The 58186-nt window shown below is 43.5% G+C and overlaps 1 protein-coding gene and 3 pseudogenes across 2 annotated transcripts in view; all 4 read left to right on the top strand.

The window, feature by feature from the left end:
• LOC147339965 (melanoma-associated antigen B17-like) overlaps window positions 1-1708 on the top strand; it is a 2810-nt gene extending 1102 nt beyond the window's left edge. Inside the window, exons 2-3 of the mRNA XM_086388863.1 lie at window positions 891-1457; window positions 1534-1708. Coding sequence (XP_086244989.1) covers window positions 891-1457; window positions 1534-1708 — 742 coding nt within the window. The remainder of the gene's footprint in view (window positions 1-890; window positions 1458-1533) is intronic.
• A 40285-nt stretch (window positions 1709-41993) lies between these two features.
• On the top strand, window positions 41994-43024 carry LOC147339966 (melanoma-associated antigen B17-like; annotated as a pseudogene).
• Window positions 43025-45932: 2908 nt separating this feature from the next.
• On the top strand, window positions 45933-47227 carry LOC147339967 (melanoma-associated antigen B5-like; annotated as a pseudogene). The gene has a single exon (XR_015158517.1). The product of XR_015158517.1 is annotated as a melanoma-associated antigen B5-like (transcript).
• A 9302-nt stretch (window positions 47228-56529) lies between these two features.
• On the top strand, window positions 56530-57584 carry LOC147339968 (melanoma-associated antigen B17-like; annotated as a pseudogene).
• Window positions 57585-58186: the final 602 nt, after the last annotated feature.

Below are 58186 nucleotides of genomic sequence, written 5' to 3' on the forward strand. Positions count from 1 at the left end.
ACCCGTGGGGAGACAGTATCTCCACGCCTTTTGATTGGCAGCCACCCCTAACCCTTTACTCAGCATGTCTTGGCCAGAATGCAACCAGTCAGCATCTGGGCAGTTCTAAAGGCTGAGGGCTCCCTGACTGCGATCACTGACACAGGACGCTCAGGGAAGAGGGGACCTCGTTCAGAAGGGCTGGCAACTGGTCAGCAGAGGGAGGATGTCAGGGCTCGGGGGGATTCAGGGTAATGACCATCCTCCACACCACACGGCCGACTCAGGACCCTCCCCTGTGGCCAGCACTTCCTCCCAGCCAAACACGGGGACAGGGGTGGTGGTCTGTCAGGGGAGGCTGCAGCTTGGTTGTGAAGGGGCAGCTTTGAGACAGCAGAAGGGCGGGTCCCCGCCTCCTTCATTGGGGGCCTGAACATTCCCTCTTCTCATCATCTAGGGTGACAGGGAAGGTGGCAGCATCAACTTCAAAGCAAGAGAGGGAACAGGGTGGGTGAGTTTGGGGGCGGGGGAGATATGAGAGAGTCTTGCCACAGTTGTCATCATGACTCTGAAATGTGAACTGAAAGGACCTGCCTCCCCTGCCAGCTCCCATGGGCCTCCCTCTTAACACCGAGGCAGGGCTGTCTGGCTGTGCCCCAGCGATCGCTCTCACTTCCTACTCAGTGGTCTCAAGGGAGGGGCTCACCAGGAGAACACAAGACTTGTGGGTCCTAGAGCACTAGCCTCAAGGACCCGTCAGAGGCAGATTTGGTTCAAGCCAGGGAGGAATCTCCTCACTGCAGTTGCTCACAACATCTGCTTGTCCTTCCTCTAGGTGCCCTCCTTGCCTGCTACCCTGCCTGCATGCGCCTGTGAACCATAACCTGTGTCACCATGCCTTGAATGCACAGGAAGAAGTACCATGCCCGTGTGAAATGCCACCAGGTCCAGGGGGACACTCAGTGTCCCCAAGAAGCCCAGACCAGTGCTGCTGCAGCCCCCAAAGAGGAGTTCCCCTCCTCCCCCTCGTCTTTCCCTCAGGGTTCTCCCCTGAGCTCCCCTGCTACTGGAGATCACCAGGAGCTTCAGGAAGCCATGGCCCCTAGCTCTCCTGATGCAAGGCCTTCCTGTGCAGGATCTGATGAAGGTGTCCAGGGCCCAGAGGAAGAAAGTGCAGGTGCGTCCCAGGCAGCCCCTGCCACTCAGAGTCCTTGCATAGATCCTCTGACCAGGAAGGCCAGCATGCTGGTGGACTTCCTCCTGGAGAAGTACACCAAGAAGGAGCCCATCTTGCAGCACACCCTGCTGAAGGTCGTTGGCAGCAAGTATAGGCAGCACATCCCTGAGATCCTCAGGAGAGCCTCTAAGCACATGGAGCAGGTATTTGGCCTGGAGCTGACGGAAGTCGACCATAGCAGGAACATCTACGCCCTCATCAACAAGCTCGACCTCGGGGGTGATGAAGGTCTGAGTGATGGGTGGGGGTGTGCCCAAGTCTGGTTTCCTCATGGTGCTCCTGGGCATTATCTTCATGAAGGGTAACCATTCCACCAGGGAGGAGGTCTGGGAATTCCTCAGTGTGTTGGGGGTCTATACTGGGAGGAGGCACTGGATCTTTGGGGAACCCAGAAGGCTCATCACCAAAGATCTGGTGCAGAAGAAGTACCTGAACTACCCACAGGTGCCCAATGGCGATCCTCCGCACTATGAGTTCCTGTGGGGATCGTAGAGGTTGTGTTGAGGCCAATAAGATGAACGTGTTGGAGGTGCTGGCCAAGATCCAGGACAGGTCTTGACTTCCTTCCCAGAACTCTATGACGAGGCTCTGAGAGATCAGGCAGAGAGAGCAGGGCTGAGAGGCACAGCCAGGGCTCCAGCCATGGCTGAAGCCAGTCCCTTCCAGGGCCAAGTCCTACAGCTCCTCCCACATCTAAGGAGGGAGGCCCAGACACTTTCTTTCCTTTTGTGTTGGAACAGAGCTATCAAGCTTCTAAATAGTAGAGAGTAATAGGGTGGAGGTAACAAAACTTGTATGTTCTTTACTGTTTTATGTAGTAAGGAAGTTTAGGTACAACTCATTTTAACAAAATATATATCTTTTTTCCTTTATGTATAGGAGAAATATCTACTGAAAGTTGATTTAAATTAAGGAAATGAGGGAGGAGTTTAGTATTCTCAAATGTTAATTATTTTTAATAAGGTATATTGTTCTTCAGAAAACAAATATATTAATCATATAATTCACATTGTTCGCTGTTTTAAAATTTTGAAAGCCACAGGTTGGGTATATGTAAAACACATTGAATGTATTGAATATGTTGTTCACCGTCTAAACAAGGTAAGATGACACTGGAACAGAATTTTCTCAAAGAGTAGTCAAGCTCCTAGATAGTACAGGTTAGTAGGGGTCGAGCAAACCAAGTTTGGATCTCTATTTTCTTCCTGATTTAAACTAGCAACTTCTGCATATTGTTTATTTCATTTTTATCGAATTTTTACTTCTAACAGATTCTTTTTCTCCAGAATATTGATTTGGTAATGATTTATTGCTGTTTTAGGATTTTTAAAGTTACAGTTTTGGTAGATGTAAAAGAAAATCATGAACCATCTGTACTGTCTTTATGATATGGAAGTAGGTAATATGTCGCTGAAAGAGAGATTTTCATGGTAATGTGAAACACAACCACAGAAAATATTGAGAAACCAAAAAGCTTTTAAGCAAATATAAAGGAAAAAGCTTTTAATTTGTAGTTTGCCTTATTTCCTCTAACCATTTGTTTTTTGGTAAATATAAAATATACTTTGCCTTAATTTAGCTCATTTAAGAATATTTATTTCTTTTGTCCCAATGCACTGCATAGTCTCTGCTATCTACTGGATAAAAATAACCTCAGACAGGAAGGGGGTATTTTGGAGCTTCATAATAATCATAACTACCATTAAAGACCAGTGTTTCTTAATCAGTATGACTCTGCTTTATATGTATACATGAATTCCAGCATTCATGCAGGATAGGATTTAGCAGATTACATTTATAGATGGATAAGTTGCAATTGTCTCAAGTTCACAAGACTGATAAAGTGACCTTCATCAGACAAGTCCCCTGATGTGCACTAGTCCAGAGTCCTTCCCTTTCTTTGCAAGGGCAAGCACTGAGGAAATCTCTTTTCACCAGTGACATATTTGGTACCGTGACTAGGACTGCTGCCAGGGTGAACTCCAGTGGTCTTGCCCAAACTGCTGGCTGGAGACCCCTGACTTTTGCTCTATCTCTCCCATGAAAACTTGCTTGCTGTCACTCCCTGCTTTGTTCTCTTTCCATGACCCATAGGGCAAGTTCTGGGTCAGCTCACTGTGTCATGGCTCCCCTCAATTAAGAGCTGCAAGGAGTACGCCCAGGCTGTGCATACCCAAAGAACACTTGGGTGGCAGTTGACACTGTCCTTGGGCCTGGTAGACACAGAATTTCCAATGGTGAAGGTGCCTACTGAGGCCAAGATTTTTCTCCTCTCAGTCTTTGTCATTTCCTCTATGGCTCTACCCATTTTGAGGTGAGAAGTTTAACCGAGAAGACTGCATGATGTTCAAATTAAGACCGAACAAATAATCAGGGACTTCATTGGGTGAGTTTCTTCTCTTTAAGTCCTTGAGCCCAATTCCCTCCCTACACGTTCTTAATCCCAGTGTGGTTCTGGACCAGAACTGCATCAGGGGCCAAAACTGGGGGACTCTGCAGCCTTCTCTATAGATTTTTGGCTTACCTCGCTTCACCCTGACATTACACTGTGGGCGATCCCCTCCATTCTGGGGGACTCAAGCAGACTTTATCAACCCCAGAGCACAGGCAGTAAGCAAGCACCTTTCTCAGCAGGCTTAGGACTCTCTCCCTAGGAGACAGTCCACTTCTCCCAAAATCCACAATCAGGAACTCCAGCCTCCCCAACTTCATAGCTCTACACCTTCCCTCGTATCCTTGATTTCTCTTCGATCCTGCTCTCCAGACTTCTCAGACTGTCTCTTGATCCTTGAGCCTCCTTGCTGGTTAGGTGTTGCTTCTTTCACTTCTATAAAGTAATGTGGTCAGTCGCTAAGGCATGTCCAACCCTTTTTGGCCCCTTGGACTGAAGCCCACCTGGATCCTCTGTCCACGGGATTTCCCAGGCAACAATACTTGAGTGGATTGCCATTGCCTTCTTTAGGGTACCTTCCCAATCCTGTGATTGAGCCCACATCTCTGCATTGCAGGAGGATTCTTAGCAAGGGGCCACTTCAGGAGTCCAAAGAGGAGCCCTCTTCAATATCACAGCGACAATACCCTGAGGGGAACTTTTGCCTAGTTTTGTTATCACTGCCTTGTGGTACTCCAGTCCTATCTTTCAGCTCTGTGTCTTCTTGTTTTACTTCAGTGATAACAGTAAACTTTTTAGTTGGCTCAGAGCCTAGGTCTCATCCCTCCCTCTCTGAAGACTTTAGGCCCTTGGATGCTGGTCAATTTTACTCCCACTGGCTTCTGTTCCTTTTCAAGACTAACCCAAGGGGCTGCCTCAGGCTCACCAATCAGGTAGATTTCAGGTGCTCACAGGGAATCCACTGTTGATACTGGGAGTGCACCAGAACAAATAACTCGCATTGGTCCCTGTCTTGTGACATCCTAGCCCAAAAATGGGAGGTGAGGGTGGAAGTCCCATGCATCCTAATGTTCATGACCCTATTCTAAAATCCATGTCTAAAGAACTCCTTTTAACTCCTGTGAAAGTGCTCACACCCCTTTCAAAGTGCTTCCTTCTCCAACAGGAGACCGATGTTTTATATGATCAGCTTATTAGTCCACTTCCACAAGAACCACAACCAGGAACTACTACCTCCCCAGTTCTGAGGCGGGGACAGTCTGCCAGACCATCCTCCTCTAATGTACCATATAGGCAGCTGGAGACCCAAGGCCCCCACAAATCAACTCATGGATTCTGCCTTTGGCATACTTAATGATAGAGGTAGGGTTGAGGAGGCAAAAAGGATTCAGGGACAACAGCAAAAAGCATAATTACACAAAGTGACAGCTCAAACCCCTGCACCACCTTAGGGTTACTCTCCCTTAACAAAGCCAATGGCAGGGACAGAATCCAGGAAGCCTGGATCAGAGCCACTGTCTTGTGCACAAAGGATGGATCTTCCTACAGCTAGGGGGGTGACTGAAGGACGAATGCTCCCTGTTTGGGAAAAGTCCACAAGTACCCTACCTGACAGATGTACAAATGAGAGGGCCTCCAGAAGCATGACCGCAGTCCCTCCAGTCCTATAGGAGACTCGAGGCTGCCAAACCAAGCTAGCCGAGGGATCCAAAGACTGATGGAGCCGGGGAACCTCCATGGCTCCCAAAGGACACCTGCGCATTTCCCCAGAGGAGCCTCAGGTAACCCTCGATGTGGCAGGGAGGACAGTTATTTTATATGTGGGGCAGCTACCCAGTGCTGATTTCCCTTGGCCCTCAGCCCTCCAATCCTCCATGATAATGGGGATGGAAGGAAGGTCCCAAACCAAGTGACCTGCCCCTGCCCTCAAGTCCTTGCTAGGAAAGTTTACCTTTGATCATCAGTTTCTGATCATGTATGACTACCCCCTCCTCTTGTTGGGAAGAAACTTGCTCACTAAATTCCAGACAAGAGTCCAAGCTGGAGACCCTCATGGAGAAGACACCCAGCAAGAGAAATGACTGCTCTTGGCTGAGGGAACCTGCCTCAATATGACAGGGATAGAATAGCATAGGATACAGTTAGCTGTCCCAGGTGACTCGGTGGAAAAGTATGCACCTGCAATGCAGGAGACAAAGGTTCAATCCCTGGGTGTGGAACATCCCCTGGAGGAGGAAATGGCTACGCATTCCAGTATTCCTGCCTGGAGAATCCCATGGACAGAGAGCCTGGAGTACTTCAGTTCATGGGGTTGCAGAGTCAGACATGAATGAGGGCCTGAGCACAGAGAGAGAGAGTCGGGTAGCTGTAGAAGTCTAGTAGGAGCCTAGAGATAGAGAAACCTAGGAACATTTGGGAGACCAGTATAAGTTACTGATCGCTCAAGAAACGTATCAGAAGGTCGTGAAAGGTAGCAGGCTTGCTTAAATATAAAGCCATAAATGAAACATGCCATATGCTCCAGTCCCACAGGTAAAAGAAGAATGTCACCACCCTTCTACTGATTTGAAGAAGTACTATGATAATCTGAGCTTGACCTCATAGCGTCAGACACTCTCCTGCCCCAAACGAAGCGGGAGTGAGTTATGTAAGCCTGGCCTCTATTCAAAGAAGGCAGTCTTTCCCCTTTGTTCACTTTCCCTTGATTATAAAATGCAACCCACTTAATCCTCAGGGCAAAGCTCCATTACCTGCCTGCTTGCATTTCTTACAAGTGTCCTGTATTAATACATCTATTTCTTGTCTAACAATTTCCCTTTCTGAATTCCTTCTGTGCTGAGACACAAAAACCTGAGCCTCCCAGTATGTCCAGGCACTAGGAGAGTGATTTTAATTAAAATACCATGCATCAAATCCCAAACAAGAATTTGGCTGAATTCAAGTCCTGGCCAGGTGGGTTTCAGTCCCAGCCTTGTGGGCTCAAGTCCCAGCTTGAGGTGAATATTTTCAAACAGAGGAGGTCTCCATGCCACCCTGTCCAAATTTTTCAACTTTGGCCATTAAACTGGTTCACAGTGCTAGAACTAAAGTCACTTTCTTCCGCATTTCTGTGCACCTAGCGTGTCAGTATCTTTCCCTTTTTGTGTACAAATCCAGACACTGTATGCCACGAATGCCTGCACTTTGTGTGCTTATAAAATTCAAACCGACGGTGCCTGCAGGGTTGGAATGGAAAAAAAAAAAAGAAAAAAATGGTCTAAAAATTTTCTGGCTATCTTAGAAAGGAGGCTTCCCTGGTGGCTCAGAGGGTAAAGAATTTCCCTGCAATTAAGGACACCCAGGTTTGATCCCTGGGTTGCCAAGGGCCCCTGGAGAAGGGAAAGGCAACTCATTCTAGTATTCTGGCTTCAGAAATCCTATGAACAGTGGTGCCTGGCTGGCTACAGTCAATATTGTTGTAAAGAATCAGACAGGACTCAACAACAAGCTCCTAACACCTCTTCTCCTCCACCACTTCTTCTTGTGTTTGTCCCATTTTCCCACATTTTGGGAGAGGTCTTGTTGATGTCTGACAGAAGAGAATTCTTCCTGCCCTACAGCTTCTAAAGTTTTTCCACTTTGGAAAGGATCTAGATTCCACATTTTCCTTATTTTACAGATGGAGAATTTGCATCTTGTTCCATGAGAAAGGACACACAAACTACCTCTTTGTTATAGTAATAACTCTGATTTATGGATTTGAAAAAAATTTTAAATTATTACATAACAACCCTTCCCACAGTCTTCTCGTGATCTTTTTAGTAAAATATAAATCACTTTTCCATGTCTGAGATGCTACTGTTGAATGAAAAGATGTCTGTGATACTAAGAATGTTGCATCCATTGCTGGCAAATGCCAACAGGGTAAGATGACTTAACCACAAAGATCACCAGCAGTTTCAATTATCTCCTGTATTCCTTTTGTTGCTGAAGTTAGTATGCTCCCCTTTTAGCAGATATGGTCTCTATCCTTTTTAGCCTTTTCCACTTCTTGTAACTCAGAGATTATCTCTTGCCTCTCTTTCTGTGTTTACATAAGCATTTCCTCATATCCTATTGTCTTTCTATAGCTCTGCATTGCATTTTAAATCACTGCCTCTATAAGAAGCATATTCTAATCAGGTGACTCAGTCAACTGCAAGGGGCTTAAGAAGGCTGTCCTATAAGGAGAGAAAAGCTGGAAACTAGCAACTGAAACACGAGTTGCAGCCTCCCTGTTTATTTCAATCCCTTTATTTTGAAATAATAGATCCATAAATTGTAAAAACAATTACGGGAAAGATTGAAGGCGGTAGGAGAAGGGGACGACAGAGGATGAGATTTGTTGGATGGCATTATGGACTCAATGGACATCAGTTTGAGTAAGCTCCAGGAGTTGGTGATGGACAGAGAAGCCTGGCATGCTACAGTCCATGGGGTTGCAAAGAGTTGGACACGACTGAGAGACTGAACTGAACTGAGTGATGGTGAACACCTTTACATGGACCCGTTGGCTTTTTGTATGTCTTCTTTGGAGAAATATCTATTCAGCTCTGTTACTTCTAAACAATAGATATGGCAAGGTAATGGGTGCCCCTCCTATGGTTACATTACAGTACCTGATGGCATTCCTTTGATCACAGACATTATTTTAGGAGACCTTATTTTGCTAGAGGATATGTTCTTACTTCCCTACCTACCTTGAATAAGAAACCTGTCAAGTTAGGAACTACCTATAAAAAAGGCAATGTGTCATGGAACTGCAAGCTGAGGTTAGGAACAGAGAACTGCAAAAACTATTGCCATGAACAACTCTGTCCAAACATCTGCATTAAGAACCTTGACTGACCTCTAGCATGGTTTCTAGCAGCAACCTAAGGCCACATTCTAGGACAACTCAGCTACCCCTGAGTTCCTGTTTAGAAAATTTCAAGGCTACCAAAGGAATCAGTTCCAGCCAACATCTGACATAAGCCCCTCATCTTCCTTTACTGAGAGTGTCTATTTAAAAGAAAGAAAAAAAGAAACCCTCACAATTACAAATCCTTCCTCTGTCCCTTTGAGATGTATGTATCTCCTACAACCCAGGAGTGTCTTTCTCGAGGACCTGAAAGCATTTCCATTGAAATGTAACAGGAAGGAAGGGTAGAGCCTTTGTCTCCAGTTTCTGTGGGAAATGTGAAGTCAAACAACAGAAAGACTAAGAGTTCAATTTTGAAAAATAAGTAAAGGACTTGAGATATTTCTACAAAAAAGATAAACCAGTCACCAAAAAGTATATGAAAAGATGCTCAGGATCATTAGGAAAATGTATATAAGAACACAATGGGATACCGTTGGATCCCTCCTGTGTGGCTGGTAAGAATGCAAGATGGTTCAGCCTCTCTGGAAAAGAGTTTGGGAGTTCCTCAAATTTAAAGAAAAAAATTACCATAGGACCCAGCAGTTCTATTCCCAGGTATATGATTTACACAATTTAGAACTTGTAATCAAACAAATATTTGTACACAAATATTTAAAGATGCATTATTCATAAAAGCCCCAAACTGCAAACAATCCAAAATTTCTATCAACAAATAAACAAACTGTTGTATATTCTTAAAATGGACTAGGATTCAGTCATAAAGAGGAATGAAGTACTAATAACTAAGAGACCATGGATGAGCCTTGGAAACATTATGCTAAATGAAAAGGTCACATACCATATGAGACCATTTATATGAATTATCCAGGATAAGCAAATTCAGAGTGACAGAGTGCAGACGGATCCTTCCCAGGGACTAGGGAGTAGTGTGAATGAGAAGCAATTTTTTGAAGGGTAAGAGGTAAAGTAAGCAGATTGGGTAGGTATTCCTGGAGAAGGAGAACTTGGCATGGCTTTCCTGACATAAGAGACACCATTTTTGGCCTAAGTCATTTTGTGATCAAAGCCTCTGGACAATGTTTGCCCTTGAACAGCCATCAGTAATAATGAACTTAAGGAAACAAAAGAATGCAGCAATGAGGGACTGTTATCAGGCAAGAGTAGTATCAGTAGCAAAGGTAATAAATCAGTTGTAAAGAGGCCCAGTCCTTTCAAGGGTAAACATTAGCAGGAAGCACATCCTGTGGCTGTTTTGCAGAATTCAAGCCCCCCTCAAGTGAACAACCTCAAGATCAACTGGAACCGAAGGAATGGTGATTTTATCTTTTCTGATCTTCGTGACTTCAATCACCTGTAAAGCTTGGACTCCATTGACCTTTGTGTCAACTCTATGCTGAACTCTCTGGTGCTCAAGCCCCTTCATGAATATGTATGTACCCTTAGCTTAAAATTTTCCCAATTTTGCTGTCCAGGGAAACACTGCTTTGGGGACGATCCCCGCTGTTCTCCTTACTTGCTGCAAGAAATAAATCCTTCCTTCTCCTGCTCTTTGACTGGGCTGTGTCATTTGGCTCAACACTCACCAAGAGGTGAACATAGTTTTCCGGTCAGTAGAAATTACTTCATGGAATGAAGGATATGTTGAAATAAGACAGAAGTGGTGACTGTACAACACTGTGAATGAACTAATGGCACAAAATTATTTGCTTTAAAATGGTATCTGAATATATATACATATGAATTATATTTTTAATATATAATATTCTGTATAATGCATAATATAATCAAATGATTGATTCCAATATGTGTGTGTGTGTGTGTGTGTGTGTGTTGTGTGTACTGTTGTTGTTTAGTCGCTCAGTCATGTCCAACTCTTTGTGAACCCTTGGACCATAGCCTACCAGGCTCCTCTGTCCGTGTGGTTTCTCATGCCAGAATACTGGAGTGGGTTGCTATTTCTGACTCCAGGGGATCTTCCCAATCCAGGGAGTGAAACTGCATCTCCTGCAAATCTCCTGCACTGCAGGTAGATTCTTCACCTCTGAGCCACCAGGGAATAACTAGAGAATTAGCATTCTACTGACCCTAATGAAGTAATGGATAAGGGTGAAAGGAAGATCCTCATCAAGTGTCAGTACCACCACAAAGTAGAAAACAAACACTACATATCTCTAATGGAAGCACACAACTTTGTCTCAGGAGTGATTAGCCAATAAACAAATGAATACATAAATAAACTTTAAATTTAACAAGCTGTTTCCTGTAATTATTGAGGATTATTGATGCTGAGTTTCAAGTCTACTAAGTTCATTGTTTTATTCTCCAAAGTGTTGTTTATGATTGTTTTTATTATAAGTATCCTGACTTTAAATTTTAAAACTGAAGTAAAATGGGACAGCTTTTAGAAACCTATACATCACTAAATTGAAAATGTAGTCCAAACCCACAGTACCATCAAAATGTCCATGACAAGCCAGATTTGGTGGCCCATTACACCAAATGGTCAGGGAGAAACTAATCACCAGCTTCCTTGAATTCTTCTAAATCATACAAAAAGACAGAAACTGGATCAACCATTTTAACAGGGTCGCCGTCCTTGACACAAAGTCCAGGTAAGAATGTCCCAATAAAGGAATACTTGAGCAAAGATCACTCTCACACAGCCATGTGATTAAATGAAGAAATAGGCTGTGTCTAAGGAACACGACTAGCACCTAAAGAGCAGAAACTGCAACAAGGAACACACAGATATCATATTAGAAAAAAATTGACAACTAGAAACCACTGCATTTACAGAAAAAGGAGAAAAGCCATTTGTAAAGGGAAAGAACAGTTTTTTTTTGTTGTATTTTCAATACTGTTGACACCAAATGTATGATTTTTTCTTTGTTTTTCACACACAAGCCAATTCTCTAACACTGGCTGAGTATCTACCATGATTCCATTTGTTTCTGACAGTATCTACCTGGAGTTAGCATCACATCTCACAAGTTAAGGGCTCATTCCCACAAGAGTGCCTTACACTTAGTCAAATCCAGGTCTCCTATAATTCTGACTGACTGGCTTTAAATCGGGGTTACCACAAACCCTTCCCAGGGTTGAATACTTTTCTGAATCAGCTCAAAGTACTCAAGGAAACAGCTGACTTATTAGATGATTGGTTTATCATAAAACATCTGACTCCCCAACAGCCAAATGGAAAAGATGCTTGGAGTGAGGTGTGGGAAAGGGGTGCAAAGCTCTCAGACCCAGTCAAGGTTCACCACCCTCACATCTCCTACATGTGTTCAGCAAACTGGAAGCTCTCCAAACTGTCTTATTAGGATTCATTTGGAGGTTTGTTCCATAGCCATAATTAATTAAGTCATTTGTTGTTGCTGTTTACTTGCAACAACTCAACTAACTCAACTGTTTACTTGCAACAACTCAACTAACTCATGTCTGACTCATTTGTGAACACATGGACTGTCGTCCACTAGGCTTCTCTGTCCACAGGACTTCTCAGGCAAGAATACTGAGTTAGGTTGCCATTTCCTCTTCAAGAAGAACTTCCCAACCGAGGGATAAAACCTGCATCTCCTGCATTGGCATGTGGATTCTTTATGGTTGAGCCACTAGGGAAGCCCCCATGGAATGTAGGAAGAATTCCCAATAAAGGAAGAAACAACACATGGATATGTGGTACCATCTCCGCTATTTGACAAAAATTTTCCTGCTTTCCCATGTGAATATCTCAGAAACCATCACTCCCATCCTCACAATGAGAAAAAACCTGAACAAACAGAAAATCAAAAACTCTTCCTAGGATCCATCAGAAAACTGAAGTTACAGGGAAAACCACAGCCATCCCAAACTGAAGATCTAGGTAAATAAAGGGAATCACAGCTCGTCAGCAGCAGAATGTCCTAGATCTAGGAATGAGGAGAAAATTCCAAGCCAGGCTTCAGCAATACATGAACTTCCAGATGTTCAAGTTGGTTTTAGAAAGGACAGAGGAACCAGAGATCAAATTGCCAACATCAGCTGGATCATCAAAAAAGCAAGAAAGTTCCAGAAAAACATCTATTTCCATTTTATTGACTATGCCAAAGCCTTTGACTGTGTGGATCACAATAAACTGTGGAAAATTCTGAAAGAGATGGGAATATCAGACCACCTGACCTGCCTCTTGAGAAATCTGTAAGCAGGTCAGAAAGCAGCAGTTAGAACCGGACGTGGAACAACAGACTGACTCCAAATAGGAAAAGGAGAAAATCAAGGCTCTATATTGTCACCGTGCTTATTTAACTTCTATGCAAAGTACATCATGAGGAATGCTGGGCTGGAGGAAGCACAAGCTGGAATCAAGTTTGCCGGGAGAAATATCATTAACCTCACATATGCAGATGACACCACCCTTATGGCAGAAAGTGAAGAAGAACTAAAGAGCCTCTTGATGAAAGTGAAGGGGAAGACTGAATAAGTTGGCTAAAAACTCAACATTCAGAAAACTAAGATCACAGCATCGTGTCCCATCACTTGGGCAAATCGATAGGGAAATAGTGGAAACAGTGACAGACTTTATTTTTTGGGGCTAAAAATCACTGCAGATGGTGACTGCAGCCATGAAATTAAAAGAAGCTTACTCCTTGGAAGAAAAGGTATCAACAACCTAGATAGCATATTAAAAAGCAGAGACGTTACTGTGCCAACAAATTTCCATCTAGTCAAGGCTACGCTTTTTCCATTAGTTATGTGTGGATGTGACAGTTGGACTGTAAAGAAAGCTGAGCACCGAAGAATTGATGTTTTTGAACTGTGGTGCTGGAGAAGACTCTTGAGAGTCCCTTGGACTGCAAGGAGGTCCAACCAGTCCATCCTAAAGGAAATCAGTCGTTAATATTCATTGGAATGACTGATGTTGAAGCTGAAACTCCAATACTTTGGCTACCTGAGGCAAAGAACTGACTCTGTTGAAAAGACCCTGAGGCTGGCAAAGATTGAGGGCATGAGGAGAAGGGGATGAAAGAGGATGAAATGGTTGGATATCATCTAGGAAGCTCAGAGAATATAAAGCAGGATAAACAGAAAAAAAAAATCTAAACTTTGTCATATCACACTCAAACTTCAGAAAACCAAAAGAAAACATAATTCTTGAAGAACATTAGTGGAAAAAAAAAAATAACTTGCTATAGAAGAACAAGAGTAACAATTACCTAAGATTTCTCTTCGAGAACCATGCTATTTGATATTTGGCAAAACTAATAAAATTATGTAAAGTTTAAAAAGAAAAGAAAAGAAAAGAAAAGACTAGAATTAAAGTTTCGTTTCAATTCATTGAAAGAATAAACAAAACACTACTACCAACAGAATTTAGTAGCAAGGGGGAAAAATCCTTCAACAATAATGAAAAACAAAGACTTTATATAACAAACAAAAACTTATGGAAATTTGTACCTAGCAGAACTACTCTGCAAGAAATGCTAAAAGAAGTTCTTCTGGGAAAAGGAAAATGATATAGGTCAGGAACTCTGGCCTATGTAAAGAAAGGAACAGAGTTAGAGAAAGAATAAATGAAGTTAAAATAAACCCTTGTATTACCCTCAATTCATCAAAAAGATAACTATTTATTGAAAATAATAATAAACCAAAAATGCATCTAGTGATTATACCTTATGGATAAAAGAAAAATGGCAGAAATGGTTGAAAGGCCAGGAGAGGAGGAACTGGGAAACAAGATACTTGCACCAACCGTGAAGCAGGATGGTGTTATTTAAAAGAGGATTTGAGGCGGATTCATTTTGATATTTGGCAAAACTAATACAATTATGTAAAGTTTAAAAATAAAATAAAATTAGAAAAATAAAAAATTAAAAAAAAAATAAAAGAGGATTTGAATGAGTTGTACATGGATCATGCAAACTCTACAAAAAACAGTAAAAAAAATTTTTAAACATATTACTGATCTCCCAAGAGGACAGAAAATGAAATAATGTTAAATCTTCATTCAAAAGTAGACAAGGCAGAAAATCAGCAGAATGTTAAAACAGAAACAACAACAAAGAATAAATTCAATGAATAGAAAACAGATACGAATATGGTCAATGTTAAACAAACTCTGCATAATCACTTGTAATGTGAATGGTATTTAAAAGGTAGAGATTGATGAAAAGAAATTGAAACAACAAAAATATACCTAACCCTATGCTGTCCATCTTTATTTTGGGCTTTCCTGGAGGCTCAGATGGTACAGAATCCACATGCCTTGCAGGACACCAAGGTTCAATACCTGGGTTGGGAAGATTCCCTGGAGTAGGGCATGGCAGCCCACTCCAGTACTCTTGCCTGTAGAATCCCCATGGACTGGGGAGTCTGGCAGGCTATGGTCCATGGGCTCATAAAGAGTGGGACATGACTGAGTGACTAAGCACATGGGATCTATAAGAAACCCACTCTAAATTGAAAGACATAAATAGATTAAAAGTAAAGGGATAGAGAAAACTATGCGATGCTAATATGAGTGGTAAAAAAAAAACATACTGTACTCACTGAATCTATTTATGGTAAAGCAGTATTCAGAACAAGAAAATCAGGAATAAAAATGGGCATTACTTAAAGATTAAGTGGTCAACACTCAAAGAAATCATAGCAAACTTTAAGGTGTATGGACCTAAAGAAGCTTTGTTAAAATACCCAGAGCAAACATTGATGTGGCAAATATACTCTCACAGGAAACATCAACACATCTCTTTTAGTAACTGACAGATTCAGTAGGCAGAAAATCAGTAAGGTACAGTTGAACTGAAAAGTAACAACCATTAAAGAGATCTAAACGACATTTATAGAATATTGAATGACAGCAGGAAGCACATTATTTTCAAGTTCACATGAACATACATCAAGACAGATCATAGTCTAAGCCATAAAATGTACATCATCAAATTTAAAACATACAAATAATACAGAGAAATCTCTCAGAGTGTGATGGAAATAAAATAGAAATTGATAACAAAAGATAACAGGAAAACTAAATATTATTTGCAGACTAAACAATAAACATCTAAATAACACATGGGCCAAAGAGAAAATCTAATGAGAAAATTTTAAATATTTTTACAAAATGAAAACAAAATTACAACTTATCAGAAGGTGTGTGATAACAGCAAAATCAGTAAAGAGGTATACACAGCATTGAGTGCCTATAACCAAAAAAACCCTACAATTAATAACTTAAGCTTCTATATTAGTAAACTTGTGAAAGAAAAGAAAAAGCAGAGGAAGAATAAATCAAAGCAGAAACCAGTGACACTGAAAAAAAGGAAGGTAATGCAGAAAAAAACAAAACCCAAAGAAGTTTCTTTAAAGATACAAATAAAAAGAACATAAAATTCTCCCCAGGCTAAAGAAGAACAAAGAGAGAAAACACAAATTAAATTACTAATAGTAGAAATGAAGGAGGGGCCATTACTACTGATTCCATGGACATTAAAAGGATAATGAGTGAATATTATAAACAACTCTGTGCCTACAAAAAGGAAAGGTTCCATTGAGAAACTGCTTGAAGGTATAACTTAGCCCCACTTTCACAAAGAAAAATAGATACTCTGAATAGGTCTGTATCTATTAAAGAAATTTAATCTATAAATAATAAGCTTCCAGTAAAGACAGTAACAGACCCAGATGTTTCCACTGATGAATTCTAACAAAAATTTAAGGAAGAAATGATAACAATTCTCTACAATCTCTCCCAGAAAATAGAAGCAAAAGGAACACCTCCTAATTCCTTTTCTGTGAGGTGAGTATTACACTCGAATATCAAAATCAGATGAAGAAATGAAGAGAAAAAAATTGAGCACAAATACCTCTCATGAGCATAGAAGCAAAATCCCCAACAAAATATAAGAAAAGAAACCTAACAATCCATAGAAGGAATTACATACTATATCTAAGTAGGATGCATTTCAGATGTGCAACATTTGAAAATCAGTAATCATAAATCATAATAACATAATAATGCTGTAAAAAATGTACAAAATGAATTTAAAAACTCAGGTCTAAATAAATATCAGAGAATTCATCAAAGATAGCATTCAGTCAATAACCCTTTTCTGGTATTACTTTAAATCAGGATATTATAGAAAATAATCCAAAGTTAAAACACTTAGAAAAATTATTTGTTACTTGGACCATAGGATCAAGGCAAGAGATGTTGGACAACATAATTATTATCATTGTATCCTTATTCATATTGACAGTATGTGAAAGTGAAATGTAATATAACTCAACTTTCAAATTACTATGTGCTATACCTTTAGTGTGTATGTGAATATGCTTTTTTAAAACTAATATTCTTGATCTTTGCTGCCTCAAAGTTAAACAAAACCCTTCTATAATAGGTGGAAATAATTTTTATCTACTTTTTTATGTACTATTAAGGATCCTCTAATGTGAAATGTACAGTGGAAGTCTAAACGGAGGTGATGATTGTCATTGTTTAAAACATCCCTCTATGTCACCGCTAGGTAAGTGTTCAGAGAATAATTCTTTGTATTAAAGTAAGACAGAGAGTCGGAATTTTAAATAGTTGTGCCAATGGTTTTTTATGGATATAAAGATGGCAGCTCACTGAAATCCTGATGTATTTTTATAACAGCAATAACTAGAAGTCATGAATTTTAGTTGACATGGTAACAATCAGGAAATCTTCACAGATACCCAAGAAAAATATATGTAACCTTTTCCTGAAAGGTCATGTAATTAATGTACATCCTTGTTTACTAAATAACTGCTTTCTCTGTTTTGTAAACCATAAATATCACATTTCTCTGACCACTGTATCACAAGAACAAGAATGTTTCCAAATGCTTGTAATCTGTATTTTGATCAAAGATTATAGAGTAAACTTTGGAGAGTTTTATTTAGATTATGTGTGAACTTACTATATGTTAATCAATAAAAGTGAATGGCTTTTCATATAAAAAAATAAATCATAATAACAATAGTCTAAGGAAGATAATCACAAGATGAGATCAACAGATGAAGGGAAAAAATCATCTGATAAAATTAAACACCCATTCGTCATAAAAATTCTCAGTAAACTAGATACAGACATGCATTTCCTCAGCTTCACATAAAACATCTAAAAAGAAATACAGGTAAAACATCATACTTCATAGTGAGAAGACAGATGCTGTCACATTAAGGTGAGGAACAAGGTGAGGTTATCCCTTCTCACCATGCCTATTCAACACTGTACTGAAAGCCCTAGCCAATGCAATGAGATAAGAGAAGGAAGCAAAAGATACAGATATTTGGAAGGGAAAAATGGAATTATAAGCATCAATAACAAGAAAACTCCTGGCATTAATAAGCCAGGTGTATATGTTAATAAGGTTAATATATTACCAATAATAACTACTATATAATTAATATATTAATAAGGTTAATACATAATAGTCAATTCTTTTCCAATAAAGAGATGGAACTTGCAATTAAAAACTTAACACCATTTAAATTAGCACCAAAATATATTAGAAATAATTCTTTAAAAATATGTATAAGATTTACATGATAAAAACTCATAAACTGCACTGAAAAAAATTAAAGAAGATCTAAATAAATAGACACTCTATGTTCATAGATAGGGAGATACTATAGTGTTGAGATGTCACTTATTGCCAACTTAACCTAGGTACTTAATGCAATTCTCTTCAAAATTTCAGCAAGTTAGCGCGTAGATAGCAGCCAACAATTTAAATTTTACGTCAAAAATGAAATGATCCATAATACCCACTGAAGTCAATATGAAAGGTCAAAGTTAGAGAATTGATATTACTGGATTTCAAAGCTTACTTTAAAGCTACAATACTCAAGACTGTATTCTGCTGCTGCTGCTGCTGCTGCTAAGTCGCTTCAGTCGTGTCTGACTCTGTGCGACCCTATAGACGGCAGCCCTCCTGGCTCCCCAGTCGCTGGGATTCTCCAGGCAAGAACACTGGAGTGGGTTGCCACTTCCTTCTCCAACGCACGAAAGTGAAAAGTGAAAGTGAAGTCGCTCAGACGTGTCCGACTCTTAGTGACCCCATGGACTGCAGCCTACCAGGCTCCTCCATTCATGGGATTTTCCAGACAAGAATATGGGAGTGGTGTGCCATTGCCTTCTCTGAGACCGTATGCTATTAACAGAATAATAGACACATCAATGGCACATAACAGAAAATCTAGAAACGGACACCCCAAACACTCAGCCGACCTTTAACAATGGCACAAAGGCAATTCAATGATAAAGGACAGTCTTTAAACTTATAGTCCTGGGATAACTAGACATCCATATCTAAGAAAAATGAATCCACATACAAACTCTAAACCTTTCAAAATAATTAACTCAAAAGGAATCACAGACCTAAATGAAAAACTCACAATTCAAAAAAAAATTGCAGGGACATTCCTGGCAGTCCAGTGTTTAAGACTCAACATTTCCACTACTGCGGGAAGAGGTTTGATCACTGGTCAGGGACTAGGATTCCACATGCTATATGGAATAGGCAAGAAAATCTAGACGATAACACGGGGGCAAAACATGACTTTGGTAATGAGATTTTAGGCACAACACCAAAAGCACAGTCCATGAAAGAAAATAATAAGCTGAACCTTGTTAATATTAAAAACTTCTATCTGCAAAATATACTAATAAGAGAATGAGAAAGAAAAGTCACAAAAGGGTAGTTATAAATCTATTTGCAGGGCAAGAATGGAGACACAGATGTAGAGAATGGGCATGTGGACACATCGGGGGAAGCAGACAGTGAGACGGATTGAGAGAGTGGCGTGGACAAATATTCACTACCATGTGGACAACAGGCATGAGGGGGAAGTTGCAGGTGACACAAGGAATCAGCTCTGTGCCGACCTAGAGGAGTGAGGTCGGGGGTGGGAGGGAGGTTCCTGAGGGAGGGGATATATGTATACTTACAGCTGCTTCATTCAAGAGAATCTGACACACCATTTAATTATCTTCTAATTAAAAATAATTGTTAAAAATCTATGCATTTAAAAACTAGAAAAAAAATCTGGAGAAGTACATATAGCCACTAGAGTTATATACAACAATGCCAAATGAATAAAAGTCAGAAGTGATAAAAAGCAAAAGATCACAGTAACAATTTGATTCTCGAATTAAAAATCTTAGAAAACAGGACAGGAAATATTCAAACATGTAAGAGACTTCAAAAATCTGGAATAAAAAAAAAGATCACAGCAGCAAAATCATCCAGTTGGTCTGGAAGAATCAACAGTTGTTTACACCAAGTAACAGAAAATATACCATAAACAAAAGCAACCATAGAAAAAATTTACTTACAAAGAAACTTTAGAAAAATGTATACAGTCTTCATGGAGGCAATGAGAAGAATTTCCTGAGAGTCTTAGGAAAAAGAAGGCTCGAACAGAATAGTATGTTATGTATATTCATGAAGAACAAATATTGTAAGACTGTCAATTTTCTGTAACTCCTTTACAGATTTTGTAGCACATTCAGAGTAGCTGAGACCACAATGAGACACGGTCTGCTGTTTTTGTACACAGAAGTAACCACGGAAATCTTATGGAAGGAATGAAGAAAACTTAACAAAAGTGAAAACATAAAATTAAACAATCCCTGATGGACAGTAAGTCTCCACTGAACTTGACCCTATGTCTAAAAGTAAATAATCCCTGATGGACATTAAGTCTCCACTGAACTTGTCCCTATGTGTGCCCAGGTGGGGGAGTACTTAGGAGACTGGCACAGATGTGCAGGCTGCAAGAGAAGCAAACAACAGGATCAGCTGCAAAAGGCTTTAAACTTGAGCCCTGGATTCTTCCACTCTGCCATGGGATCATGAATCTCCACTGCTTCACTGAAGGAATCTGAGGCAGCATCTCCGAGGCCCCATGCCAGGACCATGGGGCACCGAAGTTTGGCTTGGATGTGGCAGTATGGCCAAGATCATGAAATAACCATCACAAAGTTTGTTGTGTGTGTGCTTAGTCACTCAATTGTGTCCGAATCTTTGTGACCCCGTGGACTGTAGCCCACCAGGCTCCTCTGTCCAAGGGGAAACTCCAGGCAAGACTACCAGAGTGGGTTGACATGCCCTCCTCCAGGGGATCTTCCTAACCCACGGACTGAACCCAGGTCGCCCAGACTGCAGGCAGATTCTTTACTGTCTGAGCCATCAGGGAATGCTAGTGGATGAGAACTGGCCCTTTTAAATGATCACCTTAATAGACTATCACCCAGGGACTAAAAGAGAAAAGTTAGTATCACAGTAATTGTACAAAACGATGGAACTTCATCTCAGAACTTTTGAGCAATGACCCTGCAATCAACTGACAGCCCACAGTGAGAACTGTCAGGCTAAGGAGCCCCTTTACTTACTCTTCTGGAATTGTATGAGCATGGTTGGGGACAGGGGTGGACTTATACCAGAAAGGTAAGGATTTCCAGGCCCTGTCAGCAGTCAATATGAATGAAGTTTCTGAGTGAGACGTGAGGGATTCCACACCACAGAAGACAGTCTCCCATCCTTCCCTCTCAGCTCATCTTACCTGTAGCAGCCATTTCCAGGAAGCCTCCAGTAGAAATGGCGAGATGCGACTTATGTGCACTTCATACCAGGAGACTCGGGGGTTCCCATCTTCGATATGAGGTTTGGCCTCAGGTCAGCAGATGGGACGTAGCCCAGCATCTACAGGGGTTAAGGAAAGGCATGGAGAATGACAGAGCATCGCTTACTACAGAAGAGGGAGCCCAAGAGAGTCCTTGCTGTTGGTCTCATGGGCTCCAGGAAGGCTGTTAGGCTTGGGCTCCCCAATTCTTCCTGTTGGGAGTGCTGACACAAGTGAGAGGCATGGAGGGAGCCAGCTGACAGTTCAGGACAGGGACGTCCCAGGACCCTTTAAGAATCAAGGGAAAGACCACGTGCCAATCCTGTGAGAAGCACCCCCAGAACCCCGCCTGTCCAGGTCCCGACCCTGCTGTCCTTCTGGAGCCCAGATGCGCATGACAGGAAGTGACGTCTCAGGGGACAGGCTGCCCAGGAGAACAGGAGTCCTGTGGATCCTAGAGCACTGGCCTCGAGGACCCCTCAGAGGCAGCTACCATTTAAGCCAGGGATGACTCTCCTCGCTGAAGGTTCTCACAGCATGTCCTTGTCCCTCCTCCAGGCGCCCTCGTTGCCTGCTTTCCTGCCCACACTCCCACTTGCAGTCCCTGATCTGCTGTCGCCATGCCTCAGAGGCACAAGAACAAGTCCCATGCCCACGGGAAATGCCACCAGGTCTGGGGGGACACTCAGGAGGCCCAGGCCAGTGCTGCTGCAGCCCCAAAGGAACAGTGCCCCTCCTCCCCCTCTTCTGCCCCTCTGGGTTCTCCCCCGAGCTCTCCTGCTGCTGGTGATTACCAGAAGTTTCAGGGAGCCATGGCCCCTAGCTCTCCTGATGCAGGGCCTTCATGTGCAAAATCTGATGAAGGTGCCCAGGGCCCCGAGGTGTAAAGTGCAGGTGCCTCCCAGGAAACCCCTGCCACTCAGAACACTCACAAAGATCCAGTGGCCAGGAAGGCCAGGATACTGGTGGAGTTCCTGCTGGAGAAGTACACCAAGAAGGAGTCCATCACGCAGAGCGCACTGATGAAAATCGTCAACAGGAAGTACAGGCAGCACTTCCCTGAGATCCTCAGTACAGCCCGTGAGCGCATGGAGCTGGTCTTTGGCCTGGAGATGAAGGAAGTCGACCGTAGAGGAACATCTACACCCTCATCAGGAAGCTCAACCTCGGGGGAAACGATTGTCGGCGTGATGAGGGGGTGCTGCCCAAGTCCCGTCTCTTCATGGTGCTCCTGGGGGTCATCTTCATGAATGGTTAACCGCACCACCGAGGAGGATATCTGGGAATTCCTCAGTATGTTGGGGATCTATGCTTGGAGGAGGCACTGCATCTTTGGGGAGCCCAGAAGTCTCATAACCAAAGATCTGGTGCAGAAGTAGTACCTGAACTACCGCAAAGGTACTCAATAGTGATCCTCCACACTACGAGTTCCTGTGGGGCCCCGAGAGCTTGTGCTGAGACCAGTAAGATGAAGGTACTGGAGGTTCTAGCCTAGTTCCACGGTAGAGTTCCTAGTTCCTTCCCAGACCTCTATGACCAGGCTCTGAGAGATCAGGTGGAGAGAGCAGGGCAGAGAGGTGCGGCCAAGGCTCCAATCATGGCTGAGGCCAGTGCCCCTTCCAGGGCCAAGTCCTGCAGCTCCTCCCACATCTAGGGAGGGGGGCAGGGCACTTTGTTCCCTTTGTGTTGGAATAGAGCAGTCAAGTTCCTAAATAGTGCAGAGTAGTAGGGGTGGAGTGAACAAAACCCATATCTTCTTACAGTTTTAAATTGTAAGTGAGTTTAGGTCAATTTTGTTTTAACAAAATATACATCTATTTTCTTGTATCCATATGAGAAATACCTAATGAACGATGATTTAAATTAGAAAGTTAACGAGGTGAAGGAGGTGTTTAGTATTTTCAAATGTTCTTTCTTTTGATAAGGTTTATTGTGCTTCAGAATTCAAATGTATGAATCATATAAATCATAGTTTCCAGCTGTTTTAATGTTTTACAAGTTTGGGTATTTGTAAAACACACTGAAAGTACTGAATATATTGTTCACAATGCAAAGAAGATAACATGACATTAGAAGAGAATTTTTCTTGAAGAGTAGTCAAGCTTCTAAAGAGTGCATGGTAATGGGGGTTAGATCACATTTCTTTCGATCACATTTCTCTTTCTGTTTGACACGAGTAACTTCTACGTATTATTTGTTTTGTTTTGTTTTGTTTTTTTTTCCAAATATTTTTACTTGTAAGAGGTTGTTTTTCTTCAGAGTATTAATTTGGTATTGATACTGCTGTTATATTCATTGCTGTTTTAAAAGTTTTAAAGGTACAGTTTTGGTAGATATAAAAGAAATTCAGGAGCCAACTATGTTGTCTTTATGATCTGAAAGTAGGTAACATAGCACTGCAAGAGTGATTTTCATGCTAATGTGAAAGAAGACCACAGAAACTTTTGAGAATCATAAAGAAAATGGAGAAAAGAATAGAGTAAAAAGTCTTTATGTTGTGGTTTACCTTCTTTCTTTTAAACTTTCTTTTAGCAAAAATAAATACTTTGAGTTATTTAGCTCATTTAAGAACATTTGTTTCTTTTGTCCTAATTCACTGCATATTCTCTGCTCTCTCCTGGATTAAAAATAAACTCATATGGGAAGATGGTATTTGAGGGGTTCATAGTAATCATAACTTCCACTTATTACAAACCAATACTTCATAATCAGTATGCCACTGCTTCATATCGGAGAAGGCGATGGCAACCCACTCCAGTATTCTTACCTGGAGAATCCCAGGGACGGGGGAGCCTGGTGGACTGCCGTCTCTGGGGTCACACAGAGTCGGACACGACTGAAGTGACTTAGCAGCAGCAGCAGCAGCAGCAGCAAGTGGTTTATATGTAGTACATGCATTCCAGCATTCATGGAAGATCGGATTTAGCAGACTCCATTTATGGATGAATAACTTGTAAATTTCTCTAGTTCACAAACTGATAAAGTGACCTTCCTAGGACTAGTCCCCTGATCTGGATTAGTGCAGAGCCCACAATGTGCCACTTCTCCCAGGCTAAGCCAGGCATCATGTCTTTTCTTTCATTATTCTTCTAAACACTCCAAAAAAATGTGTCTCGTTGGATTCATGAGGCCCTGTCCCAAAGAACTGTTTTGGAATAAATTTTTATTTTTTATTTTATTTTTTTTATTTTTTTTATTTAATTTTATTTTATTTTTAAACTTTACATAATTGTATTAGTTTTGCCAAATATCAAAATGAATCCACCACAGGTATAAAAATGCTGATAAATGAATGGTATGAAAGAAGACAAAACTACTCAGGGACAATGTGGTCATGAACACATGCAATGTCAGATACTCTGAAAAGATCAATATGCCCTCATTTATCTTTCCTGATTCTCAGGGACATAAAAGCCTTAGCTTATGCACTGTGTCCTCAGGTCAATGGATGGAAGAGTCCCAGCCTCTGATAGTTATCAAGGGGAAGATTTTAGAACACTAGGGGTCCCACAAACTATATCCTGCTTCTTGCCTTGTGTGGCCATGGGGAGAGCAGTCTGTCTGAGGTGTGCCTTCCTTTCCTGCAGGGCAAGGGTGGAGGGGTTCTCAGGGAGTTGAGCACCTTGGTCTTGCGACAGCAGCTCCAATTCTGCCCAAGTAGGAGGTCCTAAGAGGCCTTCATAGGATTTACAGTGAGGACACTGGGGGCTGATGAGTGGAACCCCCCCCCATAGCAAGGGGGATGGCACGGAGGAACAGGCAAGGGTAGCCAGGGAGTAGCTCTCTCACCTCCCCTTCTGTTGTCTCAAGAAGGCAAAAGCCTTGGCCACAGGCCAGCTGATTCAGCCAGTAGAGAGGGTGGATTCCCATATGCTACTGGAAGTCAAGGTAAGAAACCTGATCTAAGACTGGGGGACCACTGACTCCAGAAGAGAGTGGAGCCCTAGAATGTTCTCCTCTTCAGAAGGCCCCAGTAGCTTTGCACACATCTGGCTCATCCTGTCTTCCAATCCAGAACTTCCAAGAAAGTAATGGCTTTGTTCTGAGGATCACAGCCTCAGGTGAGCAGAGGCTGCAGTCTGGGTCTGGTCAAGAATGAGGATAAGGTCCCTGAACGGGGGGTAAGAGGATCACTCAGCCCAGAACAGGGGAGACTGTGGAGGCCCACCCCTGATGTCAGCCCTATGAGACCCAAGAGAAAGCTTTCTGGCTGAAGAGCCTCTCTTTCCACTGGAGTGGTCTCAGGGAGGTGAGATCCTTGGTCTACTGGGAGAAGCCTCACTTCAGTACAGAGTGGAAAACTGGTGACCCCAAATGAGAATAAAGGGACTGCACCTAGAACACAGCCCTGCCCCTCTACACCTCGCACTGGCACATTTGGGAACACAGGCATGATGCACCCCACACATTTCTTTTTAGAGCATCTCAGGAGGTTAGGCGCTGGGGTTCAGGGGTCAACCTCAGGAGGAAATCCAGGTCATGCCAAGAGTCAAGTAGAGGATCATGAGGACTAAAGGAACCACTCACACTACACCACTTTTATAGAATCCCTCCCCAAGGGTCAGCCATGAGTGACCACAGGTTGGCAGCCCTCACATCCTCCGAAGAGGTCTCAGGGAATTTAAGGCTGTAGCATGAGAGGACAGGTCTTGTTAGGAGATAGGAAGTCAGTGTGAGGACCTGGAGAGAGGACAGTAATAGTGAATAGGGAGGAAATACAGGTCTTCCTAGGAGCCTGACTGAGGACAGGTGCAGCCAGCCATCAGAAGGCCTCAATTTCCAGTCACAGCTTTCTGTCCTGAGAGACCACAGGTAAATGTGGTAAGTTAGGCAACCTCTGCTTTCTTCTATTGCATCTCAGAGAGTTGTGAGCCTTACTCTGAGCACATGTCCTCAGGTAAAGAGACAGGAGCTGCAGGACCTCCCAGCAGTTCCCAGAGGACCCCTGGTCATTTCTCTAGAGGAGATTCAGGTAACCCTTGATGTGGCAGGGAAGAGAGTTCTTTCATATGTGGGTCAGGTACTCTGTGCAGACTGATTTCCCTGGGCTTTTGTCCTTCCAATCCTCCATGATAATGGGAATTGAAGGAAGGCCCCAAACCAAGTGGAATGCCCCTCCTCTCAAGTTCTTGCTAGGAAAGTTTACTTTTGATGTTTCTGCACATGCATGACTGCCCCTTCCACTTGTTGGGAAGAAAATTGCTGACTAAATTCCAGACAATATTCCAAGCTGGAGATCTTCATTTAGAAGGCTCCCACCAAGAGAAATGACAGCTGTTGGCTGGGGGAGCCTGCCTCCATATGACAGTGATAGAATAGCATAGGATACAGGTAGCTTTTTCCGGTGAGTCTGTGGAAAATAATCCACCTGCAATGCAGGAGATGAAGGTTTGATCCCTGTTCGGGAACATCTCCTGAAGGAGGAAGTGGCTACCCATTCCAGTGTTCCTGCCTGGAGAATCCCATGGACAGAGAGCCTGGAGTGCTACAGTTCATGGGGTTGCAAAGAGTCAGAAATAAATGAGGGCCTGAGCACAAACAGACAGACAGGTAGCTCTAGAAGTCTAGGAGGGGAATCAGTTCAGTTCAGTTCAGTTCAGTCGCTCAGTCCTGTCGACTCTTTGCGACCCCATGAATTGCACCACGCCAGGTCTCCCTGTCCATCACCAACTTAGAGAGACCTAGGAACCATTGGTAGACTGTTATAAGTTAACACTGTTCACGAAAGGTATCAGAATGTTGTGGAAGAAGGCAGGTTTGTTTAAATATAAAGCCATAATTCGTACATGAGATGTCACTCAGGCCTTTAGGAAAAAGAAGAATGACACCAGCCCTCTATTGATTTGAAGAAGTTCTACAGTAATCCAAGTTGACCTCATAAGGTCAGACACTCTCCTCCTCCAAATGAATTGGGAGGGAGTGATGTAAGCCTGACCTCTATTCAAAGAGGGCAGTCTTTCCTAGTCCTCCACTTTCCATTGACTATAAAATGTATTCCATTTAATCTTCCAGGCAGAGCTCCATCACCTGCCTTCTTGCATCTTTTACAAGCATCCTATATAAACAAATCTATTTCTTGCCTAACACTTTGCCTCTTGCGGAATTTCATCTGCGATGAGACACAAACATCCAGGTACCAGGTAAGTGATTCTAATTAAAAGACCATGGTTCAAGACCCAAACTGGATTTTGGGGCGGGGAGAGGTTGGAGTCCTGGCCATGTGGATTTTAGTCAAAACCTGATGTGATAGGTTTCAGCTAGAGGAGGTCTCCATGCCACCGCATCAGAAATTTTATACTATGGCCTGTTAAACTGGTTCATAGGGCTAGAATGAAAGTCACATTCTTCTGCATTTCTCAGCACCTAGACTCCCAATATCTTTGCCTTTGGGTGTACAATCCAGACACTGTATGCCATGAATGCCTCCACTTTGTGTTTATAAAATTCAAGCTGAGTGTGTGTACAGGATAGGGAGAGAATGGACAAAGCAATAAAAAAAAATTGAGCTAAAAGTTTTCTGGCTGCCTTCCGAAATATGGCTGCCCTGGTGACTCAGACGGTAGAGAATCTACCTGAAATGGCAGGACACTGGGGTTCGATCCCTGGATTGGGAAGTTCCCCTGGAGAAGGGAATGGCAACCCACTTCAGTATTCCTGCCCAGAGAATCCCATGGACAGGGATCCTGGAGGGCTACAATCCATGTGGCCACAATGAGTCAGACATGACTTAGAGACTGAACAGCAACAGCAATCTCCTAACACTTCTTCTACTTTACCATTTCTTGCTCCAACTAGTGAAGCCCATCCGTCCTAGAGCCTGTGCTCCGCAGTAAGAGAAGCCACCACAATGAGAAGCCAGTGCACCCCAATGAAGGGTAACCCCTGCTCCTCGAAACTAGAGATCACACACGCAGCAATGAAGAGCCAGCACAACCAAAATTAAATACATAAATAATTTCTTTTAAAAAAATACGGAAGCCACAACAGCCCCAGGGGCTCGAACTGAACCACATTCTGCCCAGCAAAACCACAGGTGAGGGATGCCACAGCCATGAAAAGGCCATAAGGGAATGCAGTGACACCTGAAGGCCCTTACGAGCATTCATCATTTCCTTTTCAGATGGGTAACTGTCCATCACTGAAGAGTTGTCCTTAGTATTCCAGCGAGGTCCCTTATGTCCAAGTCTTCCTTGCCTTTAGGAAAAACTCTGAACTTTGAAAGACTTGCCAGGTAGACTCTGCTGGCTTCGCAATGCTTAATTTGCCTACAAAAGCCCTTCTCCTTCTCCGGATGATACTAACCATCAGCCAGCCCCTGAGCCTTGTTCACAGGAACTCTTTCTGGGCAAAAGAAAGAGCCTCTTGGACCACAGACCTCTTCTTCACTATACTCAGCATTGAACACCACTGCTCACGGCCCTATCAACAATGTTTGGCTCTCTAACCTGTTGCTCCAGAACTCCTTAAACTCTACCCACCTCAGGAAGTCATAGGGCCCACCAGACTTCCATAAGAATCCAAGTTCCCTTCTCCATGCAGGATCTCAGTTGGATAAAACAAGATTAGGGAAAATTCTCAGATTACCCAAAAAAATATGTAGACAAATTTAGACATCTACGACTTTTGAGTTAACCCAGAAGGACATTTATATCATCCATGCTCAGACAGTCTCTCAGGCAGAAAGGACAACTATATACAGATTCTGCACCCAGTTGGGAGACAGCTATCACATGGCAAACTCCCAACCATTTTCCATGGGAACGATGGCTGTTCCCTGTTGAGAATCTAACTGGGAGTATAATATTTGAGCCAGGTTAGCAGCCAGGGATGCTTTGTCTTCCTCTTCCCCACCTGAACACTGGTGGTCAGAGCACACCAGAGAGGCTCCCTTTTCTGGCCAATGACCACCACTAGGTTTCCAGCCATGTCAGGACCAAGCAAGACAAAGTGCCAGCACGGGGTGTCACAGGTGCACCAAGACCTTAACGGTGACTAATGTAACCCAGGGTTCATGATGCCATATTTATAAAAAATAGCACTGTGGTTTCTTTCTTCCCTCCCACTCCATGGATTTTGCTTGGGTCAGTTCAGTTCAGTCACTCAGTCGTGTCCGACTCTTTGCGACCCCATGAATCACAGCACACCAGGCCTCTCTGTCCAACACCAACTCCCAGAGTTTACTCAAACTCATGTCCATTGAGTCGGTGATGCTATCCAATCATCTTATCCTCTGTTGTCCCCTTCTCCTCCCACCTTCAATCGTTCCCAGCATCAGGGTCTTTTCAAATCAGTCAGTTCTTTGCATCAGGTGGCCAAAGTATTAGAGTTTCAGCTTCAACATCAGTCCTTCCAATGAATATCCGGGACTGATCTCCTTTAGGATTGACTGGTTGGATCTCCTTGCAGTCCAGATCAGATCAGATCAGATCAGTCGCTCAGTTGTGTCCGACTCTTTGCAACCCCATGAATCGCAGCACGCCAGGCCTCCCTGTCCATCACCAATTCCTGGAGTTCACTGAGACTCACGTCCATCGAGTCAATGATGCCATCCAGCCATCTTATCCTCTGTCGTCCCCTTCTCCTCCTGCCCCCAATCCCTCCCAGCATTAGAGTCTTTTCCAATGAGTCAACTCTTCGCATGAGGTGGCCAAAGTACTGGAGTTTCAGCTTTAGCATCATTCCTTCCAAAGAAATCCCAGGGCTGATCTCCTTCAGAATGGACTGGTTGGATCTCCATGCAGTCCAAGGGACTCTCAAGAGTCTTCTCCAACACCACAGTTCAAAAGCATCAATTCTTCAGCACTCAGCCTTCTTCACAGTCCAACTCTCACATCCATACATGACCACTGGAAAAACCATAGCCTTGACTAGACGAACCTTTGTTGGCAAAGTAATGTCTCTGCTTTTGAATATGCTATCTAGGTTGGTCATAACTTTTCTTCCAAGGAGTAAGCGTCTTTTAATTTCATGGCTGCAGTCACCATCTGTAGTGATTCTGGAGCCCAGAAAAATAAAGTCTGACACTGTTCCTGCACACTAGGAGAAAAGTTATATACCTTAAACTGTCCATCAACTTGTCAGTCAAATGACACAGGACACACATGACCCTACCACATGTCAGGACCACTTCTGGTTTCCAGATAGCCTGCTCTCCTCCTTCTCAGGAGTATAATTTTGCTCTGCTTCATAAAACTGCTCTTTAAAACTGCTCTGTTTCTCAAAAAAATTCTTTCTCTTTGGGAGGACAGAAACAGGAAATCAGCTTTCAGCTGGTGAAAATATGGATTATTATTTATTACTGTTTATCAGGTTCCAGTTAAAGTTTTTATATTTTATAATGCAAATTTAGAAACTTTTGATTGCTGTGTGATCTAGACAAAGAAAACACAGCAATGGAAGAGGGATTTTCATGCAAATTTCAAGAGACTCTGTGGTAAAATTACTTAGGTCAAGTAAAATAGAAAAGAAAAAGTAAATTTTGGTAAGTTTTTGGTTTTGTTAAGTTCTTTTCATAGTCCTTTTTAGTAAAAGTATTTCCTTAGAATATTCAAGATTGTGGTAGAAATTAAATAGTAATAAAGTAGACAACTTTATCATTGTCACTCGTATTTCCAACCACTAATTGAGTATCTACTCCTTGGAATGCTTCATGGCAGAACTGGGGATGGTAATAAAAAGAAGCCTGAGCCACTGTCCATAGAAGTTAAGTGTCTATAGGTTGCTGCCATATCAAGCAGATGGGGAGATATCCTTTGAGACCTAAACATGTGACACGTTGAAACCAGGGATGAGAATGAGAGGAGGTTGCAGATTAGAGCAAGTCAAAAGTAAATGATTTGAGGCGACAAATGTGGGTGCTTTGGAACACTGCAGTTCCCTCGAGGATGTAATTTGAAGTTAGGTGGGTTGCTGGGCTAAATGAGGCTGAGTCAATTCAGGGCAGAGGGTGACCCTGAAATGGGGGGTTGGTAAGTTGAGAAGATGAAGAACGGAATGGAAGATTATCCTTGATTTTTACTTTGAGACTGTGGGTAAAACAGAGAGACTCTCCACCTGGGATAGGAATAAAATGGGTTCTGTGCTCCTGCCCCAGTATAGGGAAACACAGGGCACAAACTGTGTTAACTGTGTTTAACCCCACTGCCTCCAGGGTGTTTGCCAGAAAGAAGGATGGTATTTCCTTGAACTGAGATATCTAATACCCATTGTAACAGCACTCTCCAAACTGGGGTCAGAGGCCACTATGTTAAAGAAATGCCCTACTGCCTATTTTAAGCATAATTTGGGGAACTACAAATGAAGGCTACACTTTTGGTGTTGATGAAATTAATGAAAATAGGGGGTGGTGGTATGGATGAAAAGGCAGCTGGGAGGGAAGATCTTCTTCCTTGACACAAATTCTAGAAGTTCTGAGCAGCATCCAGGTAGGAGAGATTCCTGTACTTTCAAATGACATATTTACAAATGGGGAAATTTTATATAGTTTTAATGTCTAAGCAGAAATTTGTTCATTCCAAAAGTACCACATATTTCTGATATCTCATGCCAGTAAAAAAAAAAAAAATCCACAAACAGTTGATGCTATGGTCTGTGGTCATAATTATCAGAGGAATGTCATTCTTTGAAATCCATTTTTGCAAGACCTTTTAAATATCACGTATATTACAATAGTTCTACAAAATAGGGTTTAGAAGACTCACTTTGCAGATTATGAATTTGGTAATATTCTTAAGTTCACAAGACTTGTGACAGAGCTGGAAATAGACATTTGGCCTGCATCTGTCGAGAGGCCACATTGTTTCACTCCTCCCAGCCTGAGGCAGACCTAGTATCCTTTAGTTCTCCTGTCATCTGACTACTCTAAACTGTATTTCATAGGCTTCTGTTTCAAGACTGTGGTGTAGGAGGATGTCTGTTCATCTCCTCCTGCACCATAACTGCAACTAGCTGTTGAACAACTATCAACAGGAGGACGCTGGAACACACCAAAAATGATACCCCACGTTCAAAGAAAAAGTGGAAGTTGCAACACGATAATAGGAGGGATACAATCACAATGAATTCAAATCCCATACCCACTGAGTAGGTAACTGGAGAACAAAAATACGAAAGAAGTTCTCCCACGATTGTGAAAGCTCTGCACCTCACATCAAGGAGCCCAGCCTGCAGTTCTGACAAAGGGACTTGGAATTCCCTGGTCATCTGACCTTGAAGGGCAGTGGGATTTGATTACAGGAGTTCCACAGAAGTAGGTGAAACAGACACACCATTCTTGGAGGGCACAAAGTCTCGCAAGCACCAAGACCCAGAGAAAAGGAGCATTTACTCCACAGGAGACTGAATCAGACCTACCTCCAAGTGTTTGACAGTCTCCTGTGGAGTCATGGGTCAGCTGGGGCTCACCACAGATGGGGGTACTGGAAGAAGCAGTCCTAGAGGTCCTCCTTGGCATAAGCCTTCTTACAGGTCAGCATTAACTCTGCCATAGAGACCACAGACCCATAATTCAAAAAGAGACAAGCACTCTAATGTTCACTGCAGAACTGTTTACAACAACCAGCACATGGAAGCAACGTAGATGTCCATAGGCAGATGTAAGTATAGAGAAGTTGTGGAAGGTATATGTGATGGAATATTGTTCTTGTTATTTTGTCACTAAGTTGTGTCTGATTCTTTTGCAACCCCAAGGATGGTAGCTCACCAGAATGCTCTGTCCACGGGATTTCCAGGTAAGAATACTGTGGTATGTTGTCACTTCCTTCTTCAGGGTACCTTCCTGACCCAGAGTTTGAAATCAGGGTGCCTGCATTGGCAGGCGGATTATTTACCATTGACCCACCAGGGTAACCCAGTGGAATACTACTCAGTCATAAAAATGAACAAAATTGTGTCATTGTTAGAGAGGTGGATGGACCTAGAGAGTGTCATACAGAGAAGGAAGTCAGAAAGAGAAAAACAAAGATTGAAAATTAACGTATATATGTGGGATTGAGAAGAATGGCACAGGTGACCCTGTTTGCAAAGCAGAAATGAAGACAGTGATATAGAGAACTAATGTATGGTACCAAGGGGCAAAGTGTTAGGGTGGGAGGAATTAGAATATTGGGATTGACACATACACACCATTGATACTATGTACAAAATAGACAACTGTTGGGAATATACTGTATAGCACAGGGAACTCTCCTTAATTCACTGGGATGTCCTCAATGTGAGGCAAATCCAAAGTGAGAGGACATATGTATATGTATGTCTGATTACTTTTAGTATGGAATAGAAGATAACACAACATTGTAAAGCAACATACTGCAAAAAATATTTTAAAAAATAATAGAGTAAGATAAATACATTCTTTTGTCTTTGCTACCATTGACTCTAAACACTGACTGTAAATGTACTTTTATTTAAACATTCCTTGATTTTCCAAAGAACAATGCAAAATAAATCAGATTTTTCCTTCATAGGCTGTTATTTGAGAGAGTGATTTTATATGTTAACATGTATCTTTCAAAATGTAAATGTCATACAAAGGAAACTAGGATTAATAACTTTTTAACTTTCCTTTCTTTACTGTAATTGTTTTTACTTTCCTAGTTAGTATGGGGGAGCAAAACATGCCATCCCAAAATGTCTCTTTTGATACAAAGATTATTCTAACTGAAAACAATCAAGGTCAAAAGATTCAGAAAGGAACCTAACCTTTGGCCTAACTGCCTGAAAAACTTGGACAAAGGTCCTGTTCCCTGAATAGAACTATGACCAGAGATAGCTGCAAAGATTATGGGCAAGGTGTGGTGGCGAAATCTTGGCAGGGCCTAGCCTAACTGCCTGAAAGAACTTGGACAAAGGTCCTGTTCCCTGAATAGAACTATGACCAGAGATAGCTGCAAAGATTATGGGCAAGGTGTGGTGGCGAAATCTTGGCAGGGCCTAGAGATGAGAGTCCACTCTGTGGCCTGGGGTCTCTGCCTGGCACAGAAAACATTTGTTTGCCAACATTCCCTTTTCCATCTCCCTGTGAACTGCCTTCCTATCCTTTCAAGTCCCAAAGACCTACCATTAAAATTTTCTTTTGTCTCTGGCTCTGGGCTTTGGCCATTTTGATGAGTTATTCAGTTTTCCTGGGTCTCTCTCATGTCTATGTGTTATTACACTTATTTTATCCTATTAATCTGTATCACATCAATTTAATTCTTCAACGACTCACAAAAACCTAGAAGGGCAGAGGGAAGTATCATCTTCCTCCATATTAGCTACATCTCACATATTTCTCTCTGTGTTCAAAATCCTTCTTAATGAGGTATTCAATAACAAACTAACAGCTATGAATGTCAGTAATCATTTAGCTCATATTGATATAATTACATATTTATTTATGCTTTTCTAATTTTTACTTATTTATTTACTGAGCATTACCCCGCTCAATAGAGCAAGAGCCAGGTTTCCTCATAGCCAGTCCCTCTCATCAGCAAGCTTCCACAAGCCTCTTAAACTCATTCTTTAGAGGGCAGACAGAAGAACTACAATGCCCTATCCTTTAGAACAAAAACCACAATCACACAAAGCTAACCTAAATGGTCACGTGGATCACACCTTTGTGTAACTCAAAAGCTACGGGCCAGGCTTTGCAGGGCCACCCAAGGTGGACAGGTCATGGTGGAGAATTCTAACAAAATGTGGTCCACTGGAGAGGAGAATAGGAAACCACTTCAGTATACATGCCTCGAGAACCCCATGAACATCATGAAAGGCAAAAAGATATACCAGGAGATCATACCAGGGGGAGATACCTGAGCCCCCCAGGTCAGTAGGTATCTAATATGCTATTGGGGAAGAGCCCAGAAATAGCTCCAGAAAGAATGAAGAGACTTGACCAAAGTCAAAACCATGCTTAGTTGTGGATGTCTGGTGGTTAACGTAAAGTCCAATGCTGTAAAGAACAGTACTATTTAGGAACCTTGAATGTTAGGTCCATGAATCAATGAAAAATGCTCAAGCAGGAGACGGCAAGAATGACTGTCAACATTTTAGAAATCAGACAACTAACATGGACAGGAATGGGTGAATTTAATTGATATTACCATTGTATCTGTGGGCAAAAATCCATTAGAAGAAATGGAGCAGTCTCACAGTCAAAAAAAGAGTGTGAACTGCAGGTACTGGGTGCAGTGTCCACAAGGACAGAATGATCTTGGTTCATTTCCAAGGCAAAGCATTCAGCATCACAGTAATCCAAGTCTATGCTCCAACCACTGCTGCCAAAGAAGCTAGAGTCCAGTGGTGCTATGAAGATGTACATCACAGCCTAGAACTAACATTCCCCAAAAATGTCCTTTTCATACTGGGGACAGGAATGGAAAAGTAGGAACTAAAGGAATAACTTGCAGCTGAAGATGGAGAAGCTCTACATAGTCTGCATATACATGAAATGGAGCTCACTCTGGCTCAGATCATAAGCTTCTTACTGCAAAATACAGACTTAAGTTGAAGAAAGTACAGAAAATCACTAGGCCATTCAGATATGACCTAAATCAAGTTCCTTATGATTATACAGTGGAGGTGAGGAATAGTTTCAAGGGATATGATCTGGTGGAAAGACTGCCTGAAACACTAAAGATGGAGGTTCAGAACAAGGTATAGGAAGTGGTAACCAAAACCATCCACAAGAAAAAGAAATGAAAAAGGCTAAATGGTTGTCTGAGGAGGCCTTACAAATACCTGAGAATGAAAGGAAGCAAAAGGCCAAGGAAAGATATACCAATCTGAATGCAGATTTCCAAAGAACAGCAAGGAGTAATAAGAAAACATTTTCAAGTGAACAATGCAAAGAAATAGAGGGGCAAAATAGAATGGGAAAGACTAGAGTTCTCTTCAAGAAAATTACAGATACCAAGGGAACATTTCATGCAAAGATGGGCACAATAAAGGACAGAAACTATAGGGACAGAACAGAAGCAAAAGATTTTAAGAAGAGATGGCAAGGATATACAGAATAACTGTTCAACAAAGGTCTTTATGACCCAGGTAACAGCAATGTTGTGATCACTCACTTAGAGCCAGACATCCAGCACTGTGAAGTCAAGTGGGCCTTAGGAAGCATTCCTAAGAACAAAGCTAGTGGAGGTGATGGAATTTCAGCTGAGCTATTTCAAACCCTAAATGATGATGTTGTTAAAGTACTGCACTGAATATGCCAGCAAATTTGGACCACTCAGCAGAGGACACAGGACTGGAAAAGGTAAGCTTTCATTCCAATCCCAAAGCAGTGCAATGCCAACGAATGTTCAAACTATCATATAATTGCACTCATTTCACATGCAAGCAAGGGAATGCTAAAAATCCTTCAAGCTATGCTTCAACAGTATCTGAAAAGAGAACTTCAAAATGTACAAGCTGGATTCAGAAAAGGCAGAGGACTCAGATATCAAATTGGTAATCTCCATTGGGTCATAGACAAAGCAAGCGAATTCCAGGAAAACTTCTACTTGTTTGACTATGCAAAAGCCTTTGCCTGTGTGCATCTCAGGAAACTGCAAAATTATTAAAGAGATGGGAATACCAGTCCACCTTACCTGCCTTCTGAGAAATTGGTATACAGGTCAAGAAGCAACAGTTAGAAGTGGACAAGGAACAACAGACAGGTTCAAAATTGGGACACGGGTACATTAAGATTGCATATTGTCACACTGATTATTTAAGTTATACGCACAGTACATCATGAAAATTCCCAGATGGATGAACACAAGCTGGAATCAAATTGCCGGGAGAAATACCAATACTTTCAGATATGCATATGATACCACCCTTATGACAGAAATTGAAGTGGAACTGAAGAGACTCTTGATGAGAGGGAAAGAAGACAATGAAAAAGATGGCTTAAAACTCAACATTCAAGAAACTAAGATCATGGCATCTGGTCCCAACACTTCATGGCAAGCAGATGAGAAAAAAGTAGAAACAAGGGAAGATTTAATTTTCTTCTTCAAAATTACTGTGGATGGTGGATGCAGCCATGACGGTGGTGGTGGTGGTTTAGTGACTAAGTCATGTCTGACTCTTGTGACCCCATGGGCTGTAGGCAACCAGGCTCCTCTGTCCATGAGATTCTATTGGCATGAATACTGAAGTGGGTTGCCATTTCCTTCTCCAGGGGATCTATCTGACCCAGGAATTGACCCCAGATCTCCTGCACTGCAGGCAGATTCTTTACCAACTGAGCTACGAGGGAAGCCCCAAATTAAAAGATGCCATGAAATTAAAAGATACTTTTTCCTTGCAAGAGAAGCTATGACAAACGTAGATCACATAAAAGAAAGCAGAGACATCACATTAGTAAAAGAGGTGTGTCTATCAAAGCTATGATTTTCCCAGGGGTCATGTGTGGATGTGAGCGCTGGAGCATAAAGAAGGCTGAGCACTGAAAAATAGATGCTGTTGAATTGTGGTGCTGGAGAAGACTCTTGAGAGTCCCCTGGACAGAAAAGAGATTAAACCAGTCATTTCTGAAGGGAATCAACGCTGAATATTCATGGGAATATTTGATGCTGAAGTTGAAGCTCGAAACTTTTGGATACCTGATGGGAAGAGCCGACTCATTGGTGAAGACCCTGATGTTGGGAAAGATTGAAGGGAAAAAGAAAAGGAGGCAGAAGAGGATGAGATGGTTGGATGGCATCACTGATTGGATGGACATGAGTCTGAGCCAACTCCAAGAGATCGTGAACAATAGGGAGCCTGGAGAGCTACAGATCATGGCGTCACAGTCAGAGATGACTGAGCAACTGAACAAAAGCAACAACACAGAACTGCAAAACAACAAAAGTAAAATATATTGTAAGCAATGGACAATAGACAATAACACGATATTGATATCAGTTGCTCAATTTTAACAAATGAACTTGTATCAGTTGAACCAATCCAAGATGTTGATAACAGAAGATGCTAAGTGGAGGAAGAGACTGGCTCTATAGGAACTCTGTACACTATCCACTAAATTTTCTGTAATCCTAAATCTATTCCTTAAAAAAATACGGAAGCTCACAAGACAAAATGTTCACCACTCATTATGAAAGAAATGCAAACCAAAGCTACAATGATGCATCACCTCACACTTGCCAGAAAGACTATCATAAAAAAATCTAGAAACAATAAGTGATGAAGTGTCATGGAGAAAAGAGAACCCTCTTGCACTTTGAGGGGGAATGTAAATTGATATAGCCAGTATGGAGAACAGTATGGAGAATCCTTTAAAAACTAGAAATAAAACTACCCAATGATTCAGCAATCCCACTACTGGGCATACACACTGAGAAAGCCGTGTGTGAAAAGATTCACGGACTGCACTGTTTATTGCAGCGCTATTTACAATAGCTAGGACATGGAAGCAACCACCTCAGCTTCCACTGAGAGATGAATAGATACAGAAGTTGTGGTAGATATATACAATGGAATATTACTCAACCATAAAAAGTAACAAATTTAAGTCAGTGGCAGTGAGGTGGATGCACCTAGAGTTTGTTTCATGGAGTGAAGTAAGTCAGAAAGAGAACAAAAAGTATTGTGCATTAACACATTTATATGGAATCTAGAAAATGGCACTGATGAACCTATTTGCAGGGTAGGGATAGAGACACATGTAGAGAGAAGATGTGGACACAGCAAGTGATAGAGAGAGATGGACAAACTGAGAGTGTCTATGACATATATGCACTATCATGTGTACAAGGGAGAGCTAGTGGGGAGGTGCTCTACAACAGAGGGAGCTCAGACTGCTGTTCCATGACAACCTGGAGGACTGAGATTGGGGTGGCCTGAGGGATGCTCATGGAGGGGGATATATGTACACTTAGAGCTGCTTCATACTGTTGTACAACAGAAACTAACACACTATAAAGCAATTCTCCTCCAATTAAAAATTTTCATAAATGCTCTACTAATTTAAAATGTAGAAACAATCTGGGCAAGAACACATAGCCAGTACAGAGTTATATACAACAATGCCAAATGAATAAGAGACAGGAACAATGAAGAGCAAAAGATAATGTAAGAATTTATCCTCGAATTAAAAATCTGAGGAAACACACACAGAAAGTATTCAAACATATAAATAACTTCAGCTATCTCATATAAAATAGATTACCATAGCAAAACCAAGAGTCTGGCCTGGAAGAATCAACAATTACTTAGATCATGTAATAGAAAATCCATCACAAATAAAAGCAACCATACCAAAAAAGTGTACCTACAAAGAAACCTCAGAACAATGTATAGGATCCACATAGTGGCAACAAGAAGAATTTCCTGACAGCCTTAGGAGAAAGAAGTCTCAAACAGAATAGTATGTTATGTGTATTCCTGAGGAGCACATATTGTAAGACTGTCAATGTTCCTTAACTCCTTTACAGATCTACTCCAGTCAGACCAGCTGAGACCACAATCAAACATGGGCTGCTGTTTCCTGTACCCAGAATAAACCATGGAAAACTTATACAAGGAATAAAGACAACTATTAACAGAAGCCAAAACACAAAACTAAATAGTGCCCGAGGCAAAATAAGTCTCTAATGAACTTGACCCTATGAGTGTCAAGGTGAGGGAGTCCTCAGAGACTGACAAGGGCTGTGCCGGCTACAAGGGAAGAAGACAACAGGATCAGCTGGAAAAGGCTTTAAAGTTCAGCTCTTGATTCTTCCACTGTGCCCTGGGGCCATGAATCGCTACAGCCTCACTAAAGGAATCTGAGGTAGCATCTCAGAGCTCCCATGCCAAGACCATGGGGAACCAGTTTGAGTTGGATGTGGCAGCATGGCCCAGAGGTCATGAAAAAACCAGCACAAACTTTGTTATTGGATGACAACTGGCCCTTTAAAGTGATCACCGTAATAGACTATCACGCAGGGACTAAAAGAGAAAACTTAGTACCCCAAAAATTGTACCAAAGGACAGAAATTCACCTCAGAACTTTTGAGCAATGCCCCTGCAGTCGACTAAGAGCCCATAGTGAGAACCGTCAGGCTAAGGAGCCCCTTCACTTACTCTGCTGGGATGGTGTGGGGCAAAGTTGGGGACAGAGGTGGATTCATACGAGAAAGGGACGGATTTCCAGGCCCTGCCAGCAGTCAATATGAAGATCCTGAGTGAGATGTGAGGGGTTCCACACCACAGAAGGCAGTCTCCCATCCTTCCCTCTCAGCTCATCTTACCTGCAGCAGCCATTTCCTGGAAGCCTCAGGCAGAAGGGTCCAGAGGAGATGTACCTGCACTTCTCAGCAGAAGCCTCGGGACTTGATGTCTTCGATGGGAGGCCTTGTCCTCAGATCAGCAGATGGGACGTAGCACACCACCTACAGGGGTCAAGGGAAGACATGGAGAGTGGACGGAGCATCACCCAGCCCAGAAGACGGGGCCTGAATGTGCCCTCACTGAAATTCTCAGCAGCTCCAGGAAGCCTGTTCGGCCAGGCCAGAAACAATTCCTGCTGGGTTGCGGACAGAAGCTAGAGCCTAGGAGGGAGGCCGGTAGACTCCACTCAGTACAGGGAAGGTCTCAGGATCCGCGACGATTCAAGGAAAGTGCACATACCAATTTTCCGGGAAGCTCCCCCGGAACCCCGCCCGCCCTGGCCCCGCATCTGCTGTCCGCCTGGAACACAGAAGTACATGACAGGAAGTGACAACCATGCACACACTCTGGGGCTTCGAAGCCATCTTTGAGAGCTGCTGCTGTCTTAGAGAACTGTCATGTAGGGAGCCCAGACGGACGACTCCCAGGTCTCATCAGGTGTCCAAGTGTGAGGTGACGTGAGTTACAAGTGTGGGACACATGTCCAGCATGACCAAGCCCTTCCCTCTGAAAAGAGGGGGCCGGACAACCCCCGGCCACCCTCCCACTACTCTCCCCTGGAAGATTCGGGCCTGCATCTCAAGCCCCAAGTCCATCCACTTCACACAGGTGGTCTACGAGAGGAAGGCTTCGGTCGCGGGCTGGTGGACTCCAGTTCTGCACAGTACAGGGCAAGCCCTGAGCCCTGTAGCTAAAGGAGGGACCATCGGGGGTGACTGAGGGTCTCCACCCCCCAGAACGGCGGCCACGCGAAACCCCCACCCCCCGCGACTTGGCCCCCGAGCATCCGGGTAGGATCTAGGTGGCTGTAACAGCTGCGGGTCACCCTCACTATGATATTGGATGCGGGACACTGAGGGAGGAGGGCACCTCGGTCTGAGGGGTTGGTAGCTGGTCAGTACAGGGAGGATGTCAGGGCTCAGGAGGAGCCAGGGTGAGGACCATCCTACCAGACACACGGACCAATCAGGACCCTCCCCTCTAGTCAGTGCTTCCTCCCGGCTAAACACGGGGAAGGGAGGCTGCGGTCTGTGTGGGGAGGTTAGAGCTTGTGTACGGAAGGGTGGGTCCTGGGACCTTTAGGTGGGAGGCTGAGCGCTCCCTTCTCTCCTTCTCCAGAGTCACAGGGAAGGTGGCAGCATCAGCTTCAGAGCAGAAGAGGGATTGGGGCAGGTGCTAGGGGGTCATTCCCCATTTTTCATCCTAACTCTGAATGTGAACTGAAAGGACATGCCTCCCCTGCGTGCCCCCACAGGCCCCCCTCTAACGCCCAGGCAGGGCTGTCTGGCTGTGCCCCAGGACTCACTCTCACTTCCTCCTCACGGGTCTCAGGGGACAGGCTGTCTAGGAGAACAGGAGACTTGTGGGTCCTAGAGCAGTGGACTCAAGGCCCCCCTACGAAGCGGACTTGGTTTAAACCAGGGACGACCCTCCCTGATGAAGGTGCTCACAACATTTCTTTGTCCTTCCTCAAGGCCACTCAAAGCCTACCTTCATAACTGCATGCTCGCCTGCCGTCCCTGACCTGTGTCATCATGCCTCGGAAGCACAGAAACAAGCATCATGCCCGTGGGAAATGCCACCAGGTCGAGGGTGACACTCAGGAGGCCCAGGCCAGTGCTGCTGCAGCCCCAGGAGAGGAGGGCCCATCCTCCCCCTCTTCTGCCCCTCAGGGTTCTCCCCCAAGCTCCCCTGCTGCTGGCGATCACCAGGAGCTTCAGGGAGCCATGGCCCCTAGCTCTCCTGTTGCAGAGGCTTCCTGGGCAGGATCTGAGGAAGGTGCCCAGGGCCCCGAGGAGGAAAGTGCAGATGCCGCCCGGGCAGCCCTGCTCACTCGGAGCATTCGCAAAGATCCTCTGATGAGGAAGGCCAGCATGGTGATGGATTTCCTGCTGGAGAGGTACACCAAGAAGGAGCCCATCACACAGAACAGCATGCTGAGGTCATCAGCAGGAAGTACAAGCAGCACTTCCCTGAGATCCTGAGCAGAGCCTCTGAGCGCGTGGAGCTGGTGTTTGGCCTGGAGCTGAAGGAAGTCGACTGCAGCAGGAACATCTACACCATCGTCAACAAGTTCAGTCTCAGGGTTGAGGAAGGTTCAAGTGATGAGGAGGAGCTGCCCAAGTCTGGTCTCCTCATGGCGCTCCTGGGCATCATCTTCATGAAGGGTAACCGTGCCACCAAGGAGGAGATCTGGGATTTCCTCAGTGTGTTGGGGATCCATGCTGGGAAGAAGCACTCCATCTTTGGGGAGCCCAGAAAGCTCATCACCAAAGATCTGGTGCAGAAGGGGTACTTAAACTACCGCCAGGTGCCCAATAGTGATCCTCCGGGCTACAAGTTCCTGTGGGGCCCGAGAGCTTATGCTGAGACCACTAAGATGAAGGTGTTGGAAGTTCTGGCCAAGATCCAGGATACGGTCCCGAGTTCCTTCCCAGACCTCTATGACGAGGCTCTGAGAGATCAGGTGGAGAGAGCAGGGCTGAGAGGCACGGCCAGGCCTCCAATAATGGCTGAAGCCAGTGCCCCTACCAGGGCCAAGTTCTGCAGCTCCTCCTGCATCTAGGGAAGGGTCAGGGGACTTTGTTCCCTTTGTATTGGAAGACAACAGTCCACCTCTTAAATAGCGCGGGGTAGTAGGGGTGGGGGGAACAAAACCCATATGTTCTTCACAGTTTTAAGTTGTATGGGAGTTTAGGTGCAGGTTTAACAAAATATACATGTTTTCCTTTTATCCATATGAATAATATCTAGTCAAAAATAGATGATTTAGGTAGGGAAGTAGAGGTTTTTTCTATTTTTAAATGTCACTACTCTTCATAAGGTTTATTTTGCTTCAGAATCTAGGTTCATTAATGTCATGGATATAATGTTTACTGCTGTTGGGATTAAGACTAGGAGTTCATTATTTGTAAAGAAGTTGAAAAGACTTCAATATTTTCCTTATGGTCCAGAACAACGTAACATAACATTGGAATAGAATTTTACTTGGAAATGTGTAAGAATCCTAGAGATAAGTATTTGGGATCACAAACCTTTCAGATTAAATGCTGGTTTATTCTTTGTCTTCTTATCTGTCCTCTTTCCTTTTAAAAGTTAACAACATGGATTTAGATTTGTTTAGCTTATTCAAACTGTATGACATTTAAATCATAATAAAGGAGAGTCTTTGCTCATTATTTGCTTTTCTCCCAAATTAATTGACCATCTTCTGTTTAGAAGGCTGTCTTATAGTACCGGGTTGGTAAGAAAATGAAGCCCAAGCCACTGCCCATGGAATTTTGAGTCTAGCAGCAGGGACCATATAAGGAAGGTGGTGAGCTAACTCTAAGGAATAAACAAATCATAAATTTAAATGGGGGAGGTGTGGAAGAGGAGGTTCCAGATGCGAGTAATCAAGTCCAAGTTACCTGATTAAGGTGGCATTGGGTCTTGGGAAAAGTCTAGTTCCTCGGTGGGAGGTCATTTTCAGTCCAGATGCATGATGGGCTAGATGAAGCTGTGGGAGTGATGCCAGACACTCATATGAAGGTTCTCAGAGGTGAGGCTGTAAACCTGGAGTATATCTAAACCATGTATTCACGATTGTTTGGGGATATCCGAAAACCATAGGGAATGGAAGGGGCCCTGTGCACTTGAGCCAGGGCAAGTGAACACTCAAAATACACATTGTGATCAAAAGCTGTCCAGAGAGTTTCTGAGAAATAGGGGTGATACCCATTGCAGCTAGATGCCAAGACATCACTGGACTGTCTCTCTTTTTCTGGGATGGGAGCACCAGAACTTGCTCTGGTAAACAGGCAGTTTAATTAGGTTATGTTTAGTGTAATTTGGCAAACTTTAAGGGAGGGCTCAATTTTTACTGTCAATGGGATTAAATTAGGGGTGGTTTGGACAAGCAAAAGCACCTGAGAGGGAAGTTGCTGGTCCTTGAGACAAATAAACTTGTCCTTGCATCCATGTGGAGAAGTTAACCCCAAACACCTATTAAAACAGGTGCTCAAATAGGGAAATACTGCTTAGTTTTACTTGCTTGGGAGCATTAGATTTGATGTGGATTTGATTATTGTTTGGACTTGCATATTCTCTAATATAGCCTGGAAATAAAATTTGTGATGGAAGTTTGTTACCAAGAAGCCTGAATCCTGATGTGGTCCCTGAAGGCACAGGTAGGAGTAGCCTCGTGTGGCATTCCCAGACTTTCCCTCTCTGGCATCACAGGGAGTGAGGACCTTAGTCTGAGAGAGCTCCCGTCCATAAACAGAGAAAGGAGCCCCACACTCTGCCAGGAGTCAAGCTTTGGACTTACGAAACCCCCTGACCTCAGAACTCTGAGGAAACCACACAGAACCCTGCCCTTCCTGGCATCCCTGGGATACCTGCTCATTGTTGACATGACATGCCCATTTCCTTCTATGAAGTCACAAGTGGGGTTGGGACATGGTCCAAGGGGTATAGACTAGGGCCAGCAGTGAGATTATTTCCAGGTTTTCCAGAAACCAACTGAATACCCTGAAGACGAAGGGAACCACACACACCATAACCATATGATTCTTCTCATCCTCTGCGCATCAGAAGACCAAGGACGGGTATGGACAGATGAGGAGAATCTTACTTTCTCCTAGGGGTCTCATGGAGATGCTTGCCCTACTATAAAAAAGTATAGTAGTAGATGGGGTGGACCTAAGGGGAAGGGAGGGTAGAATTTCAGGCCACAACAGAGGTCAAAGCAAGGACTGAGGGATCATCTACCAATGAAAGAAGTGATAATGAATCCTGCCCTGTTCCTTGTAGCCCTTGAAATACCAGGGCAGAGCTATCAAGCTGAAGTTCCACCAACATTTATTTATATCAGGTGTGTAGGAAGTGAACCCCTTAGTATGAAGGTGCAGATACTATTCTAAGAAAGGGGTGGGGACACCAGGCCCTATGGGGCACCAAAGGAAGCACTCTTAATTCATGTTGAGGACTCCAGAGGCCAGAACAGAAAACTTCCCACTGAGCACTCAGTACTGGGTGATATCTACTAACTGGGGTGATAAGCTGAGGACCTCTTCACTTCTCAGAAATCCCAGGGAAAACTGTGATGACAACAGGACAGCAGAGGGAATGGGTCTTATGACTGGCCACTAGTTGGGTGGTGGTCTTGAATGTGAAATAACAGATGCCTCTGTGTAGGAGACTACCAGCCCCTTCTGTCACCCTAGTGTGCCTGAGGCAGGGGTAGCAGGATGAAGCCTAAAGATCACTCTAATTTTCTTCAATATGTTTCCCAAAGGACAGCTGATTAGGAGAATAGGAACCCTGGGGGTTTTCAGAACAGTGCCCTCAAGAACACCACAAATGTAGCCTTCGTGATAACCAAGGTGGTATTTCACTGCTGCGGCTGCACACTCAACCTTCGTCTTCCTGTGGGCCCTTATCACCTGCCCTCCTACTCACACTTCTAATCATTGTCCCCCAGCTCAGGCATCATGCCTCGGCGTCAGAATCATAAGCTCTGCATCCGTGAGAAACGCCACCAGGCCCAATATGAGCCCCAGAGTCACAGGGGAGTTCAGCCCGCTGCAGTAATGGAAGAGCTTCCCTCTACCTCTTCTCTTTTAGAAGATAATTCACAGAGCTCCTCAGCTACTGGGTCAAATAGCACTTCCCAGGGGTCTTCGGAAGCCCCATCTACTACCAGCACTTTTTCAACTACTTCTGACACAACATCTGAGGAAGAAGATACCAGTCAAGATGAGGAAGATCCATGTTCCTCCGATGTCTCATCTTCTACTGAGAACACCTACAGTGATACTCTGAACAGCATGAGAAGTTTGTTGGAAGAGTTTCTTCTGTATAAGTGTAAAATGAAGCAGCCCATCATGAAGGAAGACATGCTGAAGATTATCCACTCAAGATACCACGACTGATTTGCTGAGATTCTCAAGAGAGCCTCTGAACACATCAAGGCTCTCTTTGCAGTTGGCTTGAAGGAAGTTGATTCAACCATCCACTCCTATGACCTTGTCAGCAAACTGAACCTGCCCAACAATGGGACACTGTGTGATGGTTGGGGCTTACCTAAGACCGGTCTCTTGATGACAGTTCTGGGTGTGATCTTCGTGAGGCGCAACTGTGCCGCTGAGGAAGACAGCTGGAAATTCTTGAATATGATGGGAGTATATGCTGGGAGAAAACACTTCATCTATGGAGAGCCCAGGAAGCTCATCACCAAAGACTTTGTGACGTTGAAGTACCTGGAGTACCGCCAGGTTGCCAACAGCAATCCTCCATGTTATGAGTTCCTGTGGGGCCCACGAGCCCATGCAGAAACCAGCAAAATGAAAGTCTTGGAGTTTTTGGCAAAAGTCAATGATACGGTCCCCAGTGCCTTCTCATCACAATATGAAGAAGCTTTGCGAGATGAGGAGGAGAGAGCTCGAGCCACAGTTCCAGCCAGGCCTGGCACCACTGTCACTTCCAGGCATGTTCCACGGCCACGTCCAGCAGCTTGTCCCTCCCCTACTGAACACCAAGTCTTTTAAAAAATCATCCAGATAAGAAAATTTGACATCAAAATAGGGACTTTTGTTAAAATGGGAAGCAATCCCACAATAATACTGCTGGGACAATGGAATGAAAAAATGAAAAAAATGTCAAAACATGATCAACTTTGATTGTTCTCCATCTTTTCTGTCTTCTGTTTTGCAAAATTAAATAATTTATACCTCAATATGCTTCTTGAAAAATGCAGGAGGTATTAAATCTTAACAAGTTAGACCTCTTACTGTCTTCATTTATTTTTTGAGCATCTGCTCTTTGAAAGGCTCTATGCTAGTTCTGGTGAGGCTAAGATCAAGACCTTCCCTATGCCCATACAACTTTAGAAACAAGGAGCTGCAATCACATAAGCAAGATCTTGAGATAGCCTTAAGAAATGACAGTAAAGTAAACGGACTATCCAGGAAGATATCTCTACCTAGGCTAACATACTGATTTGTTAGGCTTTCCACAACAAAACCCCACAGAATTTGTGGCTGAAACAACAGAAATTTATTTTCTCAGAGTTCTAGATGCTGCAAGTCCAAGATGAGGGCTGGTTTACACTGAGGCCTCTCCCCTTGGCTGCCAGGTGGCCACCCTCTTCACTTGGCATTCCTTTTGAATGCATATATCCCTGGTGCCTCCTTTTGTGTCTCAATTTCTTCTTATAGTCACATTGGCTTATGTCCATCCTAATGACCTCATTTAACTCAACCATCTCTTTAAAGACCTTATTTCTAACTACAGTTGCATTCTGAAGTACTCTGAGTTGTGGCTTCAATATGCATTTGTTGAGGGGACACAATTTGGCCCCTAACAGACAGAAATCTATGGTGTTTCTGCTCTTATCTCAATGCAGGAGATTCCAGTGCACAGACTGGTATTCTATGCCCATTGTCTCCAGGGAGTTTCTGAGATGTAAGGGTGAACTCCCTTGAGGTGTTTAGGGAAGGACATTCCTCCCTTTACCCCTTTTGAATTCTTGTGGTTAGACTACTAATAAACTTGACACAAGACAGGGTAACAGGAGAAAAAGAGACAAATTGCAATTCACGTGCACAAGAAGTGTCATAGAAACAGGACCTAAGTAGTGGGCAAAGCAGGCAGCTTCTTTATTTTGTAGATAACAAAACAATTTGTGAGTAATCGACAGGACAAATCAACTTAGGTTTTAGGTACTCAACTAGTAAGGAATCTAAACAGAATCTGTACCCAGGGTAGTAAATGAAAGACTTAACAAGGTTTGTGTATACAGGCTTCTCTGCTTGAACTGCCTATTTCTGGTTAGAAGGGTTTCCCTCTGCCTCCAGATGCAGGCAGTACATCCTTCATATGAGATGTATTTCCTGCTCTCAGGGAGGCAGAAATCGGGGGGTGGCGGCATGTCACTCCTCTGTTGGCTGTTTCTTAAGGAACTTGAATTCAAAATGATCAATACGCCACTGTGATATATTTGGGGGCAGAGTGCCCTAAGCCTTGACAGGTCCCTCCTCCGAAACTTGCCTGCAAGTTTCACATGGTAAAAGCTGACCTGGTCACTGTGGAGAGAGAGAATGGATTAGTGGAGTCCTCCATTTCATGGCAGCAGTTGCATCATTCTGAGAACAGGTCAGTTCATTTAAAGAGTGGTATCTCATTTCAATAGGTTGTGATGCAGGTGGGCTCCCAAAGCTAGGTCTCGGATGCAAGTGGTATCAGGTAGTTATTAATAAGAGGCATTTCTATGGAAACAAAAGAAAAGCAGACACTTATCATTGGAGCTGGTTATAAACCAGTTTCTGAGCTGAGGGGGTAGTCAGTCTAGTTTTCTAGGTGTCAGGATCGAAGCAACTATTGCCGTTTGAAATGTCTCTATCACAGTTAGCAATATCTCTGGGTGATCAGGTTAACTTTCTGAGTGGCTCATACAGCAACAGGCATGAAGTCTATTTGAACATAAGGTGTTGTGAAAATTTCTCTGATCTTTGCATCAAGTCATGTAGCTTCACGTTGCAGGACTTTAGGAAAATGGCAATGTTAGTTCTCAGTGATTCAAGTCAAAAGAATGGGAGAGTGAGCGGATCAAGATGGCAGAGTTGTATCACTTGGAGCTTACCGTCTCCCTCACAGACACATCAAAAGGATGGGAGAAATCGGGAATTTTAGTAAGAAAGTTGCAGCTAGATACGGGTGGACACTAGAAAAATTCGGGATCCAACCCAGTTTGCAAGTAAATAATAAAACTTCAAGGAAACGTAATACCACTAGGACCTAATACCCACACATGTATAGTACACTTTCTATTGAACCAATTTTTTCTGTCTATCATGTCCCTCATTTCTACCGAAGACAGGAAAACTAAGACCTAATTTGTTTGCAAAGGAAGTCTAAATTCAATAAACTCAGCCTGATTATTTATCTAACTACAGCAAGAATAACAATTTGCCAATCAGATCAGATCAGATCAGATTAGTCGCTCAGTCATGTCTGACTCTTTGCGACCCCATGAATCACAGCACACCAGGCCTCCCTGTCCATCACCAACTCTCGGAGTTCACTCAGACTCACATCCATCGAGTCAGTGATGCCATCCAGCCATCTCATCCTCTGTCATCCCCTTCTCCTCTTGCCCCCAATCCCTCCCAGCATCAGAGTCTTTTCCAATGAGTCAACTCTTCGCATGAGGTGGCCAAAGTACTGGAGTTTCAGCTTTAGCATCATTCCTTCCTAAGAAATTCCAGAGCTGATCTCTTTCAGAATGGACTGGTTGGATCTCCTTGCAGTCCAAGGGACTCTCAAGAGTCTTCTCCAACACCACAGTTCAAAGGCATCAATTCTTCGGCACTCAGCCTTCTTCACAGTCCAACTCTCACATCCATACATGACCACAGGAAAAACCATAGCCTTGACTAGACGAATTTGCCAATAGGCACTTTTAAATCTGCTTTGCTGGAATGGTTCATAAGGAGTCTCCAGAAGGAAATTTTAATAGCCTCTTGAGGCTATGAAGCCACAGCAAAGACTTGTTGTCAAACCTAGAGATCTGGATGAATGCCTTTCTTCCTGAAGTCCCCAAAACATCTTAAAGTTCCTGTGTCTGCCAGAAGTGATCTTCCTTACTCACCTGGTAAGGCTGATGGGAATTCTGTCAGCAAGGTCCCAGGCTGTTTTTCCAACGGGTTTTTATGGCTCCCTATGTTTAACCTTAGTTTACTCAAGTTATCTGGTCATATCCAAGTCTACCTGTGTCTGTCAGATATGACATTCCAGTCAAAGTCTCGGTAGTGTAATCAATGTTTCCACTTTTGTCCCCCTATAAGAACAGATTCTCACTGAACTTTTGAAAAATAACAATTTTCCTAAGAAAATAAGAACACTGAGAGTTTCTAATTTCTGGAGTGATAGGTAGGGAGAGAAGAATTAATGTTTCAATTCTAATGACAACGTACAATTTATCAAATTGCTGTGTTAAAAAATTCCCTTATATCTAGAAAATGAAAGATTTTTAAAAGACAGTAATCTTTCAAAAATTCATGAAAATTATCATCATATTTGTAATTCATTAAGCCCCATGTTCCTAATTCTTATGTTGCCAGAAGTCAGTTTTTTTATTGTTTCTGTCAATCCTCCCTCAAGTTTGTGGCTCATAGGGACAATGATAATTTCAAGAAGCCCTCAAGGTTTTGGTTAAAGCTCATATAATTTGCCCAGGGAAATGTGTGCCTGGATCACACTTGATAAACCAAGCAGAGAACATATTTTCTTACATTTTCTTTGCCACCGTAAGGGAATCAGCCTTGCAGCAAGGAAAGGCTTCAACTCATCCAGAAAATATAGGAATGACAAGAATGTTTTGATGACTCATCTGTTCTGTTCAGTCTGTCAGTCGTGTCTGACTCTTTGCAACCTCATGGACTGCAGCATGCCAGGCTTCCCTGTGCATCATCTATTCCCAGAGCTTGCTGAAACTCATGTCCATTGAGTAGGTGATGCCAGCCATTTCATCCTCTGCAGTCCCCTTCTCTTCCTGCCTTCAGTCTTTCCCAGCATCGGGATCTTTTCCAATGAGTCTGTTCTTCACATCAGGTCGCCAAAATACTGGAGCTTGAGCTTCAGCATCAGTCTTTCCAATGAATATTCAGGAGTGATGTGCTTTAGAATTGACTGGTTAGATCTCCTTGCAGTCCAAGGGGACTCTGATGAATTTTGCCCAGGAGGAACAAGATGGCAAGAAGAGTTGGTGGACGTTCTAGAAAACATCTTTCTCCATGGATACATCAGGAATACACCTTCAGACACAGAAGTGCATGCAGAATACCAGCTGAGTGGACAGGAGTACATGACCAGCAGAAAAGAATATATAGACCCACGCAAAATTCAAGGTCAAGCCCTGAGCCTTTAGAGTGAGTCCACTGGCTCCAAGATCCTAGACTACCAGAGAACTAACCCTAGGATATCAAATACTGAGAACTGACACAAAGTAAACCACAGGAATACAAGACCCAGCATCACCAAACCACTGATAGCACCCTCTGCAGGACACCTCATCTAAAGCACAAAGAAAACAAAAATACAAACCCGATTATCAGCAGACAGAAATACCACCTTAGTCAACATTGCCCATCAGAGGAAAAAGCAAACAAACAAACAAAAACACAGCACAAATCTCATTCTATAAGAAGCTTACACAAACCACTGGACCAACATTAGAGGGCATAAACAAAAAGGAAGAAAGAATTCAACCTTGAAGCCTGGGAAAAGGAGACCTCAAAAACGATAACTAAAATAATAATAATGAAAAAAGGAAAAGAAATACTACACAAATGAAGGAACAAACCAGAAACACAGAAGTCCAAATCAATGAAGAGGAAACAGGCAAACTACCTGAAAACGAATTCACTGCTAAAGAGAATGCAGTGATACTGATACATTCGAAACTGTCTGGCAAATACTTTTCAGCTAAATATAGTCTCATCATATGATATAGCAAATGAACGTTAAGGTATTTACTCAAAAGAGCCAAAACCTTAAGCCCATTAAAAACCTTCAACCAAATTTTAATAGCAGAATAAATCATAGCTGCCAAAAATCGAAATCACCAAAGATGACCTTCAGTACACGATTGGGCAAACAAAGTATGGTAAGCTACATGGAATGCTATTCAGTCCTGGAAGAAAACATTTCAAACCATAACACCTTATAGAGAAAATTCAATGTATATTGATTAGCAGAAGTAGCCAGTACAAAAAGCCTACATACTGTATGATTCCATCAATGTTACAGTCTGGAAAATGCAAATCTTTAGAAAGAGTAAAACATTCAGTAGTCATCAGGGATTCCAAGTGAGGTTTTGAGGGATGAACAGATGGAAAATGGGAGATCCATAGGGCATTCACATTCCTGTGCACGACACCGTGTTGGCTGAATTGATCCTATCATGCATCTGTAAAAACACTAAAGAACTGTAAAACACAAAAAGTGAAATGTATTGTAAACAATGGACAATAGTTAATAATAACATATTGACATTAGTTGATCAACTGTAAAAAAGAACTTGTATCCATTGAACCAATACAAGATGTTAATAATAGAAGATACCAAGTGGAGGAAGAGAGTGACTGTATGGGACCTCTCTATTCTATCTGCTGAATTTTCTCCAATCCTAAATCTGTTCTTTTAAAAAAGAAATACAGAGGGGCAACAAACTCATAACCACATGAAAAGAGGAGCTACATTGCTCATCATGAGAGAAATGCACATCAAAATTACAATGAGGTGTCACCTCATACAGGTCAGAATGGCCATCATAAAAATTGTACAAGCAGTAAATGCTGGGGAGAGTTTAGAGAAAAGGTGGGAATGGAAATTGATATAGCCACTATGGAGAATACTGAGGAGATTCCTTTAAAACTATAATTAAAACTACATATGACCCAGCAATAGAAATACTGGGCATATACACTGAGAAAGAATAATTGAAAAGACACCTATATCCAGTGTTCATTGCAGCACTGCTTACAATAGACAGGACGTGGAAGCAAAGCAGACTTCAACTGAGAGATGACTGGATAACGAAGTTGTGGTAGCCACATACAATGGAATATTAGCCATAAAAAGGAACTAATTTAAGTCATTTGTAGTGAGGTGGATGCACCTAGAGCCCGTTATACAGACTGAAGTAAGTTAGAAACAGAAAAGTAACATACATTAACGCATATACATGGAAAGTAGGAATGGTACTCACGAACTTATTTGAAGGGCAGGAATAGTGAAACAGATGTGGAGAATTGACTTGTGGACACAGCAAGGGAAGGCGTGTGTAGGACGAATTGAGAGTGTGCCACTGACAAATATCGAGTCCCATGTGTACAAAAGATAGCTGGTGGGAAATTGCTATATAGTACAGGGAGCTCAGCCTGGTGCTGTGTGACAGCCTAGAGCGGTGAGATGAGGGGGTGGGAGGAAGTCTCATTAGGCCGGAAGAATATGTATATGTAGCGCTGATTCATCTTGTTGTATAGCAGAAACAACACAACATTATACAGCAAGTATCTGTCGATTAAAACAGCTTTTTAAAAGTCTGCTAATTTAAAAACTAGAAAAAAATATGCATAAGAACACATAGTCAGTACAGAGTTACATGCTCCAATGCAAAATTAATAAAAGTGCAATAATGAAAAACAAAATATCACAGTAAGAATTTGATCCTTGAATTAAAATTCTTAGGAAACAGGCTCAGAAAACATTGCCACATATAACTAACTTCAGAAATCTGGCATAAAATGATCAACACAGCAAAATCAAGAGACTGTTCTGGAAGAATCGACAATACTCAAACCATGTAATAGAAAACACACCATAAATGAAAGCAACAATATGAAAAATGTAGTGACAAAGAAACCTTAGAAAATATATGCAGTCTATACGAAGGCAACAAGAATTTCCTGAGTGCCTTAGGAAAAAGAAATCTCAAACAGAACAGTATGTTATGTGTATTTCTGAGGGCATATTGTAAGACTGTCGATTTTCCTTAAATCCTTTACAGATTGAGTACCACATCCAGAGTAGCTGAGACCACAGTCACACGTGGGTGGCTGTTTCCTGTACCCAGAACAAACCATGGAAAACTTACACAAGGAATAAAGACAACTACTAACAAAAGCAAGAACACAAAACTAAATATTCCCTGAGGAACAATGCCTCCATTGAACTTGACCCTGTGAGTACCCAGGTGGGGGAGTACTCTGAGGCTGACACAGGTGTGCAGGTCACAAATGAAACAGACAACAGGATCAGCTGGAAAAGGCTTGAAACTGGAGCGGTTGATTCTTCCACTGGGCCGTGGGACTATTAATCTCTACTGGTTCACTGGAGAACCTGAGACAGCATCTCAGAGCCCCATGCCAGGAACATGGGGCACCAAACTTTGGGATGGACATGGCAGTATGGCCGAGAGGTCATGCAATAACCAGCACAAACTTTGATAGTGGATGACAACTGGCCCTTGTAAATGATGAGCTTAAAAGACTGTCACACATGGACTAAAAGAGAAAAGCTTGTATCACAATAATTGTACAAAAAGACCGAAATTCATCTCAGAACTTTCAAGCAATGCACCTGCAGTCAACTAAGAGCCCACAGTGAGAACTGTCAGGCTAAGGAGCCCCTTCACTTTCTCTGCTGGGATTGTGTGGAGCATGGTTGGGGACAGGGGTGGTTTTATACCAGAAAGGGAAGGGTTTCCAGGCTCCACCTGCAGTCAATATGAAGATCCTGAGTGAGATGTGAGGGGTTCCACACCACAGAAGGCATTCACCCATCCTTCCCTCTTGCTTATCTTACCTGCAGCAGCCAGTTCCAGGAAGCCTTAGGCAGAAGTGTCCAGATGAGATGCCGGTGCACTTCTCACCAGGCGTCTGTGGATTTGACATCTTCCAGGTGAGGTCTTGCCCTCAGGTCAGCAGACGGAATGTAATGCAGCATTACGGTCGGAGGAAGGCAGAGATAGAGGACAGAGAGGATCACTCAGCACACAAGGTGCCCCAGAGTGCCCTCACTGTCTGTCTCAGCAGGTCCAGGAAGGCTTTCCGGCTCGGGCTCCCAAATTCTTCCTGCTTGGTTTACTGAGAGAAGTGAGAGGTAAGGAGTGAGGCCAGTTGACTGAGATCAGCAGGTACATCCCAAACCCACTATGAGTCGAAGGTCCCATATCCCCCCACTTGCTGGAAACCCCCCACAACGCCGCCCACCCAGGCCCCGCCCCTGCCATCCTCCTGGAGCCCAGATGTGCATGATAGGAAGTGACGGCTCCCTATCCATGCCGGGGTGCAATGCCATCTTTGAGAGGGCTGCTATCATTGAGACCTGCTGTAGCTGTGACCAGAGGGAGGAGTCCGAGGTCCCATCAGGGGTCCAAGTCGGAGTTTACATGTGTTACCAGTGCACTGGATAGTTACAAAGATATGCCCTGTCACTCCCAACACCTTTTCCATCCGAAAAGAGGGGACTTCCCAGCCCCCCGGCAACCCCACACCTGCTCTACGCCAGGAAGCTCGTACCTGGCTCTTAGGTCCAATGTCCATCGGTTACGCACATGGGTTCTCAGGACATAACCTGGGTCCACGGGTGGTAGATCTGGGTGCCGGGTTGCTGGACCCTGGTTCTGTTCAGTAGAGGGAAGTCCGGGATTCTGCAGCATGAAAGAGGGACCCGTGGGGGACTGAGTGTCTCCACACCCACGATTGGCGGCCACGCCTAACCCCTTACCCACCGTGACTTGGCCAGAAAGCAACCGGTCAGCATCTGGGAAGTTCTGAAGGCTGAGGGGCTCCCTGACTGCGATTACTGACACGGGACACTCGGGGAAGAGGGGACCTCATTCCAAAGGGCTGGCAGCAGGTCAGCAGAGGGAGGATGTCAGGGCTTGGGGGGATTCAGGGTAATGATCATTCTCCGCATCACACGGCCAACTGAGGACCCTCCCCTGCGGCCAGAACTTCCTCCCAGCCAAACACGGGGATGGGGGCAGTGGTCTGTCAGGGGAGGTTGCAGTTTGGTTGTGAAGGGGCAGCCTCGAGATAGCAGAAGGGGGGGTCCCAGCTTCCTTCATCCGAGTTCTGAACATTCCCTCCTCTCATCGTCTGGAGTGACAGGGAAGGTGGCAATGTCAACTTCAAAGCAAGAGAGGGAACAGGTTGGATGGGTTTGGGGGCAGGGGGATATGAGGGAGACTTGCCCCGGTTTTCATCATGACTCTGAAATGTGAACTGAAAGGACCTGCCTCCCCTGCCAGCCCCCACAGGCTTTCCTCTAAAGCCCAGGCAGGTCTGTCTGACTGTGCCCCAGCGATCACTCTCACTTCCTACTCAGTCGTCTCAAGGGAGGGGCTCACCAGGAGAACACAAGACTTGTGGGTCCTAGAGCACTGGCCTCAGGGACCCCTCAGAGGCGGCTTTGGTTCAAGCCAGGGAGGAATCTCCTCACTGCAGTTGCTCACAACATCTTCTTGTCCTTCCTCTAGGTGCCCTCCTTGCCTGCCCCCCTGCCCGCATGCGCCTGTGATCCATAACCTGTGTCACCATGCCTCAGAGGCACAGGAAGAAGTACCATGCCCGTGTGAAATGCCACCAGGTCCAGGGGGACACTCAGTGTCCCCAGGAGGCCCAGACCAGTGCTGCTGCAGCCCCCAAAGAGAAGTGCCCCTCCTCCCCCTTGTCTGTCCCTCAGGGTTCTCCTCTGAGCTCCCCTGCTACTGGAGATCACCAGGAGTTTCAGGGAGCAATGGCCCCTAGCTCTCCTGATGCAGGGCCTTCCTGTGCAGGATCTGATGAAGGTGCCCAGGGCCCAGAGGAGGAAAATGCAGGTGCGTCCCAGGCAGCCCCTGCCACTCAGAGTCCTTGCATAGATCCTCTGACCAAGAAGGCCAGCATGCTGGTGGAGTTCCTCCTGGAGAAGTACACCAAGAAGGAGCCCATCTCGCAGCACACCCTGCTGAAGGTCGTTGGCACCAAGTATAGGCAGCACATCCCTGAGATCCTCAGGAGAGCCTCTAAGCACATGGAGCTGGTATTTGGCCTGGAGCTGACGGAAGTCGACCGTAGCAGGAATATCAACGCCCTCATCAACAACCTCAACCTCGGGGGCGATGAAGGTCTGAGTGATGAATGGGGTCTGCCCAAGTCTGGTTTCTTCATGGTGCCCCTGGGTACTATCTTCATGAAGGGTAACCATGCCACCAGGGAGGAGGTCTGGGAATTCCTCAGTGTGTTGGGGGTCTATACTGGGAGGAGGCACTGGATCTTTGGGGAGCCCAGAAGGCTCATCACCAAAGATCTGGTGCAGAAGAAGTACCTGAAGTACCGACAGGTGCCCAGTGGCGATGCTCCACACTACGAGTTCCTGTGGGGCCCGAAAGCTTGTTTGAAACCAATAAGATGAAGGTGTTGGAGGTACTGGCGAAGATCCATGATACCGTCCGGACTTCCTTCCCAGACCTCTATGACGAGGCTCTGAGAGATCAGGCAGAGAGAGCAGGGCTGAGAGGCGCGGCCAGGGCTCCAACAATGCCTGAAGCCAGTGCGCCTTCCAGGGCCAAGTCCTACAGCTCCTCCCACATCTAGGGAGGGAGGCCAAGACACTTTCTTACCTTTTGTTTTGAAACAGAGCTGTCAAGATCCTAAACATTAGAGAGTAGTAGGGTGGAGGGAACAAAACTTGTATGTTCTTTACTGTTTTATATAGTAAGGGAGTTTAAGTGCAACTCATTTTTAAAAATATATATCATTTTTGCTTTATCCATAGGAAAAGTATCTAGTGAAAATTGATTAGATTAAGGAGATGAGGGAGGAGTTCAGTATTTTCAAATGTTAATTACTTTTCATAAGTTTTCTTGTGCTTCAGAATACAAATGTATTAATCATATAAATCACATTGTTTGCAGATTTAAAGTTTCGAAAGCCACAGGTTGGGTATATGTAAAACACATTGAACGTATTGAATATGTTGTTCACCATCTAAACAAGGTAAGATGACACTGGAACAGAATTTTCTCAAAGAGTAGTCAAGCTCCTAGATAGTGCAAGTTAGTAGGGGTCGAGCAAACCAAGTTTAGATCTCTGTTTTCTCCTGATTTAAACTAGTAACTTCTGCATATTATCTATTTCATTTTTATCAAATATTTTTACTTCTACCAGATTTCTTTTCTTCAGAATACTGATTTGGT

Source organism: Bos grunniens, chromosome X, assembly GCF_055505025.1.
Source record: "Bos grunniens cultivar Pamir isolate PY7600 chromosome X, Bosgru_T2T1.0, whole genome shotgun sequence".
Lineage (NCBI taxonomy): Eukaryota > Metazoa > Chordata > Mammalia > Artiodactyla > Bovidae > Bos > Bos grunniens.